Source organism: Triticum aestivum, chromosome 7A, assembly GCF_018294505.1.
Source record: "Triticum aestivum cultivar Chinese Spring chromosome 7A, IWGSC CS RefSeq v2.1, whole genome shotgun sequence".
Classification (NCBI taxonomy): Eukaryota; Viridiplantae; Streptophyta; class Magnoliopsida; order Poales; family Poaceae; genus Triticum; species Triticum aestivum.
In genome coordinates, this window is record NC_057812.1 from 266,983,757 (window position 1) to 267,055,845 (window position 72,089).

The 72,089-nt window shown below is 45.3% G+C and overlaps 3 protein-coding genes across 8 annotated transcripts; 2 read left to right on the forward strand and 1 right to left on the reverse strand.

The window, feature by feature from the left end:
- Positions 1–26,669: 26,669 nt before the first annotated feature.
- Positions 26,670–31,005, reverse strand: LOC123152026 (OVARIAN TUMOR DOMAIN-containing deubiquitinating enzyme 1). Its single transcript, XM_044571637.1, has 8 exons — positions 30,538–31,005; positions 29,626–29,691; positions 29,428–29,511; positions 29,231–29,353; positions 28,510–28,562; positions 28,292–28,341; positions 28,112–28,212; positions 26,670–27,234 (listed from the first exon to the last, which is right to left on the reverse strand). Exons 1-8 carry the CDS (start codon positions 30,745–30,747, stop codon positions 26,962–26,964), a joined length of 960 nt encoding a protein of 319 aa, XP_044427572.1. The 5' UTR covers positions 30,748–31,005; the 3' UTR covers positions 26,670–26,961.
- Positions 31,006–31,159: 154 nt separating this feature from the next.
- Positions 31,160–35,107, forward strand: LOC123152024 (O-fucosyltransferase 13). Of its 5 annotated transcripts, XR_006475983.1 has the most exons (7): positions 31,162–31,453; positions 31,542–31,633; positions 31,726–31,796; positions 32,064–32,152; positions 32,256–32,477; positions 33,906–34,873; positions 34,967–35,107. XR_006475983.1 is itself a non-coding variant. In XM_044571634.1 (6 exons), exons 1-6 carry the CDS (start codon positions 31,314–31,316, stop codon positions 34,642–34,644), a joined length of 1,350 nt encoding a protein of 449 aa, XP_044427569.1. In that variant the 5' UTR covers positions 31,160–31,313; the 3' UTR covers positions 34,645–35,107. The 5 variants fall into 5 exon arrangements, 4 of the variants coding, with proteins under 4 accessions (XP_044427569.1, XP_044427568.1, XP_044427570.1 ...); XM_044571634.1 differs by having other exon boundaries at positions 31,160–31,453; positions 31,729–31,796; positions 33,906–35,107; XM_044571633.1 differs by having other exon boundaries at positions 33,906–35,107.
- A 4,972-nt stretch (positions 35,108–40,079) lies between these two features.
- Positions 40,080–42,201, forward strand: LOC123152027 (ethylene-responsive transcription factor RAP2-6). 2 transcript variants are annotated; one of them, XM_044571638.1, is made up of 2 exons: positions 40,080–41,184; positions 41,276–42,201. In XM_044571638.1, exons 1-2 carry the CDS (start codon positions 41,088–41,090, stop codon positions 41,872–41,874), a joined length of 696 nt encoding a protein of 231 aa, XP_044427573.1. In that variant the 5' UTR covers positions 40,080–41,087; the 3' UTR covers positions 41,875–42,201. The 2 variants fall into 2 exon arrangements, with proteins under 2 accessions (XP_044427573.1, XP_044427574.1); XM_044571639.1 differs by having other exon boundaries at positions 40,084–40,632.
- Positions 42,202–72,089: the final 29,888 nt, after the last annotated feature.

Here is a 72,089-nt window from a genome sequence, read left to right on the forward strand (position 1 = left end):
GAGGATCAGGCCAGCCAAGAGGGCGTGAAGATGGATGGGGATCTCAGTGGCTGCCATGTCTACCATGGACCGGGAAGTAGGCCAGACCACCATCGTCTTCCACTCATTTGAATCAGTGGCGAGGTCCGGACGGACCTTGTCCAGCCCCTCTTGGTTGACCACCATCGACCGCTAGGATCGGCACCGGCGACAAATCCAGGAAAAGAACCGATGTTTCTCGGGAAGGTGAAGGAGCCAAGGGTGAGCATGGCAAGCAATGAAAGCGGGGCAGCATTGGCAACGGGTGGCAGCCGAGCCTGGAGAATATCAAGGCTGCATGGGGAAGTGGGGGCACCCATGTCCCGTCAAGCGCCACACGTCTATCAAGGCCACATGTGATTGGGGCCCGCGACGCTCCTCACTTTCCCTTTGGCTTCGCCTCGAAGCCAAGTTCGAGCGTGCCTTGAGCCCGGGGGCTACTGTCGGCGTTCTAGGAACGAGGGTACCCAGACTTGCCTACCTGCGTCCCACGGAGTGGCTCCATCAATGTCCTGGTATGGCCTAGCTTCAGCAGCAAACAACTCAAGACCCTCACGAGGGGCCATGCCTCGCGAGGCAGACGATACCAAGACCTCCACGTGGAGCGGTCTCCTCAGGCTGGCTCCCGAGGAGCGGAGATATCTATGCAAGGCTCACCTCACAAGGTTCGGATGATGTGAGCCATGATGACCAAGGCCAAGCGGATGCCAGCGGGCACAATGTACTAGTTTCCTTTTTGGTGCTAAGGAGGCAAGCGCAGGCGTGGAGTCCCGAGGGATCAAGCAAAGGTTTCCATTCTGGTGCAATAAGACCAAGACCGCCAGGACGGCAGGACGGAGGACATTGCTGAGCCCACCACGGCATCACCACCAGAGGCTTTTGCAGGTGAAGACTACTTTTGTTAGGATAGCATGTACTAGTTGTCTCCCTTCAAATTTGGCTATTGTGGGATCCCTTCCCGCCTTCATTTGGGAAGAGGACCAAGGCCACTATAAATAGGACCTAGCCACCACCATAGAGGGACGGATCATTCAGGTCATCCTCACACCCACCAGCTCATCGAGCTCAAGAACACCCCTCCTCCTGATGTTGTTCTCCACTGTACTAGTTCATCCTCAGCCCATCGAGGCCAATCCACCAGAAAGCAGGAGTAGGGTTTTACACCCCAAGGTGGCCCGAACCTGGGTAAACTATTGCGTCTCTTTCCGATTCGGTTCGTCGAGCTAGGCCGTGAGATCAGCGAGTGGGTAGACTAGGGAGGACGAGTTCTTCGCACGCACCCCAGAGTTCGAACCTCTCAAGGGTATGCGGAACCCGAAATCTGACAAATACTCCTCTGATTATGAACATGAATATGCTTTATGAGTAGTTACATTTGTTCATGAGGACATGGGAGAAGTCTTGTTATAAGTAATCATGTGAATTTGGTATTCGTTCGATATTTTGATGAGATGTATGTTGTCTTTCCTCTAGTGGTGTTATGTGAACATCGACGACATGACACTTCACCATGATTTGGGCCTAGGGGAAGGCATTGGGAAGTAATAAGTAGATGATGGGTTGCTAGAGTGACAGAAGCTTAAACCCTAGTTTATGCATTGCTTCGTAAGGGGCTGATTTGGATCCATATGTTTCATGCTATGGTTAGGTTTACCTTAATCTTTCTTTCATAGTTGCGGATGCTTGCGAGAGGGGTTAATCATAAGTGGGAGGCTTGTCCAAGGAAGGGCAACGCCCAAGCACCGGTCCACCCACATATCAAATTATCAAAGTAACGAACGCGAATCATATGAGCATGATGAAAACTAACTTGACAGTAATTCCCATGTGTCCTCGGGAGTGCTTTGCTTTATATAAGAGTTCATCCAGGCTTGTCCTTTGCTATAAAAAGTATTGGGCCACCTTGCTGCACCTTATTTACTTTTTTTACTTGTTACCCGTTACGAATTATCTTATCACACAACTATCTGTTGTCGATAATTTCAGTGCTTGCAGAGAATACCTTGCTGAAAACCGCTTGTCATTTCCTTCTGCTCCTCATTGGGTTCGACACTCTAACTTATTGAAAGGACTATGATATATCCCCTATAGTTGTGGGTCATCAAGACTCTTTTCTGGCACCGTTGTCGGGGAGTGAAGCGCCTTTGGTAAGTGGAATTTGGTAAGGAAACATTTATATAGTGTGCTGAAATTTACTGTCACTTGTTACTATGGAAAATAATCCTTTGAGGGGCTTGGTTGGGGTGTCTTCACCCTGACTGGAAGAGCAAAGAGTTGCTCCTCAACCTACTGCACCTACTGAAAATATATATTATGAAATTCCTTGGGGTATGATAGAGAAACTGCTAGCTAATCCTTATGCAGGAGATGAAACATTACATCCTGATATGCACCTAATCTATGTGGATGAAGTTTGTGGATTATTTAAGCTTGTAGGTATGCCCGAGGATGTAGCCAAGAAGAAGGTCTTCCCTTTATCTTTGAAGGGAAAGGCATTGACATGGTATAGGCTATGTGATGATATTGGATCATGGAACTACAACCGATTGAAATTGGAATTTCATCAGAAGTTTTATCCTATGCATCTAGTTCATCGTGATCAGAATTATATATATAATTTTTGGCCTCGTGAAGGAGAAAGTATCGCTCAAGCTTGGGGGAGGCTTAAGTCAATGTTATATTCATGCCCCAATCATGAGCTCTTAAGAGAAATTATTATTCAAAAAAATTATGCTCGAATTTCTCATAATGATCGATCCATGCTCGATTCTTCTTGTACTGGTTCTTTTATGAAGAAGGATATTGAATTCAAATGGGATTTATTGGAAAGAATTAAACGCAACTCTAAAGATTGAGAACTCGACGAAGGTAAGGAGCCAGGTATTGAAAGTGTGTTATATCGACTAGAGGGGGTGAATATGCGATTTTTAGAAACTCGTCACTGAGGAATTTCTATGTGAGGAAATTCCTAAGTCACGAACAACTAGCAGGGAAATAAGTACTCGGATGCAAGCGTAATAGAGTATTAACACAATCATCATGATGAAATGAAAACAAGCATAGAGTACAAGAAGCGTATAAATAGGATAAGCAGGCTGAAGACAAAGTGACTGAAGAATTAGGATTGAGGAAATTGAGAAAGTCTTCAGTCAAAGTCTTCAAACAGTAACGATCAAGTTCATCAACACATGAATGAGGAAATAGAACCAGTAGCTTGGTGAAGACGATGATTTGGTAGACCAGTTCCAACTGCTGTGACAGTCGTACGTCTGGTTGGAGCGGCTAGCTATTTAAACCTGAGGACACACAGTCCCGGACACACAGTCCTCACCATATTCTCCTTGAGCTAAGGTCACACAGACCTCACCCAATCACTCGTGGTAAGTATTCAGGTGACTTCCAAACCTTCACAGACTTAGTGACTCGGTGATTCACAATTTCCTCTTGGATACTCTAGACCATGACGCCTAACCGTCTGGAGGATGCACAGTCCTCAAAGGTAACAAGCGTCGGTTCCACACAGGAACAATCTCTTCAGTGATGCTCAATCACTTTGGGATTGTAGGTGTTTGGGTTTGGGTTTTTCCTCACTTGATGATTTTCGCTCAAAGTCCTCGGACGATGGGATGCTCTCAATGACAAGTGTCAGTTTCTCTCGGAGTAGCCAACTAGCTAGTGGTTGTAGGGGTGGCTATTTATAACCTAGGGAGCAGCCCGACATGATAATACATAAATTCCCTTCAATGATATGACCGTTAGGTGAGTATATATTTTGGGACAGCTGGCGCGTAGCACAGCAATGGTTGGAAATTTGAGTACCAAATTCCTCAGGGCTATCATGTTCCTCACTTGTAGGCAATCCGCACTGGCGAATTCCTAACTCCTCAATCAGAACAAATTCCTCAGAGACCAGAAGATCTTCGTCTTTGTCACTAAAGAAATTGACTGAACTGTGTGAGATTTCCAATGGCTTCACTCGAAAGGATTGGGTAGGTGTAGGATTTTGAGATGAGCATAACTTGGAAAGTTCTCCTTAGTTTTACCTCGACCCCCTTAACAGTACGGTGTTTCCTATGACTCAAGAAGGAGAAAATGAAACTACAAAAACAAAAGTCTTCACACTTCATAATCCTCATATGAATATCGAAGTCTTCAAGGTCACACCAATTTCCTCACTATCAAAGTCTTCAAGAAAATCGAAGTCTTCAACTGAAGACATTCATTTTCAGGGGGCGACTTTCATCGTAAATATCAAACTCCTCATAGACTTATAGACCTGTGTACACTCACAAATGCATTAGTCCCTTAACCTATAAGTATTCAATACACCAAAATCACTAAGGGACACTAGATGCACTTACAATCTCCCCCTTTTTGGTGATTGATGACAACATAAGTTAAGTTTTCAACGGGGATAAACATATGAAGTGTAAATACTGACATTGAGGAATTTGATTCACTACTACAGGATGATCCAAACGTGACACTTTGATCAGAGACCCTTCGACGAAACTGTGTGCGATGCCATAATCGCAAACGGTGGTGTAAAAGAACCGTCAAAAATGGTGCAAAGCGTTTGTGATGACGGATGCATCAACCACGGTTTAGATTTTAGTTGCGTGTGTGATGCAGGGCATACAGTTCAGTTCAATTAGTTGTTTGTGATGAGGAGGAACAAAAGAAACGGGCAGCCATATGAAGGTGTGTGCGATATACATCATACTGTTCACTAGGATGAACTGTGTGTGATTACGCAACACAATGGAAACGGTTCAACTGAACAAGATGTGTGTGATACGCGGCAAACAGGTCTATAATCAGAAATGTGTGCGAAGACAAATAATAACATAGACGATTGCTGCTAATAAGCCGTGTGATTTGCTCTGTCTACAGAAGAATAACATGTATATATATAACTGAAATAAACGTCCAATTACATAAGTGACTATACAGATCATCCGCACACACCTCAATAAACAATTGCATGCATTCTAAAGTAGGAGAAATGATCGTCTAGTCATCTACTTCTTGTGACGCTCCCGCCACTGCTCTGTGGCTCGATCCCTCGTCTGGGACAGGAAGAAGGCAGTTCCTCATTTCAACGATTCGCCTGTACATCTCGTAGCTTGTGTACGCGTCTTTGGCCGCATACTTGACATGTTCTTCATCCAGTATCTCATGCCAAACACTGTGCCAGGCGTTCTTGTCCTTCTTTCTCTCTTCCTTCATCTTCGTGCAGTAGGGGTCGATGATGGCCGAGGCGAGGTCAACCAGGGAGTTCAGTTTTTTGTTGTCGCTCCCCCAGACCTGGTAGTGGTGTTGGATGTTGACAAGATTCAGGCATTTCAAGCCCGAAACCTTGAGCGCTTTTAGATCGTTGGTGGTGTCCATTGTAGCGAAACTGTAGTCGGAGCTGTTGATAAATCTGGAGAAACGCTCGCAAGGCCTTGTGGCCAGGTGGTTGTGGTAGATGAGGACATCATGTTGCACACACAACTGGGCGACGACAACCTTCGGATCGTGCCCAGCATGACCCATGGTGTACTCGAGGTCGAAGCCGACCACTTGGTACTTGTCCTCGGCAAGGAACTGCTCCATAGTTTGGATGGAGCTCTCCATCGAGACCGGATCGTTCATGTACACCATCGAGAGAGCCTTCCCCCTCATGTGGGTGTCCACAATGTGTTGCATGGTGAACTGCCCGCCGTTGTCGTCATCGGCCGCTGGGAGCGCCATTGGAGCCACGGGGAGCGCCATTGAAACCGCTGGATGTCCTCTCTATATGTGTCCTCGTGGGTGTGCTTATTGTGTCGTGTGAGACGAGAGATGAAGGTAAATGGCCACAGGAATAAAAGGGGGCCGGGCGGCGTGGATTCTCGGCGCGTCCGCATGGCAGTTTTTGCAGCGGGTAACTGCATCGTCGCGTCGTGCCCGGCACAACCGCATGCACACGAACGTGTGTGATCGTGCGCTGGCCCCAAACACTGGCAGCACGCGTGGAGGGACGAGGGCAGTGCACCCAGAGGGACGTGAGAGCAGAGCGCACGCGATGGGACGCGAGCAGAGCGCGCCGCAGCTGTCTAAACTGCAAGCAACCACACACATAGAGTAGTTGAACATGCAGGAAATGGTCGCCTACAAGCCGGCCAACAGTTGCGTCACTGCGTAGAGAGCGGCCGTGTGCTACTACCTCAGTCTAGTCTATAGTCCCCTTTATATTCTGTGCTATACTTTGCCCTCAAATTTAACCAACAAAATGTTTATGCATGTTATAAAAATTATATAATTGAAAACTATGTTCAAATACGAATCCAACTATATAATCTTTCGTGACATGCATTCATATTTTATTAGTTAAATCATACTTATAAACTAGGACCGGAGTATAGTAGGTAATTAAATCGCAAACGTTTTTTTATTAACCGTATGTGTACATGGCCTTTCGTCCTCCACTCGCACGACTTGTCACCCTGCTGTCGCAGATGGCTTACAGCACAAGCTTGCGCAGCGCGCGGCGACGTTCTTTTGGCCAAACAGTGCCGCCAATGAATTGTCGGTGAGCCCATTCCCGCGCAACCTCGCAGGTTCCCGCGCAAGCTTCCCGCCCGACTCAGTGAATCCCCCAAAATCCCAATGCTTACCGGCCGGCTATATAAACCCTCATGGCCGACAAGTCCTGCGTCGCATTTTCCCTTCCCTTCCTATAGCTTATCTCGTCTGCTTCTCCCACAATCGCCAATGGCACCGGTCCATGGTCGTCGCTCAGCCACTCCGCCATCATCAGAGGACAGTTCTAGCTGGGAGGCTACCTCGCGACGGCGGCGCAGTCCCTGACGTAGTGTAGTGCGTGTGGCGTCCTTGTTGGGTGTGCGTGGAAAACCCACCACACGCTCCGCCGCCACTGCCCGTCGGCAGCTGTTGCCGGCCGCCGTTGCCGCCACACCACCATCGGAAGTCAAGGCCATCTCCTGCTCCGCCGCTGCGGCCCGAAGGCGGGAGGTGGCCGTCATGGCCGCTACCCCACTGCCCGCCATGGTGGCCATCTCCCGCTCCGCCACCGCGGCCCGAAGGTGAGAGGTGGTGGTCATGGCCGCCACCCAATCGTTGGTCGATGTGGCCGCCAGCCCACCATCGACCGTCGGGGTCATCACCCGCTCCGCCACCGCCGCCCGAAGTCGGGAGGTGGAGGTGGATGCCAGCACGTGCGTCAGCGATCTTGCGCGCTACACCGAGTTCCTACGGGACGAGGAGGAGCGCCTCGTCGAGCATGCAAAGAGCCTTACCACCGCCGTGGCCGCGGCCGCGGTACACGCTGCCTCAGAGGCGAGAAATGAGGAGATCTACGAGGTGAACCACCACTTCGAAAGGGGTCGTCTGGAGCGGCAGAGGGCGTTTGAGGTGAGCGTCGCTGAAGCTGCAGCAGTGGTAGGCACCGTATTGCAGTTGTCCAGCTCGTCGGTAGGCTCCTCCTCCTCTGCCTCTTACTGAGCGCGCTCGGCAGAGGAGAGGCAGCTAGAAGTAGTACAAAGCCCCTCTGTAGTAGTAGTATTTAGGGGCAATTTTGTTCAGTTCATCTGACTATAGATGTGGTGGAGCTGTACAACGTACTTAAAATTAGCTAGTATATATAGTTGAACTAGCTATTTCAGTACGTGGTTGGCAACAATTGGGGAAAAGTTTGGTCGGTTCAGCTGTCGAGTTGAACTATTTGTATAAATTAAGAACGTCTGCTTAATTACTAAATTTTAGTTGCAAAAATTAGATACTGCTAGTGATTTTTAGCTTCATATTTTGACAAATGGCAGTATTACAAGGTTGACAAATGGCAATGTTACTAGATCAACAAATGTAAATTTTTCCAGTTTGACAAATGGCAACATACCCAATATGACAGATGCAAATCTTACCAAATTGTTTGTAAGTGGTTGCACACGGGTCATCCAAAAGAACCGTTTGCGTTGAACGGTGTTCTATCTAAAGCATCTGCGAACAAGAGCCGCAAAAATCCTGCTCGACACATTTTCCCTTGGCTTCCTGGGGAAGTTCCCGGTTTGCATACGGGTGTTCTAATTAAAATGTTTGCGATGAGTATTTTATATTTAAAAACCATTGACGTTTTTTATAAAAGATAATCGTTTGATAAGTCTGTACATTCAGAGAGAAAAACGCTCAAACCATATCTTTCATTCAGTCATACTACGAATTTATATTCATATGATCGAGATACAGTATTAAACCCAAGAAAAAAACTATTTCCGGCAGCGGCGGAGGCGGCATGCCGCGCCGTTGTTGTCGTTGTCGTCCTCTGGGACGCCGTTGTTGAAGTTTTCAATGCATCACCGAATGTTCTTCACTTGTAAATCAAACATCATGTCGTCCCGGGATCGACGGGCGGGGCACGGGAGGACGGCAGTTGGCGGCGCTGAGGGGTAGTGTTCGACGGCGGCGTCCCATGTCGCTGAGGGGGGCGTGCGCACGGAGAGTAAGGCGGGTGGTCATGAAAGTCAAAGGGCCCGCTTCCTAGTGAGCCTGCGCAGCGTACAGCTCGCATGCTTCCCGGTGAGCCTGCGCATTCAAGGATAGCTTGCATGCCTCTCGGTCAGCCTCCGCACCGGACTGCGCTGGCACGCCTCCCGTTCAGTCAAGGTCAAGCAACTGTCCGCATGGCACCTCCTACAGCCATTAAAATCAAGACATGTGGCGTCACATGAATGGTTAACAGAACACACACGGTTTGAATTATACAAATGTTTGAGATATTAAAGTGGCAGCTATTTTTTCAAAATGGCTTTGTTGGCTATCATTATTCGAGTGCGCCTTCTCTCAAAATGGACACGAAAAATACCACAGCATGTCGGGTGCCATTCCATGATAGCATGCCAAGTTTCATGAATTTCAGACGAGTTTTGGATTTACTAGAATTTAAAAATAAAGTATCTCAACGTTTTGTTGGCAATCAACGGTGCCCTGGTGTTTGAAATTCATTCTCATTTCTCGCATGGGACCTAAGCATGCACCCAAGGACACAAATTTGATTTTTCAACCAATTTATATGCACTGGAGCAGGTGCATGTAGTTCAAATTTGAATCATGCATATAAATGCATTGAAAACTCAGTTAATGCATAAAAATGTCCAAACGAATCCCGAAAAAGCACAAAAATTGACACAACACTCATGTTGTTCTATGTTGACACGAGATTTTTGTTGAAAGCAATAACAGGCAATGGATATCATTTCATCCCCAAAGGTGGGACGTTCCCTACCGAAACCATCATGCTTGTTGTGAGAAGCTCTGGTTTGTGAGACGCATATACCCAAACCTGCCCCAAATGGGACAAAAATTTTACCATGGCATGTTGATGCCGCTCCATGATAGCATGCCAAGTTTCATGAATTTAAGATGAGTTTTGGATTTACTGGAATTTAAATACCAGGTAGTTTTGCCGGCAATCAATGGTGCCCTGGTGTTTGAACTTCATTCCCATTTCTTGCATGGGACCTAAGCATGCACCCAAGGACACATATTTGATTTTTCAACCAATTTATATGCACTGGAGCATGTGCATGTAGTTCAAATTTGAATTATGCACATAAATGCATTGAAAACTCAGCTAATCCATAAATATTTCCAAACAAACCCCGAAAAATCACAAAAATTGACACAACACTCCTGTTGTTCTATGTTGACACGAGAATTTTTTTGAAAGCAATAAGAGGCAATGGATATCGTTTCATCCCCAAAGGTGGGACATTCCCTACTGAAACCATCATGGTTGTTGTGAGAAGCTCTGGTTTGTGAGAAGCATATACCCAAACATGCCCCAAATGGGACAAAAAATTTACCACGCCATGTTGATGCCGCTCCATGATAGCATGCCAAGTTTCATGAATTTCAGACGAGATTTGGATTTACTAGAATTTAAAAACTAGGTATCTCAATGTTTGCGGCCGAGTGACGGTGGTAGGGTGCTTGACATTCATTCCCATTTCTTGCATGGGACCTAAGCATGCAACCAAGAACACATATTTGAATTTTTCAACCAATTTATATGCATTAGAGCATGTGCATGTAGTTCAAATTTGAATTATGCACATAAATGCATTGAAAACTCAATTAATGCATAAAAATGTCCAGACGAACCCCGAAAAATCCCAAAAATTAACAGAACACTCCTATTGTTCTATGTTGACACTAGGAAAGAATTTGAAATCGAGAAGAGGCAATGGATATCTTTTTGTCTAGAAAGGTGAAATGTTCCCTACCGAAACCACCAGGCTTGTTGTGAGAAGCATATACCGAAACCTGCCCCAAATGGGACAATAAATTTAACACGGCATGTTGATGCGGCTCCATGATAGCATGCCAAGTTTCATAAATTTCAGACGAGCTTTTGATTTACTAGAATTTAAAAACCAGGTATCTCAATGTTTGCGGCCGACTGATTGTGGCAGGGTGCCTGACATTCATTCCCATTTCTTGCATGGGACCTAAGCATGCAACCAAGGACATAGATTTGAATTTTGAACCAATTTATATGCATTAGAGCATGTGCATGTAGTTCAAATTTTAATTATGCACATAAATGCATTGAAAACTCAATTAATGCATAAAAATATCCAAACGAAATCCGAAAAATCACAAAAATTGACACAACACTCCTGTTGTTCTATGTTGACATGAGAAAATTTTTGAAAGCAATAAGAGGCAATGGATATCGTTTCATCCCCAAAGGTGGGACATTCCCTACCGAAACCATCATGGTTGTTGTGAGAAGCTCTGGTTTTTGAGAAGCATATCCCCAAACCTGCCCCAAATGGGACAAAAAATTTGCCACGGCATGTTGATGCCGCTCCATGACAACATGCTAAGTTTCATGAATTTCAGACGATCTTTGGATTTACTAGAATTTAAAAACCGGGTATCTCAATGTTTGCGGCCGAGTGACGGTGGCAGGGTGTTTGACATTCATTCCCATTTCTTGCATGGGACCTAAGCAGGCAACCAAGGACACAAATTTAAATTTTCAACTAATTTATATGCATTAGAGCATGCGCCTATAGTTCAAATTTGAATTATGCACATGAATGCATAGAAAACTCAGTTAATGTATAAAAATGTCCAAGCGAACCCCGAAAAATCCCAAAAATTGACACGACACTCCTGTTGTTCTATGTTGACACTAGGAAAAAATTTGAAATCGAGAAGAGGCAATGTATATCGTTTCGTCCAGAAAGGTGAAACGTTCCCTATCGAAACCATCACACTTGTTGTGAGAAGCTCTGATTTATGAGAAGTTTATCCCAAACCTGCCCCAAATGGGACAATTTTTTTACCACGGCATGTTGATGCAGCTCCATGATAGCATGCCAAGTTTTATGAATTTCGAACGAATTTTGGATTTACTAGAATTACAAAAGCAAGTACGTCGATGTTTGCCGGAGAGCCACAGTGCTATGGTGGTCGAATTTCATCCCCATTTCTTGCATGGGATATAAGCATAAACTCATGGACACATATATGATTTTACAACCCATGTTGGTGCACCAGAGCATGTGCATGTAGTTTAATTTTGAATTGTGCACCTGAAATGGCTAGAAAACCAATTTAATGTATAAAATTTTCAAACAAACCCTGAATAATTCCAATTCTTTTACGACACACATATAGTTGTATGTTCACTGCTGATAAAAGGTCTAGCAATTCAAATACCATCCATTGTCGCTGTGACCCCATTATGTAATTCAAATCAAGATGAAAAATCAAGTAGATCACACACAGTTTATTATCACCAACTGTGGTGAGATGCAGCACAAAATATCATGGAGCACCGTTGGTGTATAGTACGCCTATGGCTTACACGAGAAGGTGCATCGGCTACAGTCCACAGCCGACGTCTCAAGCACACTAGCTCGCTCCCCAAATATCAATTCACTGTTCAATCGTCGCCGGTGAAAGATGGGCACGTGGACCCGCATCGTGAGGGCAACTTCGGTGGCCCACTCCAGCGAGAGCGTGGCCGCAGCCGCCATGCGCATGCTAACAAGGTGCATGAGCACGACCGCAATCTGCGACCGGCCGGCCAAGGTAGCCCAAACGGTTGTTGTTGCTTCTCAGGTGGCGGCAGCAACATCTGCCTCGGGGAGAGCAATTGGTGAGAGCGGCACAACAGCTAATCGTTCCGTAGCGGCGGCCTTAGCCCTGATGGATGTCGCCCATGACCATGTCGAGGTCGCTCACGCCCAGCTCGTGGGGGTCACCGCACAAATCGAACGAGGCTTCTCCGACAATGGTCGGCAACCCACGACCGAAGAGCTGGCAATCTCCAAGAGTGTTCGAGCAGCCGTCTGTTCCACCGCCGCATACCTTGCACCGACGGAGCCCGTCCAAGCCCAGATCGCGGCCGCCCACGCCCAGCTCGTGGCGGCCTTTATCCAAAGAGATGGCGGATGCGGATGGCGAGATGATTGCCGAGTATGTTGCGATGGATGCCATGGAGTCCCTTCCCCAGGAGACTGTCGAGCGCGAGCTGGACATGGAGGCGGCGACGGAGATCGACGAGCACCAGTCGTAGTAGTACTCTTTGTTTTGTTTAATTAAGAGCGTCGGTCTTTAATTTGTTAGAGTAATGTTTAGGTCAGCTAGCTCTGTTTAATTGCTGAACTTGCTCGATTAAGAAGTGTGGGTGTGTTGTAGTCTCCTTTGTGTACCCAAATTATGCAATGACGTGGATGACCACTGTAACCATGGAAATTTGAACCAAAATTTTTGATGTTCAAACTCATCACACATGGGTTAAGCTATCCGAATCATTTGTGATGTTCACATATCGTACACGGTTCTGAATAAGGGATCGTGTCTCATGAAACTTTGCACGCCAGTTTTTTCGCTAAAGCGATTCCAAATTTTAGGCTTCCGCGGAAATATCTACCACCCCACCCCTCCCCCTTACCAAAAGCTACATTTTCCCTGTTTCCGCCTTCCTTTCCAAGTTGAAACCTTCACTCCTTGCTTGTAGTGCCGCCTCTTCGCTGGCGACCCTCCTGTTGGGGAACGTAGTAATTTCAAAAAAATTCCTACACACACGCAAGATCATTGTGATGCATAGCAACGAGGGGAGAGTGTGATCTACGTACCTTGTAGATAGACAACGGAAGCGTTTGGTTGATGTAGTCGTACGTCTCCACGGCCCGACCGATCAAGCATCGAAACTACGGCACCTCCGAGTTCTAGCACACGTTCAGCTCGATGACGATCCCCGGACTCCGATCCAGCAAAGTGTCGGGGAAGAGTTCCGTCAGCACGACGGCGTGGTGACGATCTTGATGTACTACTGTCGCAGGGCTTCGCCTAAGCACCGCTACAATATTATCGAGGACTATGGTGGAAGGGGGCACCGCACACGGCTAAGAATATGATCACATGGATCAACTTATGTTCATGGGGTGCCCCTTGCCTCACTATATAAAGGTTCAAGGGGGGAGGCCGGCCGGCCATCATAGGGCGCGCTAGGAGGAGTCATACTCCCTCTGGGAGTAGGACTTCTCCCCCAATCCCAGTTGGAATAGGATTCGCAAGGTGGAAAATAGAGAGAGAGAGAAAGGAGGGCGGCGCCGACCCCCTCTCTCCTTGTCCTATTCGTACTAGGGGGGAGGGGCGCGTGGCCCAACCCTGGCCACCTCTTCTCTTCTTCCATTAGGGCCCACTAAGGCCCATATAGCTCCTGGGGGGTTCCGGTAACCTCCCGGTACTCCGGTAAAATCCCGATTTCACCCGGAACACTTCCGATATCCAAACATAGGCTTCCAATATATAAATCTTTATGTCTCGACCATTTCGAGACTCCTCGTCATGTCCGTGATCACATCCGGGACTCCGAACAACCTTCGGTACATCAAAATGCATAAACTCATAATATAACTGTCATCGTAACCTTAAGCGTGCGGACCCTACGGGTTCGAGAACAATGTAGACATGACCGAGACATGTCTCCGGTCAATAACCAATAGCGGAACCTGGATGCTCATATTGGCTCCTACATATTCTACGAAGATCTTTATCGGTCAGACCGCATAACAACATACGTTGTTCCCTTTGTCATCGGTATGTTACTTACCCGAGATTCGATCGTCGGTATCTCAATACCTAGTTTAATCTCGTTACCGGCAAGTCTCTTTACTTGTTCTGTAATACATCATCCCGTAACTAACTCATTAGTTGCAATGCTTGCAAGGCTTTAAGTGATGTGCATTACCGAGAGGGCCCAGAGATACCTCTCCGACAGTAGGAGTGACAAATCTTAATCTCGAAATACGCCAACCCAACATGTACCTTTGGAGACACCTGTAGAGATCCTTTATAATCACCCAGTTACGTTGTGACGTTTGGTAGCACACAAAGTGTTCCTCTGGTAAACAGGAGTTGCATAATCTCATAGTCATAGGAACATGTATAAGTCATGAAGAAAGCAATAGCAACATACTAAACGATCGGGTGCTAAGCTAATGGAATGGGTCATGTCAATCAGATCATTCACTTAATGATGTGATCCCGTTAATCAAAAAACAACTCCTTGTTCATGGTTAGGAAACATAACCATCTTTGATTAACGAGCTAGTCAAGTAGAGGCATACTAGTGACACTCTGTTTGTCTGTATTCACACATGTATTATGTTTCCGGTTAATACAATTCTAGAATGAATAATAAACATTTATCATGATATAAGGAAATAAATAATAACTTTATTATTGCCTCTAGGGCATATTTCCTTCAGTCTCCCACTTGCACTAGAGTCAATAATCTAGATTACACAACAATGATTCTAACACCCATGGAGCCTTGGTGCTGATCATGTTTTGCTCATGGAAGAGGCTTAGTCAATGGGTCTGCAACATTCAGATCCGTATGTATCTTGCAAATCTCTATGTCTCCCACCTGGACTAGATCCTGGATGGAATTGAAGCGTCTCTTGATGTGCTTGGTTCTCTTGTGAAATCTGGATTCCTTTGCCAAGGCAATTGCACCAGTATTGTCACAAAAGATTTTCATTGGACCCGATGCACTAGGTATGACACCTAGATCGGATATGAACTCCTTCATCCAGACTCCTCCATTTGCTGCTTCCGAAGCAGCTATGTATTCCGCTTCACACGTAGATCCCGCCACGACGCTTTGTTTAGAACTGCACCAACTGACGGCTGCACCGTTTAATGTAAACACGTATCCGATTTGCGAGTTAGAATCATCCGGATCAGTGTCAAAGCTTGCATCAACGTAACCGTTTACGATGAGCTCTTTGTCACCTCCATATACGAGAAACATATCCTTAGTCCTTTTCAGGTACTTCAGGATGTTCTTGACTGCTGTCCAGTGATCCACTCCTGGATTACTTTGGTACCTCCCTGCTAGACTTATAGCAAGGCACACATCAGGTCTGGTACACAGCATTGCATACATGATAGAGCCTATGGCTGAAGCATAGGGAACATCTTTCATATTCTCTCTATCTTCTGCAGTGGTCGGGCATTGAGTCTTACTCAACTTCACACCTTGTAACACAGGCAAGAACCCTTTCTTTGCTTGATCCATTTTGAACTTCTTCAAAACTTTGTCAAGGTATGTGCTTTGTGAAAGTCCAACTAAGCATCTTGATCTATCTCTATAGATCTTAATGCCTAATATGTAAGCAGCTTCACCGAGGTCTTTCATTGCAAAAATCTTATTCAAGTATCCCTTTATGCTATCCAGAAATTCTATATCATTTCCAATTAGTAATATGTCATCTACATATAATATCAGAAATGCTATAGAGCTCCCACTCACTTTCTTGTAAATACAGGCTTCTCCAAAAGTCTGTATAAAACCAAATGCTTTGATCACACTATCAAAGCGTTTATTCCAACTCCGAGAGGCTTGCACCAGTCCATAAATGGATCGCTGGAGCTTGCACACTTTGTTAGCTCCCTTTGGATCGACAAAACCTTCTGGTTGCATCATATACAACTCTTCTTCCAGAAATCCATTCAGGAATGTAGTTTTGACATCCATCTGCCAAATTTCATAATCATAAAATGCGGCAATTGCTAACATGATTCGGACAGACTTAAGCATCGCTACGGGTGAGAAGGTCTCATCGTAGTCAATACCTTGAACTTGACGAAAACCTTTTGCGATAAGTCGAGCTTTGTAGACAGTAATATTACCGTCAGCGTCAGTCTTCTTCTTGAAGATCCATTTATTCTCAATTGCTTGCCGATCATCGGGCAAGTCAACCAAAGTCCACACTTTGTTCTCATACATGGATCCCATCTCAGATTTCATGGCTTCAAGCCATTTTGCGGAATCTGGGCTCACCATCGCTTCTTCATAGTTCGTAGGTTCATCATGATCTAGTAGCATGACTTGCAGAACAGGATTACCGTACCACTCTGGCGCGGATCTTACCCTGGTTGATCTACGAGGTTCAGTAGTATCTTGTTCTGAAGTTTCATGATCATCATCATTAGCTTCCTCACTAACTGGTGTAGGTGTCACAGAAACAGTTTTCTGTGATGCACTACTTTCCAATAAGGGAGCAGGTACATTTACCTCGTCAAGTTCTACTTTCCTCCCACTCACTTCTTCGAGAGAAACTCCTTCTCTAGAAAGTTTCCGAACTTAGCAACAAAAGTCTTGCCTTCGGATTTGTGATAGAAGGTGTATCCAATAGTCTCCTTTGGATATCCTATGAAGACACATTTCTCCGATTTGGGTTCGAGCTTATCAGGTTGAAGCTTTTTCACATAAGCATCGCAGCCCCAAACTTTCAGAAATGACAACTTTGGTTTCTTGCCAAACCACAGTTCATAAGGCGTTGTCTCAACGGATTTTGATGGTGCCCTATTTAACGTGAATGCGGCCGTCTCTAGAGCGTATCCCCAAAACGATAGCGGTAAATCAGTAAGAGACATCATAGATCGCACCATATCTAGTAAAGTACGATTACGACGTTCGGACACACCATTACGCTGTGGTGTTCCGGGTGGCGTGAGTTGCGAAACTATTCCACAATTTTTCAAATGTACACAAAACTCGTAACTCAAATATTCTCCTCCACGATCAGATCGTAGGAATTTTATTTTCTTGTTACGATGATTTTCTACTTCACTTTGAAATTCTTTGAACTTTTCAAAAGTTTCATACTTGTGTTTCATTAAGTAGATATACCCATATCTGCTTAAGTCATCTGTGAAGGTGAGAAAATAACGATATCCGCCACGAGCCTCAATATTCATCGGACCACATACATCTGTATGTATGATTTCTAACAAATCTGTTGCTCTCTCCATAGTACCGGAGAACGGTGTTTTAGTCATCTTGCCCATGAGGCACGGTTCGCAAGTACCAAGTGATTCATAATCAAGTGGTTCCAAAAGTCCATCAGTATGGAGTCTCTTCATGCGCTTTACACCGATATGACCTAAACGGCAGTGCCACAAATAGGTTGCACTATCATTATCAACTCTGCATATTTTGGCTTCAACATTATGAATATGTGTGTTACTACTATCGAGATTCAATAAGAATAGACCACTCTTCAAGGGTGCATGACCATAAAAGATATTACTCATATAAATAGAACAACCATTATTCTCTGATTTAAATGAATAACCGTCTCGCATCAAACAAGATCCAGATATAATGTTCATGCTTAACGCTGGCACCAAATAACAATTATTTAGGTCTAATATTAATCCCGAAGGTAGATGTAGAGGTAGCGTGTCGACTGCGATCACATCGACTTTGGAACCGTTTCCCACGTGCATCGTCACCTCGTCCTTAGCCAATCTTCGCTTAATCCGTAGTCCCTGTTTCGAGTTGCAAATATTAGCAACAGAACCAGTATCAAATACCCAGGTGCTACTGCGAGCTTTAGTAAGGTACACATCAATAACATGTATATCACATATACCTTTGTTCACCTTGCCATCCTTCTTATCCGCCAAATACTTGGGACAGTTCCGCTTCCAGTGACCAGTCTGCTTGCAGTAGAAGCACTCAGTTTCAGGCATAGGTCCAGGTTTGGGTTTCTTCTCTTGAGTAGCAACTTGCTTGCTGTTCTTTTTGAAGTTCCCCTTCTTCTTCCCTTTGCCCTTTTTCTTGAAACTAGTGGTCTTGTTGACCATCAACACTTGATGCTCCTTCTTGATTTCTACCTCCGCAGCTTTCAGCATCGCGAAGAGCTCGGGAATAGTCTTATTCATCCCTTGCATATTATAGTTCATCACGAAGCTCTTGTAGCTTGGTGGCAGTGATTGGAGAATTCTGTCAATGACGCAATCATCTGGAAGATTAACTCCCAATTGAATCAAGTGATTATTATACCCAGACATTTTGAGTATATGCTCACTGATAGAACTGTTCTCCTCCATCTTACAGCTATAGAACTTATTGGAGACTTCATATCTCTCAACCCGGGCATTTGCTTGAAATATTAACTTCAACTCCTGGAACATCTCATATGCTCCATGACGTTCAAAACGTCGTTGAAGTCCCGATTCTAAGCCGTAAAGCATGGCACACTGAACTATTGAGTAGTCATCAGCTTTGCTCTGCCAGACGTTCATAACATCCGGCGTTGCTCCAGCAGCAGGCCTGGCACCTAGCGGTGCTTCCAGGACGTAATTCTTCTATGCAGCAATGAGGATAATCCTCAAGTTACGGACCCAGTCCGTGTAATTGCTACCATCATCTTTCAACTTTGCTTTCTCAAGGAACGCATTAAAATTCAACGGAACAACAACACGAGCCATCTATCTACAATCAAGCATAAACAAGCAAGATACTTATCAGGTACTAAGTTTCATGATAAATTTAAGTTCAGTTAATTTACTTAAAGAACTCCCACTTACATAGACATCCCTCTAATCCTCTAAGTGATTACGTGATCCAAATCAACTAAACCATGTCCGATCATCACGTGAGATGGAGTAGTTTCATTGGTGAACATCACTATGTTGATCATATCTACTATATGATTCACGCTCGACCTTTCGGTCTCCGTGTTCCGAGGCCATATCTGTATATGCTTGGCTCGTCAAGTATAACCTGAGTATTCCGCGTGTGCAACTGTTTTGCACCCGTTGTATTTGAACGTAGAGCCTATCACACCCGATCATCACGTGGTGTCTAAGCACGAAGAACTTTCGCAACGGTGCATACTCAGGGAGAACACTTCTTGATAATTAGTGAGAGATCATCTTATAATGCTACCGTCAATCAAAGCAAGATAAGATGCATAAAAGATAAACATCACATGCAATCAATATAAGTGATGTGATATGATATGGCCATCATCATCTTGTGCTTGTGATCTCCATCTCCGAAGCACCGTCGTGATCACCATCGTCACTGGCGTGACACCTTGATCTCCATCGTAGCATCGTTGTCGTCTCGCCAAGCTTGTGCTTCCACGACTATCGCTACCGCTTAGTGATAAAGTAAAGCATTACATCGCGATTGCATTGCATACAATAAAGCGACAACCATATGGCCCCTGCCAGTTGCCGATAACTCGGTTACAAAACATGATCATCTCATACAATAAAATTTAGCATCATGTCTTGACCATATCACATCACAACATGCCCTGCAAAAACAAGTTAGACGTCCTCTACTTTGTTGTTGCAAGTTTTACGTGGCTGCTACGGGCTTAAGCAAGAACTAATCTTACCTACGCATCAAAACCACAACGATAGTTTGTCAAGTTGGTGCTGTTTTAACCTTCGCAAGGACCGGGCGTAGCCACACTTGGTTCAACTAAAGTTGGAGAAACTGTCACCCGCAAGCCACCTATGTGCAAAGCACGTCGGGAGAACCGGTCTCGTGTAAGCGTACGCGTAATGTCGGTCTGGGCCACTTCGTCCAACAATAGCGCCGAACCAAAGTATGACATGCTGGTAAGCAGTATGACTTATATCGCCCACAACTCACTTGTGTTCTACTCGTGCATATAACATCAACATATAAAACCTAGGCTCGGATGCCACTATTGGGGAACATAGTAATTTCAAAAAATTTCCTACGCACACGCAAGATCATGGTGATGCATAGCAATGAGGGGAGAGTGTGATCTACGTACCTTGTAGATCGACAACGGAAGCGTTTGGTTGATGTAGTCGTACGTCTCCACGGCCCGACCGATCAAGCACCGAAACTACGGCACCTCCGAGTTCTAGCACACGTTCAGCTCGATGACGATCCCCGGACTCCGATCTAGCAAAGTGTCGGGGAAGAGTCCGTCAGCATGACGGCGTGGTGACGATCTTGATGTACTACTGTTGCAGGGCTTCGCCTAAGCACCGCTACAATATTATCGAGGACTATGGTGGAAGGGGGCACCGCACACGGCTAAGAATATGATCATGTGGATCAACTTATGTTCATGGGGTGCCCCTTGCCTCAGTATATAAAGGTTCAAGGGGGGAGGCCGGCCGACCATCATAGGGCGCGCCAGGAGGAGTCCTACTCCCTCCGGGAGTAGGACTTCTCCCCCAATCCTAGTTGGAATAGGATTCGCAAGGTGGAAAAGAGAGAGAGAGAGAAAGGAGGGGGGCGCCGGCCCCCTCTCTCCTTGTCCTATTCGGACTAGGGGGGAGGGGCACGTGTCCCAACCCTGGCCGCCTCTTCTCTTCTTCCACTAGGGCCCACTAAGGCCCATATAGCTCCCGGGGGGTTCCGGTAACCTCCCAGTACTCCGGTAAAATCCCGATTTCACCTGAAACACTTCCGATATCCAAACATAGGCTTCCAATATATAAATCTTTATGTATCGACCATTTCGAGACTCCTCGTCATGTCCGTGATCACATCCGGGACTCCGAACAACCTTCGGTACATCAAAATGCATAAACTCATAATATAACTGTCATCGTAACCTTAAGCGTGCGGACCCTATGGGTTCGAGAACAATGTAGACATGACTGAGACATATCTCCGATCAATAACCAATAGCGGAACCTGGATGCTCATATTGGCTCCTACATATTCTACGAAGATCTTTATCGGTCAGACCGCATAACAACATACGTTGTTCCCTTTGTCATCGGTATGTTACTTACCCGAGATTCGGTCGTCGGTATCTCAATACCTAGTTCAATCTCGTTACCGGCAAGTCTCTTTGCTCGTTCTGTAATACATCATCCCGCAACTAACTCATTAGTTGCAATGCTTGCAAGGCTTTAAGTGATGTGCATTACCGAGAGGGCCCAGAGATACCTCTCCGACAGTCGGAGTGACAAATCCTAATCTCGAAATACGCCAACCCAACATGTACCTTTGGAGACACCTGTAGAGCTCCTTTATAATCACCCAGTTACGTTTTGACGTTTGGTAGCACACAAAGTGTTCCTCTGGTAAACGGGAGTTGCATAATATCATAGTCATAGGAACATGTATAAGTCATGAAGAAAGCAATAGCAACATACTAAACGATCAGGTGCTAAGCTAATGGAATGGGTCATGTCAATCAGATCATTCACTTAATGATGTGATCCCGTTAATCAAATAACAACTCATTGTTCATGGTTAGGAAACATAACCATCTTTGATTAACGAGCTAGTCAAGTAGAGGCATACTAGTGACACTCTGTTTGTCTATGTATTCACACATGTATTATGTTTCCGGTTAATACAATTCTAGCATGAATAATAAACATTTATCATGATATAAGGAAATAAATAATAACTTTATTATTGCCTCTAGGGCATATTTCCTTCACCTCCTTCACGCTGCTTGGCCTCGTCTATCCAGGCAGGTAATCCACACCAACCCATCCTCCTCCTCCTTCCACATCTGACATGCCCCGACCGCCGACGCGAGCGTGGCACCTTCCACCCAAATCACCGACCCCTCCACCAAATAAGCGCCGCCCTAAGCCATGGTGCATGCAGTATAGCCAGGATCTCAAGGAGCATTTGGCAGCGGAGAAGCAAATCACGGCCGCACGTGCGGATGAGGTTGTGATGGCTGTCATTCGTGCCGACCCTCAGATCTTGGAGGAGCACCTTGCCATTTGCTAGCTACGCCGGTTAAGCATGCTCGGTTTACCCATTGCATGTGTTGCGCCTACCTTTCCTTCACAAATTCTAGTGAATTGTGCTATCTAATTTTACCATGCAATCTGTTGCTCTAGTGTATATGTTCTATATGTCGTGCAGTGTGGTGGTCACTTATTAACTATTTTGTTAATTAGTTGACGTCTTCGGTTAACTGTTTGGTTCAATTCTGTAAATGTGATGTGCAATTCTTCAGGCTGCAATTTTGTATTGTCTTCCACGTGAGAAATAAATCGAAATTATCTTTACAAAATACATGATAAACGAATACAATTGCTATATTTCCAAGTTGTCAAGCATGCTTGGTTTGGTTATACATTGTGCAATGTGGTGCTCAGTTAATGTTTGGTTCATTTGTATTGTGGTGTTTAGTTAACTGTTTGGTTCAATTCTGCAATGCGATGTTCAATAGTTGTGGGTGCATTCTGTTATTGTATACCAGATGAGGAATAAATTGAATTTGGCTGTAGTAAATACATGAGAAACAAATACAATTGCTATATTTCCAAGTTGTTAAGCATGCTTGGTTTGGTTAACTATCTGATCTTCTATTAGGAGTATGCTATATTGTGCAATGTGGTGCTCATTTAATGTTTGGTTCATTTGTTGTGGTGTTCAATTAACTGCTTGGTTCAATTCTGCAATGCGATGTCCAATTGTTGTGGGTAGAATTTTGTTATTGTTGTGCATGTGAGGAATAAATCGAATTTGGCTGCACTTAATACATGAGAAACATATACAAGTGCTATATTTCCTAGTTCTTAATCATGCTTGGTTTGGATAAATGGTTTTCCATGTGGCTTAAATTAATCTGATGAATTTGCAATGTGCTTATTTTTCATTAACATATTTCACTGATAGCATGTGAACCCTTACTTAACCTGATGACTAACTACCTTATATGTGTTGCAGGGAAACAATGGAAAGCACTGAGGTTTACAATCGAGGTTAGCATGTGCATGGTCCGTTGTCTAATAGCATATGATGGAGTCTTCGAGTCTACCTTCAGTTGCACCAGCTTGGCCTCCTCTCTAGAAGCAGCTCTATCGCTAGTCGTCTTCTTGCGAAGCGGGTATTGAACATGAGGGTCCCGCACAACTGAACTTAATAGTGATGAATACTGCAACGTGTCTGTGTCTTCTCCACCATGTGCGGCCTCTTCTCCCCTGCCATGTCTGGCGCCCTCTTCTTAGGGTCCATCAGTCATCTCTTCGTCTAGCCCCATGTCGTTATCGGATGCCCCGTTGATGTCCTCATCATCATCTTCATTTATCCACCAAATATAGCCGTCCATGAAACCATGAATGCATGTGCACCTTTAAACGGCCACCCTTAAAGGGGTCGAGCCATACTCCTTCTCTGCATTTTTTACACAGACATAAAATCGCCTTCAGGTTATTTCATACATTTCATCCATCGCAGATCGCAAGTGTATATCCACCATCCTTCCACTAACCTTCATGATCGCCTGCGCGGTATAAGCAAAAGAATTATGACCATGCATGCATGCATGCATGTATCAAATTGATACAAAATTTGGCATGACCTTCCCTAAAAATAGGACATATCAAGTTTGTCCGAAATCCGCCGAAACGGAAATAAATCAACATTTCAGTAAAACATAGACAACTCATGTCACACACAATTCGGCAAATACCCATAGACAACCCATGCCACGCAAAATTACATCATATCGCACAATTCGATCATATCACCCAATTCAGCCATATAAACCACAATTCAATCAGATATATCGCAAAGTTCGGTCATATCACACAAATTCCATTTTTGCACACAACACTACTTTTTACTCACCTATCTCGATATGGAGCACGGTGATGAGGCCTAGAGGGATCGAAGTGGACAAAGATAATTAATGCTCTCCTTCTTCATTGAGAAGATCAGCTCAGTCTTGATGCTCAAGGGAGTTGTGGACATGAGGGCCCCGATGACCTTGGGCAACGACGCCAGGATCTGGAGCTCCCCCGGATCTGGAGGAGCACACCGAGAACCACTTGGAAGCGTTGGACTTGCCCATCGTCGCTGCCAGTGGTGGAGATTTGCGGGTTTGGGAGAGAACATGTGGTGGCTTGGTGGTGTAAGGCTTGCTTCCGCGGTCGGGCGACTTAAATAGCCGAGGCAGGCGGATTGGCGTTGCTTCAATGCGGGCAGCAACTGAAGTAGGCTTCTCAGTCGCCGCGTCGGGGTGAATGCCGTGTCAATTAGCCGACATGAATATGGGTAAGCGGTCGCCCAGTCATGTCTGCTCTGACCGGCATGAATGCAAGGCGAAGGGTTCCAGAGCGAAGTAAGAGAGGGGAGTTTTAGGTGGGTCGATGTTATCAGAGTCCAACGTGACGGACGTCCGCAAACCTTTTCTTGTGGGTTTGGGAGAGGACAGGTGGCGGCTTGGTGGTGAAGAGCTTGCATCCGCGGTCGCGTGACTTAAATAGCCGGGGCAGGCGGATTGGCACTGCTTCAATGCGGGCAACGACCGGAGTAGTCTTCTCAGTCACTGCACCGGGGTGAATACCATGTCGATCAGCCGACATAGAATGTGGGTAAGTGGTCGCTCAGTCACGTCCGCTCTGACCAGCATGAATGCAGGGCGGGGGGTTCTAGAGCAGAGAAAGAGCGAGGAGTTTTAGGTGGGTCCATGTTATCGGAGTCCAGCGTGATGGACGTCCGCAAACCTTCCTAGTTTGATGTCGGTTCGCGAGATTTCGAAGGTTCAGACCAGTTAAGACAAATTTATTGACCGTCATTGGATAGCAAAACTGTCTGAATCTCTTCTGTTCGAAACATTTGCGGACGATTTGACAGGGAAAAAAAGATTGACAGGCGACGCTCCCCCATGCGTTTCGGCTTTCTTTTGGTGCCGCCGCGTGGGTCCGTGTGGCCCGTTCAAAGATTCCTAGGCCCGCCGTGCATCGGTGCATGACAGATGGATATGCTTGATGATGCTACCAGTAACTGACAGCTGCTCGTACTAGTACCAGATGACAGCAATATCACTTGGTACTACCGAGTCCCGACCCATTCCTAATATGCTGCAACATTCATTTGGATTTATGAGAGTACGTACATCGTATTTTCCGGAGGGAGGATTAGGACCGATCCTTTGGCATGAAAGACGGTCTCATCCATGAGGTTAAGGGCCATTCTTGTTTCTAAACGAAACATATGACTAGATTTGTCACGAGTCCGACAACAACCCCCTGCTTGTTGGGAACAAAAAAGATGGAGCCAGCAAACGAGGGAGGAGATGGATGGTTTATTTTGATCCCCTGGTGTGGTGTGCAGGAACTGAGAAAGCGAGTGGCATCCCGTTCGTGTCACTGTCACTACTAACGCGGTCATGGCCTCCGCAAGATTGTTAAACTTTGCAATCAATGTTACTCAGACGCATACGACTCTGCAAGTTAAGGCAAACACAAAAGCACGATGGCTTTCAGTAGGTACACAGCCTCCTGTAGAACACACTTGCATACGTACAGGTGCAGTTGTAGGGAGTCAACGCTGCTGGCTTGTCAACCTTTTCCTCCTGCAGCCGCATCATTTCATGCCCTGGATTGATTTATTGGCTCACAGATCAAGGGTCGCCACCACGAAATGCAAAATCAGTCACCTCCCGCTCTGTTCTTTTCCTTCTTCACCGCCAGGGCTTTGGGCTCGCACGTAACTTTGTGTCACTTTTCATGTCTAGGTTATCTATGTGTAGGAGTAGTATAACCCCATGATATAGTAACACCACAGTACTTTCGCTTTTTGTTCTCTTCATTATATAAGCAGGCTGTCTATGTGTAGCTAGGATACCCCGGAGAGTTTGAGCAGAAAATGCTACCTGGTACAGACAGAGAATAGGAAGAAACGATAGTAAACAGTGCCGATCACCACATACAGTTTGGGCCAAAACATGCAACAAAGCTTATATATATACCGGAAGCAAACACTAATACTCCTCCAATCCATATTATTTGTCACTCAAATGGATGTATCTGAACAACAAGTAATATGGATCAGGAGGAGTATGAGATTTAATAATAAAAAGGAAAAGACACGGCCCCGAGCAACCATTCCAGTTCCATCATTCAGCTGTCCTGACCTTGCTCATTTGAGTCTAGGCGAGAGGCAAAGCTAGAAACAACTATGGAAAACATAAAAAGCAGGCAACATGAATAAAAGTGGAGTGACTGAAACATAAAACCCAAGGAACATAATTCGTGAGCAAGAAAGGCATGAAAGCTAGTAATTCTGTAGTACAGGAAGAGATATCACCAATTCTAGAAATGCCCATCGTGTAGAAACAAACATGAAAACTTGGGCAAGATGACATGCCTTCCTATATACACCCTCAAATCCCAAATATAAGACGTTTTGGGAGTTCAATTTAAACTGCCAAAATGTCTTATATTTAGAAACAGGGAGGTATACATGCTAATGAGATAATGGACAGCACCCAGGCATCAACCTGGAGCATGTCCCAATTCAAAGAGTTAAAAACAAAAGAAACTGATTGCTGAGATGAAGCATTATGATGCAGAGGAGTAAATAATTCAGGGAAAAACAAGAACCACGATTAGTCACGATATGCAGAGGGTCTTCTCAACAGTCAACCACAATGTTAAATCGTTGTGCTAGAGTACACTTACAATAAGGAAAACTTCGAATTTGAGGGCAGTGACAAGTAAAGCATGCTCTGATTACGCCCCAAGAACACACAAGTTCCCTCTTGTAAGGCCGCCTTTGGCAGCATGCAGGAGCAACACAACTACACGGTTCTAGACAACGTTTTCTCAACCTGAATTCATGGGAAAAATCAACCTTGGTGTTTCATCAGCCAGAGATCACTTTGGGTAGAGAATATCATAGTGACCAGGCCGGTAGAGCAGAGTAATGTAAGGTTTCTCCTCAGCCGGATTTAATCCCATTGCAGCATCACCTTCAGAGGAATTGGCTGCAGGAATGAAATCATGGTGGTTCACACTTAGATTGCCTGTGTCACAGGAGCTTCGGTCCAGGTACATCACGCGGATTGGCACCCCTAACGCATCTGACAGAGCAATAATGTGCACATGGTCGCTTTCCTCGCCCATTGGCTCCACAGAAGACTTGCAAAACTGCAATGCGATTTACAAATCAGGGTCAGTCCCTCGACTGCATATCTATGGACAGCAGACAACTTAACTGAAGCTTAATTAAAGCATGTAGGATAGCACCACACAAACACAGGTGAATACATCATCTCTTGTCCTAACATGGCTAAAACCAAGGAATAGGAAAACATAGGATAATACATTATGGGAAGTTAAATTCTACAGGAATTCAAATGATGGCACAAAGTAGAACTTGTTCAGCTACACCACAGGATAAGAACATGAACTTTCTCGAAAGGTTAGGTGTTTGCCATAGTTGTCTTATAAACAAAGGGAAAATTCTTTTGGAACTAGATGCAAAATAGTCGATATGGAAAATTCCTATGGTTACCAATCCTCCAAATCAAAAGGCTCCATATGAAATATTCATAAGGAATAAAATCCTCCAAAATTCCTCATCACAGAGGCCTATCCCTCGAAGAATAATCCACTGCTTACAGAGCTGCTAATTCTGTCCTACTCACATGATATCTAGTGTTGGCTTTGTGTAATAATTCTAAAGGAAACTGGCCCTGTACTCCTGTAGGAATACTGCCTACGGACACAAACACCATACCTAACGAATGGTTAAAAACCCATACTAAATGGCATACTATAATCACAGCAGTCAACCTGTTTAGCAGCATTTAAGGCTGGGGTATGGAGTGAAACTATTGCAAGAACACTCTTGATTCCCATAATTCACATGAAATGCAAAACGACAACTCCCAATCAAATAGACTTACACAACAAACAGGACAGTGCATTACATGTTGACAAGGGGTATATACATGACTACTGGTACAATGTCTATGTTCCCACGACCCAGTGTTGCATACAAGAACAAAACAAAGAAGCTAACCTGAACCACGGTCGAATTTGTCAAGCCAGAAATAAATGGTTCAAAGAACTCAGCCCTCCTTTGAATTTCACCAGAGGTAACAAACCTAAAGAACATGACAACTAAAGAAGACACAATAAGAAAATAGTGTTATCATAGTCAAGAAAGATACGTACATCATAAATATCTGATTGTACAAACCATAATCAGAAGTCGTTTGATCCCTGGTTCTTTCTAGAAGTTCTTCAGGCCTAAGGATACAAGAAAACAAAACAGATTCACCACAAAAGCAAAACTCTGATAATGGCCATGCCATACAATGTGAACAGTTAAAAAATGCCTCTTCCAACAACACTTATTTCCTTTTGTTCACATGAGATTATACCTTAAGGAGACAAACACAAGTATAGAATATTTACCCAATAGAAGTTTCGTGTCCCTGCAGAACATTTTGCAGCTCCTCAATGAACATCTGAGGATAACAATGGAGAAAAATATTCAGCAAGGACTAAGGAGGCAAATTATGAGTCCAGGGAGTATTTAACAAAACAATAATTCTATTGTTCATATACAGATTAATCAGCAAGGCTCAAGTTCTTCGATATGAGCATCTCTACTTACCCATCATTTTCAACCAATGCATATCATATACCAACAGAGCTCCCAACAAAACCATAAAACATAATAAAGACCATCTGGCTGGGCACAATGCATGGCATTCAGAAAGACAGTGTATAATATTTAGTTATTAACAACTAAGAATACTGTATATTACATCTCAGAGGACTTTACTCATAAAGAGCAACAAACCAATGCATTCATCAAGGGATTGACGAAAAGGTGTGCAGTATGCTTACTTAGATCATCAGTTGTGACAGTTAACAGTGCACAGGAGTTACAGGCAGGCATTTACTTTATTTTTCATTGCAGAAAAAAAACCCGCAAGTTCCTGATTACCAACGAGTCATCTAGCAAATTCCCCAGAGACAAGTAGAAGGAATTGCAAACAAGTGCACATCGACAGAAGGGGCAGATCTAAAAGCTATTCAAGTGAGGAAGATCAGATGGAGTGGAGCAAAAAGTGATACGGAATGGGGCAACTAACGAGAGATGCAAAAAGCAAACATTGCATAGACTTACAGAGAAGAAGTCTTCAAAAGTGAATTCAATGTATCCAAGACCTGAAAGTGTCTTCTTGCACTGTTCAATGTTTTTTAGGATGCGCTCAACCTCAGCTCTATCTTGTGTCTCAAGGATATGTTCCTAGCAGCAAACCAAACAATTGTCAAATTATGAATAGACGTACTTTGAGTGAAAACCAACACCACAAATACTACCAGGTAGGAGAACATAAAGCTTCGATAAAAGCAGTTTCCATCTCCTCGTGTTCGTCTTAAAGCATCATATTGTTCACCAAGCAACTGCAGGTTAAGCAAGAAAACTTATGGAACAAACTGAAGCACCATAAAATGGCACACTGGATGAAGAAAAATAATACAGTTATCATGTATCAGAACAAGCAAACGAACAACCACCTTTATTTTCTCCTGTAAAATGGGGCTGCCAGACTGGAACTCTGCTGCTAAGGCGGAGAGAGGTTCCTGCAAGATTCAGAAGGTGCCAGTCAGAAAACAAATTGATAAGATACAACAGCAATTAATATGGAAGGCAAAACAAAAGCGGCAGAACAAAATTACAGATTAATACAAACAACACCATAACTATACAGATAACCATAACAGTACGTTAAATAGCATTTGGGTTCACAAGTGCCGCCAAATGCACTTGAGATATGCAACTAGTTGACCGAAATGAAGAGAATAAGAGATCAGTCTCAGTATGTTATTTCATTTGACATGAAAACTGCGTGGATGTCGCTCCACAACATCTCATATGGCTTTCTGTCATGTCATTCTTGAACATCAAACTTCAAGCATAACAGCACATATTAGAGAAACCCTGGCATAGACTAGCTCAAACTCTGAGATAAATTTCACTACAATAAAGTAGTAGAAACAAATTTTGTTCTCCAGTTTCAGTGCCGGGTTGCCCCCAACTTTTCATAGGCTATTCCTACATTGACAAGCTGGATCAAACTCGTTCAGTCTGTTATCTACTGTACTGCACACCAGAAGATTAAACAAAGGGCTCGGCCAGCCCATAATAAACCCTTGATCCTATAACAGAACATGAAATGCTCCCCGTGTATCCAACCTTAGCCATTTCAAACGACAATTGACCAACGAAACTAAATTCCAGTACAACAGTAACCAGAACCAACATTCACATACTGCTGGATCAATCGGAACGAATCAACAAAAGCCTCGGCCAAAAATGGGCAGCAGAGGTAGCAACACTAGGTGTGATGATCCCGGCCAATTGTACCACATGAACAAACGACAAGCCTATAGCGACTGTGGAATGAGAGAGGAGTCGAAACGCCTCACCTTGTTACCGATGTACGGCACCTGGGGTCCCTCGGGCTTGGGGTCGGGGTCGGGGTCGCCGCAGCAGGCGTGGTAGTAGTCCCCGCCCATGGAGAGCTCCACCGACACGGTCTCCGGGCTCAACCGGTGCGAGTTAGGGTCAGGCCCCGCCCCATCGCTTCCTCCCCCCTCGACGAGCGACGCGGGGGCCGGCGGGGGCGCGTCGCCCATGGCCGCGTCCTCGGGGGCCGGAGCCGCGGCGCCGGTGTCGCCGCCGTCCGCCGCCTTGCGCTTGCGGGCGCTCGCGTCGGCCGCCTCCCGCGCCAGCTTCGCGTCTGGGTGGGTGGGGGTGGGGGTGGGTGACAGGTTGTGGGTGTGGGCTCCGGACGGAGTTCGAGACGACGGCTTCGATTCGGGCGGAGGAGACCTTCGCTTTTGTGGCAGTCGGAGATCTCGCCGCAGGCGAAACAAAGGGTATGTGCGTGTCGTTTTGCAGATAAGCCCTTCGCGTCATCCACCTTCATGGTGTACTTCGTGACCCTGACATGTGGGGCTGACGCAGCGGGCCCGCGTTCCATTTTCAGGAAGTTAACGCTGTTCCTGCTGGACCACCACCCTGCTCCATTCCCACACGCCACCTCTCGATCTGGATAACCATCCATGACAGGTGGTCCCTTATTTACATGTGGGACCCGCATTCTGGCGGACAGGTCGTACTTCCGTGCTCGCGGTGACGCCGCGTCGCCGCCGGCGATCAGATCCAGTGCTTCTCGTAGGTAGCGGCGTCGGCGGTGGTCATGTGGTCGACCGCGGCGTGGTGGTGGGCCCACCACCACATACGCCTCCTTCTCCCGGCCCTCTTCCTCGCCGCCGCCCTCTTCTTCTTCCTCGCCTCCCCGCGCTCCTCCCCATCCTTCTTCGCCCTACCGGCCTCCAGGTACGCGCCCCGCCCCGACCTGCCATACCAGGTTCTTCTGGACTCTTCCTGGAAATTACAGATCCCCCGCATTGGGATTTTCCCGCAGGGAGCATTCGCCGTCGGGGTCGCGGCTCATATGGGCGCAGCGGCGTTTGGCGGAGTGGCGGCCGTGCGAGTGGTGGCAGACGGCAATGCCCGGTGAGGCCTTGTGTGCTTCGTGGTTTTCGGTCAGAGTTTAGGATTGGCTTGGGTTGTGGTGATGATTGGTTTCTGTCCCCGCTCTCCTTCAGCAGCTCCGTCGACGAGGAATGGCTACATCAGGATAGATTGCTACGGCGGCCTCAACCAGCTGCGGCGCGATGTATGTTAAACTTGGTTTATCCTCCTTGTAATGGAGTAAGACTTCCTTTTATATGTATGTACTGTTAAACTTGGATCATCTGGCCATGTACTGAATGCACAAGTGACAAGTATAGGCTCGTGGAGTCAATAGTGGGATCATATGATTTAGCTTTAGGAAATAGGTAGCATTATATAGAATGTTGTGCAGTGGTGTGCGTTGTCGATTGGCTATGTTACAAGTTCCTCGGTTGTAATTATTCTGGCCTCTGGCGCAATTGTTCTGCAGCTGTGCGATGGAATTGCGGTTGCACGTCTTCTGAACGCGACAATGGTTCTGCCCAAGTTTGAGGTTGCTGCATACTGGAATGAGTCTAGGTACTGGAGTCACTTGGGGTGAAACGAAGGCTTCTACTGTTGTTTCTATGTAGTGCACTTCTGTTCAAAAACTAATCATGTGCTTATCAGAATGCTTTGTCAGTGGTTTTGCAGACGTGTTTGATGTTGATCACTTCATTGAGCAAACTAGAGGTTATGTGGAAGTGGTGAAGGATATGCCCGAGGAGATATCGTTGAAAGAGCCATTTAAGGTCGATTGCCGAAAACGGAAAGGACATTTTGATTATGTAGAAACAGTTCTTCCAGCTCTTTTAGAACATCGATACATTTCTCTGACACCTGCCATGAGCCAAAGAAAAGATAGGTATTGCCGAGTTATCTAGTTGATACCTGAAATCTACTTTCCATTTTCATAATACCAATTATCTTAGTCATACTGTCCATTTATTATTTTCCAAGCTATTTTGTTCATTGTTCACATCAAAGGTCTTGAATTGTATCTGCTGCTGAGGATCTTAGCATAATGTGAAGGATGGATATAGAATACTCCCTCCGATCTTAGCATAATGTCATTGTATAGAGGCTGCATCAATTAATTCGGATCGGAGGGAGTACTAAGGCTGGCGATGAAGTTCTCCAGTGCTAAAATTCTTATATCTTTCGAGGGCACGTATATCTACCTGTAACTTAAAGTAGATAGATTGCAGTAATCCTTTCGAAAAATATATATTGCAGTAGTAGGTGTTCCTTGTATGAAGCAGATTCGTGGTGTCATTGACTGCATTCTTAAGTTGGCATACATGAGACATAGTATCATCAAGCAGTGTAGAAAATCATATGTATTTGTCGTATTTGTCTTTGTTTAGATGTGTGATGTAACCATGCAAATTATTTCCCTGTATTTATCTTTTTTTTCTCAGTGCAAATTGGGAGTGAATATGTTAAAAGTAGTCAGAATCGCGATTCTGTTGTACGATTCTACGACTTGACAATCCAAACTAACTCATGATTCTATGATTCTGTTTGGTAAAATCTATGTTTCTGTGATTTTCGTAGTGAAGATTCTGCGATATGCGACCCTACCATTAGGGCCCCGATCCGATTCAGAATCACGATTCTGACTATCAACCTTCGAATTTGGCATGCTGCGTTACTATCCAAAACTGTACACTCTCATATAAAAGTTATCTTCATAGCTTTATAGCCCTTCCCCCTTTCCCTTTGCAATCATCTTGAGCTCACATAATTGGAATAAATACACCGATACGCTATATTCTTGAGTGATAACTTTGTTTAACTAAGATGTCAGTTCATGCAATGCAAGACTTTCACGTGCCCTAAATTTGTTGGTTACATGACTTCTTTACTAACTCCAACCACTTCATCAACTTACCTAATCTTGATTTGTTGTCTGCTTTGTGATATGTTGACCTACTGATAAATTTGTGCTGGGTTCTGTTCTAATGATTGTCATCAGTCCAAGAATACTTTTCACAGGTATAATCCGCAAGATGCAGATTTGTGGAGAATAAAACCATTGAGATAACTAGTAGTATAAACTTAGTTGGTGTTACCTCTATAGTTAGCTCTTTGCAATGCAACAATGTTTTCATGGTTACTCGCAATATCTTATGAACCTAAAAATTGCATTGCTAACTTTTCTATTCATTGTGTCATTGATTTGATTGCTGAATTCTTGGTGTGTTGTCAATTTTAAACTTTTTACTGTGGTAATTATTCACCTTGGGTCTGCCTTTTCCCCATGCTGATGTATATGCCTGTATTTTATCAGATATCCAGCACATGCGAAAGCTTGTTACTGCCAAGGTTGCTACAATGCACTCCAGTTGAACAAGAAGGTGGAAGCCAAAGCTATGGAGCTTCTCCAAGCGATACCAAAACCTTTCTTATCACTTCACCTTAGATTTGAACCAGATATGGTTGCCTACAGTCGATGTGAATACAGTGCCCTTTCTTCCAAATCACTGGATGTGATTGAAGCTGCACGTGGGGAGGACAGGAATGTATTGATTGGTGATGCTGCTCGTCTGTGGAGGAACCGTGGAAAGTGCCCTCTAACACCAAGTGAGACAGCATTTATCCTCCAAGCACTAGGTATTCCTACGGAGACAAACATTTATTTAGCTGCTGGGGATGGGTTAATGGAACTCGAGGGCTTCACTTCGATCTACAAAAATATGTATACTAAATCGTCTCTCCTGACTCATGAAGATTTTGAGAGGATGCATGGCAACACAAAAGCTGCTCTCGACTACTATGTTTCAGTCAACAGCGATGCTTATGTTACCACATTCTTTGGAAATATGGATAAGATGGTAACTGCAATGAGAACAATGCAAGGGCTGCAGAAGACATTGGTCTTGAGTAGGAGGGCCTTCGCAAACTACACGGCTGCTGGACTGGCAGGGGACCAACTAGCTAAGGCCATGTGGGATGCTCACCGAGAGGATTATATCATGGGGAGGGGATTAGCTCTCCCTGAACATTGCTTTTGTGAGTTCAAGTTGTAGTACAAATGAGCCCATATAACACAAGGGCTAGTCTACACGGCCACCTTCCAATTGGTAGCACTAATAGATCGCATTGTGGCTGAGTTGCTACTGCAGTGGGCGTTATGCCCAATCTTCAGAAGAAACTGTTCTTCATCAGAGTCGCGAGCTGCACAGCGTCTTGATTCAGGGAGCAATTATCACTCATACAGCAATGCATCATGGCCTCTCCTCCTGTATACTGTTTCCGGTGAGTTCAGATAGTAGCTCAGACATGTACACGCAGGCTTACTACCTAGAGAATCATTCTGATGTTTCCTTTTACAACTGGATATATTGCCAGGCCCCAACTGTCAGGTGGCGTAATGGCTTGTGATTAATCTCACCCACCACTGGGAAATACACCATAGTTACATAGTTTGTTGTTGAATTGGGCTCCATAACCGGATTCTTATTGTGTGCATCGCAATGTTTACATGCTCAACTGCTTATTCATTCCTTTGGCTAGGGACTTGTTTGGTTCTTGATGCCCTGGTCAGTTTTGCTTCTAGAAGGAGAATCGGATTCGGATTCCAACAACTGTCCCATCTCGATTGTTAACAAGTCAATGGGAACTATGTTTAACAAGAAGCCCTAAATGCAATGCATGATGCATTCCGCGCCAACGAGTGGAGTGTGCATCAATCACCCACTGGCGGTTGATACATTAAACAACACTTCCAGTTGCACAGGCCATATTCGTCATCACTCCGTGTTTGGGCTAGTAGTCTATGCGACCAGTGGTTACTTTCATATTTTACGTCATGGCAAGTAAGCTTAAATAAATTGGTGCTGAGCATGTCATCTTTAACTGTATTCCGTTGCTCGCGCCTTCAGTTTGGCAGCTGAAGCAAGCAACAGACGGAAGGATAACCTCTCGAGAGTGTATACCTCTTTTTTCATCATCGCCTTTTCAAATACGCAGACTGATGCAAGTAGTGTGATGTCAAATTTAATTTGAAACATGCTGCACGTACCAGTGGCCATCGTTTTGTTGCAATGTCGACTGCGTTGGACAAGTTATAAAACGACATGTTAGAAAGGACAGTGGGCGTGGGTGCTTTATTTGCTGTCTCTGAAGGGGGAAAAGGCCACTAGATTATCTTGACCTTGTGTGAACGCCGAGGACTCCAAGTCAATGACTTGAACCTGAGGAGACGTGATGCAACTTCCTCGTGGTTTCCTGAGTTCCGTACTTTCTGTATTTTGCTGAAGGCGGTTGCTTTCCGAGTTTGGCTTTGATGCAGGGGCTTCTGTGACTGTGAGATCTCATATCTGCTCCAATCAGAAAAATATTAGCAGGGAAATACAAGAAGTTTAAAGTGCATCATTGAGCGTTGGTTGAGCAAATTGCAATATCATTTTGAAGAAAATCAAGAGGTCAAAGTCAATTAAGGTACGCTAGCAAGCTGATACTAGTATATGCATATACCATACAGAAGGAGAAATTAACATGACACTTACTTTTGTCTACGAAATGGACTATATATACCAGTACCTCCGTTTCGAATTATAAGGTGTTTTGGATGTTTTAATATGGACTACGTATGGACTGAAATGAGTGAACAAACATATCAAAACGTGTCTATACCAATGTTTTAAATAGCGGGCTATGGAAAATAGCGGCGGGCCTTTAAATCAGCTATAGCGGGCTATTTGTGAAGGCGACCATTTAGCGGCACCCTAATAAAAAGGCTATAGCGGGCTATAACAAAGCTATAGCCGGCTATTTAAAACTATGGTCTATACACATCCTATTCGGAAAAAAGCTAGCATTTTATAATTTGGAACAAAGGAAGTATATAATACTACTTAATATTCATATCCCATACTTGCCATGCTGGTATACATGGAGGACCATGCATATGATTAAGTGCTGTGAATGACTACCATGGGCTATGGAGCGTCTAGGTACAGTGTATCCACCCCAACCGACTACATATGCACGTGTAGTTCATAATATTAGGCTTGGCTAGGTTATATTTTTAGTAGTCCCTTCATAAACAAATGTAAGACATTTTAGAGACTGTACTATCCAATAAAAAAGAGATCGTACTCTAAAATAGTTTTGATATATTTATATAGGGCCTTGATTCGCGTTCTAAGACCTTGCAGTGTCAACAGAAGCTAACGACCAAAAATAAGTCTAGTCTCGAAGACCATGGTAAGATAAACCATGTCTTTCAAAACTCAGACGGATCATTATATCACGTGTCAGTCCTAGCCAAAGAAGAACCGGCGGCGTAATTACCCTTTTTTTACTTTATCAGACAGTGATGTCTCCCCGATGTAGAAGAAAATTCATTCTTGTCCTGTTTTTTGTGCGAGCACATGACTAAACTGGATTACAAATTAGACACGATGAGTGATGAGTGTGAAAAGGCAGAACCCATGAAAAATACCAACGGCGACAATCATCGGCGCGTCCTGCTGCCTAGAGACGATAAGTACAGACAGAGAAAAGTGGTCAATGGTGGCAACCGGTGAGGCATTCGACAACGGAAGTATAGCCATCGCCCATCGACAAGGGTAACTCATTATGACGGCCCTAGCTATGTACTGTACTGCCAAACTTTGGCACTATTTATTGTCATTTCATTATTGTTTTTGTCTGTAAAAAAAAGCAACTATAAACTCTTTCTTAATTACTCCCTCTGTAAAACGATATTAGAGTGCTTAGACCATTAATTTAGTGATCTAAACGTTTTTATATTTCTTTACAGAGTGAGTAATAAATAAGGCAAATCTTTTACTTTCACTTTGAATTTATTTTTATTGGTTTGGTTAAGTCGCATAAGACTATTATTTTTGCCTAAGCAGACTCACCTAATGATTTATCGTAAAAGAGGTGGAGAAAATAAATTTTGAATCAGGTGTCTTCTTTCATCGATTTCGACATGAGAAAATCAACCAGTTTACACGCAGACAAAACCAGTGCCGTCAGACGCTACACTTTCATTGCAGCCTTCTGTTTGTTCATTCACACTTAACTTTTCTGCCGTGCTTTCTAATATTTGGCATGAGAAAAACTGTGGTAAAACTTTTCCACCAACTAGGGTGTGGCTGGATATCAATTAACCCGATCAAGTCTAAATCGAGTGATATTGTCACTTTTATCCTTTTATTTTAGTTTTTAAATATTTTCCTTTTCCCAACTTTTTATTTACTTTTTCATACATGAATATAATATTTGTGGACTTTTCAATTGGCGCTAAAAATAAATAAAATACGTAAATATAGTTGCGCACCGACTGATGTATAAGTATAACCACAAGACAATTGCGTGTAGTTACTGGACATGCAAATTGCGTAGAACCGGCGGACATATAACTGTAGTTGTGTTCGACTAGCGGACATGCAACTATAGTTGTGCCTTGTTGCATAGGCGTGCAACTACAGTTGTGTGTGATCGATCAAAATCTGCAGGCCATAGGATTGACGAATAGCATCAGTTAGAGCAATGCTACACGCATATGGATGGATTTTTACGGGATCAATGGTGTGGCTTAGCTGGCATGTTTTGATCAGATAGAAATAAGGTGTGGGGCTCACCCTCACAAAAATACGGAGGGGAGAAATTTAGTTAGGAAAAGACCCATAAAATCTCTGTAAACAGTCTGTGTGTTTAGAATTTTCTATCCAATCAAAACATCATGCTAAGGCACTTCCTCGATTAATTTTTAAACACCCCCTCGGCTGGTGTCATGATCAGATTTTTGTGCATGAACAATAACTCTGTTTTATTTTAAGAATGGGGCTCTAAAATGGATAGAGGAGGAGCTTAAGTTCAGCAGCCAAATACGGCACGCATGCTTTTTTCCCCCTCAATTTTTGTGAGTTAACTGACATGAGGTTGCTTCAAATGGAATATGTACTCATAGTTGCATCACATTATGCATTTCCTTCATTTTTAGTCTGCAAGTTACTTATGTGTCCGGCATGATATTGGTGCGATTTATTTTCCTGAGGGTATATGCATCTCATTAGAAATTTATTTTGTCTGCCTTTCGTCTTCCTAAATTTCACGTGTTTTTATTTTCTCTTTCCTGGTTAGCTAACCAATTATTGTTGTAGCACATGACTTAGGGCTTTTTAACTTATTGCACAGTTTGTCATTCTAGAACACTAGACTTTTCTCCACAGTTAGGATGTTCATATGAAAAGTTTAATTCATGTTTAATCCTTCCAGAACTAAGCTTAGCTTAGAAAAAAGGTAGCTTGTTGCATGCAGGTCATATAAATATGTTAAATTCCATTTCTTCATTTTTGTTCAGAATGTTGCACTACATGAGATGAGACAAACTCAAAATGGGAGCAAAATAGTCCTGGCTAGCGAACTCTTTTAGCTCGCTGTGTTTCCACTAGTGGCGTTGTAGTCGAGCCCAACAATTCAACTTGTGAAGATAACATGTAGCCCGAACCCAAAAGGGATCGAGATTTAGTTTTTCCAGGACAACTATTTTTTTTATCTTTATTAAAATTTTGCATCTCTTCCATGTTCACTTGGACAATACCTATACTCATTATAAGTCCTTCAAGTTCAGATAAGAAAAATTAGATATCCTGAAATCTTTACTATAAGATCATTTTGGTCTTCTTGAACTTCAAATGCCATCATCAAAAGATAAATGATGGTTTGTATTAAAATTGACCTTTAGAGATGCGGGCACTATAGATATTCTTTTTCCCCAAATTTCTAGAATATGAATTAAGAATTCAGTACTCACATAAATCTGAGAGGCTGCTTTGATCGAGACGTGCGTTGCACGTACACGTTTACTAGTCCCGTAAAAGGCCATCCGTACGTGTAGCATTGCTCACATCAGTTAAGTCTAACTTAAACCAAAAATGCTAAACACACAAACGTTTAGATACTCCCTTCGTAAATTAATATAAGAGCGGTTAGATCATAAAATAGTGATCTAAACACTCTTATATTAGTTTACGAAGGGAGTACTTATCATGAAATCTCTCCACACCGCCCTCCTAATTTCACCGAACGTGGGGCCCCTTTCTCCCCTAGTCCAATGAAAAACTGCCAGCTAGAGATCAGCCCGTAATTCTTAAGGGCATGTAGTACAATGACGTTATCTTAGGAGTGTCATGTAGGCTAAATGATGAGGTGAAGAAGAGAGAACTCATAAAAAAAGGCTTATCTTTTCTTATTTAAGATAAGACAAGAGATGATCTCTTAGCACAATTTGTCTCACCATGTTTTAAGGAATGACTAGTTGTTGAAGATAAGGCTAATATATAACCCATTGTAGTCTTATTTTTTTATTATCTCTAAATTACATACAAAACTCAAGATAAGATTGTCTTATCAATCATTGTACATGCCCTAAGTAACTCTCCGTTGATGTAGCATTTGTTGAACTTAAACTTAGCAAAACCGTAACCAGTAGCAGGTGGCTTGGTTATAAAGGGAAGGTTCAGGAAGGAAGGAGTGCCCCAGTCCCACGCACTCGAGAGTCGAGGGGGTCTGTCCCATCCTTATCTCCGCTAGCTAGCTCGCTATAGGCCCCTGGTCTTTACTCTCCAGGCCAAACAGAAGCAGCTACTAGGCGAAGGACACATCCGCATTATCCATCGATCGGCCTTGTCCTGTCCGCGGGTGGCGCCGGACGCCGGTGACAACCGACAGGGCAGCAAGCGTGGATCATCCGAGCGGAAGCGGAAGCGCTCCTCCTCCGGCTCCGGGGCACCGTCGCGACAGCAGAGGCCCGCCGCCATCACCTCGTCCGCCGCCGCCGCCGCCGCCGCCGCCGGCGCAACAACGAGGTGACCACCATGGGCATGGAGAGCCGGAGGTCGTCGGGGAGGAGGCTGCTGGCGTTGGCGTTGCGACGACGAGCTACCAGCACCAGCAGTACGAGCTCGCCGTCATGGTGGCGGCGCTCACCCACGTCATCAGCTCCACTCGACCGGGACCGGCGGCCGCCGCCGGTGCAACCGCGCCCGGGCAGCAAGGTGCTGTATACGTTGCTCGATTTGTGCATGCTGCAGCTTCCACACAGCTTTTTTTTTGGGGGTTCCTTTTGATGTCCTTGGAATCTTTGCGTGCTGATCTAGATGATTCTACGCGATCCGTGTGTGATTCCGTATAGAGAACTCTAGATCGATAAGGCGAACAGGGAAGCAGAAAAAAAAAATGCAAAACGAAAGGAAGGGAAACGAGATTTCGTACGCTCAGGAGGCACGTGTCGAGCTTTGTTTTGGAGAAGTTTAGACTTTGGAACTCGCCAACTGTAGATCCCTGACAGCCATTTGCGTCTGCATTATTGTCCATGTGTCAGCCTACGTGGCAGGACAATCTTTCAAGTTACAATCATCCTCCAACATGGCAAAGAAAAAAACTAACTAATGCTCCATCAGCTCAAGTATGATACTATAAAAGATTTTAGATTACTATTTTAGTGATCTAAATGTTTTTATATTTCTTTACAGAGGGAATACTCAACAAAAATTTACTGGTTGAGCTTTATAAAAAGAAACTGGGCAGTGGATGCCTTTTGTTAAAAAGTATGATATTCAATTAACACAATCATTTTTCAAGTATTTGATCTTTGACATCGTGTGTCAACATGCATGCATGTACTGATGGGTGAAACAGCTGTGACCCGCCAACACAGCGCTCCTCTGGCCGTGGCGGCGACGTCGTCGTCATCAACGGCGTCGGAGCAGCAGCAGCAGCGTCCGCGGTACCGTGGCGTACGGCAGCGGCCGTGGGGCAAGTGGGCGGCGGAGATCCGCGACCCCGTGAAGGCGGCGCGCGTATGGCTGGGCACCTTCGACACGGCCGAGGACGCCGCACGCGCCTACGACGCCGCCGCGCTCCGCTTCAAGGGCGCCAAGGCCAAGCTCAACTTCCCTGGCGCCGGCGGTGCGCCTGCGCCACCCCGCCATGCCGTCGGCCAGCTCCTGGCGCCCGGAGGCGGGGCATCGCCGTCGATGCGGCAGCAGCAGCGACCCGTGGTGGTGGCCTTCCGTCCGCAGATTAACTCCCTGGCAGCCGTTGCTCGGGAGGAGTTCCCGGACCTCCACCGGTATGCGCACATACTGCAGAGCGGTGACGTGGACCTGCGGGCTGTTGCAGCCGGCGGGAACACACCGGGGCAGTCGTCTTCGTCGACGCCGGCGCACGACTCGAGGTCGCCGCCCCGGCCGGATGATCGCGGATATGGCGAGAGAAGTGCAGGCCCTGGCTGCTAACTGAGTAGTACTCTTACTGAATACGTACTGATCGACGTGTACATGAGAAAAACAAGTTCTGTTTCTTTTCATCTTTTTGTTTGCGTATTTCCTTATTTATTTTTGGTAAAATGAATAGACACAACACTAGAAACAGCGTCTGTAGCATGTGTACGTCGCATGCCACTGTATATGTCAGCACTGAGCAGTGGTGAGGAACTCTCAGGATTGTGGCCAAACTCGGATAGGGTGCGTAGAACAATACAGAACTCTGTACTGTATGTGTGTCACCCTCAGGACGAAATGCACGTATAAATATACTTGTCGCGGTGAATGCACGCACGGTTAGGACTATGTATATTCATTTGTGACAGCTCTTGTTTAGAACTTACAACTCGGTCGTGTTTTAAATTTTGTAGACTTATTATCCTAGTATTTATGAACCACAGTTGAAGGATGATATACTTCTTTTTTGCGGGCAGATGGATGGTATACATTTTTTTTAGCTGACATGGATGATATACATGAATCAACACAATTCATTGAGATAGACTCTGCTACATCTGCATCCTTATCTCTCGAGCTCAAGGTCGTAATAAGTTGTCTCTATCCCGTGCGCGCGTGTTTATATCCTCCGAGAGTCCAAGTATGCGAACATCAACATGCTCTATTTTGTGCATACTTTTTTTTTAATTTACTATCTTCTTATTTTTTTCTTAAAAAAAAAGACTCGGTCTCTGCATCAAGCAATGCACACCACCTTTTTATTAATAGACCATATAGGCGCGCGTTGCCGCGCCCATCCATCTTAAGAAGAGTAACAGTACAATTGTTTGAGAAATGTTGAGCTGTCATAACAGATCGTAAAGTTCGTATGGTTCAAAATATCATTTACCAAAACGTCCAAAAGAGGGATATAATATATCATGCACAATGTAATATACAGGAAATAAATCAATCATAATGTTTATGTTCCCTAAAGAGAATCTCATTTCTATAAAACTATTTATATACAATGCAACACATGCAATAATATGAGGAATGGGCAAGAGATGCTCAAATTACCAACAATCTAGTGAGTCAACATAGGATATCTCCTCCTTCTCAATAAGGAAAATGATGCACGCAAGCCTCACTGGAGCTTGACTACATCATCGTATGCCCACATAACACTATTCCTTTTCCCTGTGCAAAAATGAACAATAGTGAAATGCAAATATCAGCACATGGTGAATACTAAGATGAACAAACTGGTTGATGTCTTAATAAGGATAAAAAACATGTATGCTCTACGTCGCTACAATGCTACCTCTGATCATCCCCACGACAGCTACAAAAGGTTCCAATCAAATTGTAAGCAAGATTTCCCCACAACTTACCTAGGCCTGCCACTATCCCCCAAGAGGCTGCGTCTAGTGCATTTTCAGTTCCTCATCGACAGAATCAAGTCACGCCTAGCGGGCTGGAAGGGCAAGCTGATGTCCTTGGCGGGTCGGCGCGTCCTGGTGCGGGCTGTGCTCTCTGCGCTGCCAACCTTCGCCATGACCGTGCTCAAGGTGCCGAAGAAAATCCTCAAGGAGATTGACAAGGCGAGGCGTCGTTTCTTATGGGCCCAGGACGAGGCGTTGACGGGAGGGAAGTGCAAAGTGGCGTGGAAGCAGGTGTGCACTCCAACAGAGAAGGGCGGCCTGGGGATCCTTGACCTGTCACGTTTCGCCTCAGCACTTCGCCTGCGCTGGTTATGGGCGTCCTGGCTGTTGCAAATATGCCCTAGAGGCAATAATAAAATGGTTATTATTATATTTCTTTGTTCGTGATAATTGTCTATTGTTCATGCTATAATTATGTTATCCGGAAATCGTAATACATGTGTGAATACATAGACCACAACACGTCCCTAGTGAGCCTCTAGTTGACTAGCTCGTTGATCAAAGGATAGTCATGGTTTCCTGACTATGGACATTGGATGTCATTGATAACGGGATCACATCATTCTAAGCTTAGCTCAAAGATCGTGTAGTTCGTTTGCTGTAGCTTTTCCGAATGTCAAGTATCATTTCCTTAGAACATGAGATGTGCAACTCCCGGATACCGTAGGAGTGCCTTGGGTGTGCCAAACATCACAACGTAACTGGGTGACTATAAAGGTACATTACAGGTATCTCCGAAAGTGTCTGTTGGGTTGGAACGAATCGAGACTGGGATTTGTCACTCCGTATGACGGAGAGGTATCTCTGGGCCCACTCGGTAATGCATCGTCATAATGAGCTCAATGTGACCAAGTGGTTGATCACGGGATCACGCATTACGGCACGAGTAAAGTGACTTGCCGGTAACGAGATTGAACTAGGTATTGGGATACCGACGACCGAGTCTCGGGCAAGTAACGTACCGATTGACAAAGGGAATTGTATACGGATTGATTGAATCCTCGACATTGTGGTTCATCCGATGAGATCATCGTGGAGCATGTGGGAGCCAACATGGGTATCCAGATCCCGCTATTGGTTATTGACCGGAGAGGCATCTCGGTCATGTCTGCATGTCTCCCGAACCCATAGGGTCTACACACTTAAGGTTCGGTGACGCTAGGGTTGTAAAGATATTAGCATACGGTAACCCGAAAGTTGTTCGGAGTTCTGGATGAGATCCCGGACGTCACGAGGAGTTCCAAAATGGTCCAGAGGTGAAGATTTATATATAGGAAGTCAAGTTTCGGCCATCGGGAAAGTTTCGGGGGTAATCGGTATTGTACCGGGACCACCGAAAGGGTCCCGGGGGTCCACCGGGTGGGGCCACCTATCCCGGAGGGCCCCATGGGCTGAGGTGGGAGGGGAACCAGCCCCTAGTGGGCTGCTGCGCCCCCCTTGGGCCTTCCCCTGCGCCTAGGGTTGGAAACCCTAGGGGTGGGGGGCGCCATCCTTGCCATGGGGGGCAAGGCACCCCCTTGGCCGCCGCCCCCCTAGGAGATTGGATCTCCTAGGGCCGGCACCCCCCCTAGGCACCCTATATATAGTGGGAGGGAGGAAGGGCAGCCGCACCCAAGCCCCTGGCCTCTCCCTCTCCCTCCCGTGACACTCCTCCGTCTCCCTGCGCTTGGCGAAGCCCTGCCGAGATCACCGTTGCTTCCACCACCACGCCGTCGTGCTGCTGGATCTTCATCAACCTCTCCTTTCCCCTTGCTGGATCAAGTTGGAGGAGACGTCTTCCCAACCGTACGTGTGTTGAACGCGGAGGTGCCGTCCGTTCGGCACTTGGTCATCGGTGATTTGGATCACGTCGAGTACGACTCCATCAACCCCGTTCTCTTGAACGCTTCCGCGCGCGATCTACAAGGGTATGTAGATGCACTCCTCTCTCCCTCGTTGCTAGATGACTCCATAGATTGATCTTGGTGATGCGTAGAAAATTTTAAAATTCTGCTACGTTCCCCAACAGTGGCATCATGAGCTAGGTCTATGCGTAGTTACTATGCACGAGTAGAACACAAAGCAGTTGTGGGCGTCGATATTGTCAATTTGCTTGTCGTTACTAGTCTTATCTTGATTCGGCGGCATCGTGGGATGAAGCGGCCCGGACCGACCTTACACGTACGCTTACGTGAGACTGGTTCCACCGACTGACATGCACTAGTTGCATAAGGTGGCTGGCGGGTGTCTGTCTCTCCCACTTTAGTCGGATCGGATTCGATGAACAGGGTCCTTATGAAGGGTAAATAGAAATTGGCAATTCACGTTGTGGTTTTGGCGTAGGTAAGAAATGTTCTTGCTAGAAACCTATAGCAGCCACGTAAAAACTTGCAACAACAATTAGAGGACGTCTAACTTGTTTTTGCAGCATGTGCGTTGTGATGTGATATGGCCAAAGGATGTGATGAATGATATATGTGATGTATGAGATGATCATGTTCTTGTAATAGGAATCACGACTTGCATGTCGATGAGTATGACAACCGGCAGGAGCCATAGGAGTTGTCTTTATTTATTTATGACCTGCGTGTCAACATAAACGTCATGTAATTACTTTACTTTATTGCTAAAGCGTTAGCCATAGTAGTAGAAGTAATAGATGACGAGACAACTTCAAGAAGACACGATGATGGAGATCATGGTGTCATGCCGGTGACAACGATGATCATGGAGCCCCAAAGATGGAGATCAAAAGGAGCAAATGATATTGGCCATATCATGTCACTTCTTGATTGCATGTGATGTTTATCATGTTTTAGCATCTTATTTGCTTAGAACGACGGTAGCTTAAATAAGATGATCCCTCGTAATAATTTCAAGAAAGTGTTCCCCCTAACTGTGCACCGTTGCGAAGGTTCGTTGTTTCGAAGCACCACGTGATGATCGGGTGTGATAGATTCTAACGTTCGAATACAACGGGTGTAAGCCAGATTTACACACGCAATACACTTAGGTTGACTTGACGAGCCTAGCATGTACAGACATGGCCTCGGAACACGGAAGACCGAAAGGTCGAGCATGAGTCGTATAGAAGATACGATCAACATGAAGATGTTCACCGATGTTGGCTAGTCCGTCTCACGTGATGATCGGACACGGCCTAGTTAACTCGGATCATGTTTCACTTAGATGACTGGAGGGATGTCTATCTGAGTGGGAGTTCATTGAATAATTTGATTAGATGAACTTAATTATCATGAACTTAGTCTAAAATCTTTACAATATGTCTTGTAGATCAAATGGCCCACGTTGTCCTCAACTTCAACGCGTTCCTAGAGAAAACCAAGCTGAAAGATGATGGCAGCAACTATACGGACTGGGTCCGGAACCTGAGGATCATCCTCATAGCTGCCAAGAAAGATTATGTCCTAGAAGCACCGCTAGGTGACGCACCTGTCCCAGAGAACCAAGACGTTATGAACGCTTGGCAGTCACGTGCTGATGATTACTCCCTCGTTCAGTGCGGCATGCTTTACAGCTTAGAACCGGGGCTCCAAAAGCGTTTTGAGAGACACGGAGCATATGAGATGTTCGAAGAGCTGAAAATGGTTTTCCAAGCTCATGCCCGGGTCGAGAGATATGAAGTCTCCGACAAGTTCTTCAGCTGTAAGATGGAGGAAAATAGTTCTGTCAGTGAGCACATACTCAAAATGTCTGGGTTGCATAACCGCTTGACTCAGCTGGGAGTTAATCTCCCGGATGACGCGGTCATTGACAGAATCCTTCAGTCGCTTCCACCGAGCTACAAGAGCTTTGTGATGAACTTCAATATGCAGGGGATGGAAAAGACCATTCCTGAGGTGTATTCAATGCTGAAATCAGCAGAGGTGGAAATCAAAAAGGAACATCAAGTGTTGATGGTGAATAAAACCACTAAGTTCAAGAAAGGCAAGGGTAAGAAGAACTTCAAGAAGGACGGCAAGGGAGTTGCCGCGCCCGGTAAGCAAGCTGCCGGGAAGAAGCCAAAGAATGGACCCAAGCCCGAGACTGAGTGTTTTTATTGCAAGGGAAGTGGTCACTGGAAGCGGAACTGCCCCAAATACTTAGCGGACAAGAAGGCCGGCAACACTAAAGGTATATGTGATATACATGTAATTGATGTGTACCTTACCAGTACTCGTAGTAGCTCCTGGGTATTTGATACCGGTGCGGTTGCTCACATTTGTAACTCAAAGCAGGAGCTGCGGAATAAGCGGAGACTGGCGAAGGACGAGGTGACGATGCGCGTCGGGAATGGTTCCAAGGTCGATGTGATCGCCGTCGGCACGCTGCCTCTACATTTACCTACGGGATTAGTTTTAAACCTCAATAATTGTTATTTAGTGCCAGCTTTGAGCATGAACATTGTATCAGGATCTCGTTTAATTCGAGATGGCTACTCATTTAAATCCGAGAATAATGGTTGTTCTATTTATATGAGAGATATGTTTTATGGTCATGCTCCAATGGTGAATGGTTTATTCTTAATGAATCTCGAGCGTAATGCTACACATATTCATAGTGTGAATACCAAAAGATGTAAGGTTGATAATGATAGTCCCACATACTTGTGGCACTGCCGCCTTGGTCACATAGGTGTCAAACGCATGAAGAAGCTCCATGCAGATGGACTTTTAGAGTCTCTTGATTACGAATCATTTGACACGTGCGAACCATGCCTCATGGGTAAAATGACCAAGACTCCGTTCTCAGGAACAATGGAGCGAGCAACCAACTTATTGGAAATCATACATACTGATGTGTGCGGTCCAATGAGTGTTGAGGCTCGCGGTGGCTATCGTTATGTTCTCACCCTCACTGATGACTTGAGTAGATATGGGTATGTCTACTTAATGAAACACAAGTCTGAGACCTTTGAAAAGTTCAAGGAATTTCAGAGTGAGGTTGAGAATCAACGTGACAAGAAAATCAAGTTCTTGCGATCAGATCGTGGGGGAGAATACTTGAGTCACGAATTTGGCACACACTTAAGAAAATGTGGAATAGTTTCACAACTCACGCCGCCTGGAACACCTCAGCGTAATGGTGTGTCCGAACGTCGTAATCGCACTCTATTGGATATGGTGCGATCTATGATGTCTCTTACCGATTTACCGCTGTCATTTTGGGGCTATGCTTTAGAGACTGCCGCATTCACTTTAAATAGGGCTCCGTCGAAATCCGTTGAGACGACACCGTATGAATTATGGTTTGGGAAGAAACCTAAGCTGTCATTTCTAAAAGTTTGGGGATGCGATGCTTATGTCAAGAAACTTCAACCTGAAAAGCTCGAACCCAAGTCGGAAAAATGCGTCTTCATAGGATACCCTAAAGAAACTGTTGGGTATACATTCTACCTCAGATCCGAAGGCAAGATCTTTGTTGCCAAGAATGGGTCCTTTCTAGAGAAAGAGTTTCTCTCGAAAGAAATAAGTGGGAGGAAAGTAGAACTTGATGAAGTATTACCTCTTGAACCGGTAAGTGGCGCAGCTCAAGAAAATGTTCCTGAGGTGCCTGCACCGACTAGAGAGGAAGTTAATGATGGTGATCATGAAACTTCAGATCAAGTTACTACTGAACTTCGTAGGTCCACGAGGACACGTTCCGCACCAGAGTGGTACGGCAACCCTATCTTGGAAATCATGTTGTTAGACAATGGTGAACCTTCGAACTATGAAGAAGCGATGGCGGGCCCGGATTCCAACAAATGGCTGGAAGCCATGAAATTCGAGATAGGATCCATGTATGAAAACGAAGTGTGGACTTTGACTGACTTGCCCGATGATCGGCGAGCCATAGAAAATAAATGGATCTTTAAGAAGAAGACAGACGCGGATGGTAATGTGGCCATCTATAAAGCTCGGCTTGTCGCTAAGGGTTATCGACAAGTTTAAGGGGTTGACTACGATGAGACTTTCTCACCCGTAGCGAAGCTGAAGTCTGTCCGAATCATGTTAGCAATTGCCGCATTCTATGATTATGAGATATGGCAAATGGACGTCAAAACGGCATTCCTTAATGGTTTCCTTAAGGAAGAATTGTATATGATGCAGCCGGAAGGTTTTGTCGATCCTAAGAATGCTGACAAGGTGTGCAAGCTCCAACGCTCGATTTATGGGCTGGTGCAAGCATCTCGGAGTTGGAACATTCGTTTTGATGAGATGATCAAAGCGTTTGGGTTTACGCAGACTTATGGAGAAGCCTGCATTTACAAGAAAGTGAGTGGGAGCTCTGTAGCATTTCTCATATTGTATGTGGATGACATACTGTTGATGGGAAATGATATAGAATTCTTGGAAAGCATAAAGGCCTACTTGAACAAGTGTTTTTCAATGAAGGACCTTGGAGAAGCTGCTTATATATTAGGCATCAAGATCTATAGAGATAGATCGAGACGCCTCATTGGTCTTTCACAGAGTACGTACCTTGACAAGATATTGAAGAAGTTCAAAATGGATCAGTCAAAGAAGGGGTTCTTGCCTGTATTGCAAGGTACGAGATTGAGCACGGCTCAATGCCCGACCACGGCAGAAGATAGAGAAAAGATGAGTGTCGTCCCCTATGCCTCGGCCATAGGGTCTATCATGTATGCTATGCTGTGTACCAGACCTGATGTAAACCTTGCCGTAAGTTTGGTAGGAAGGTACCAAAGTAATCCCGGCATGGAACACTGGACAACGGTCAAGAATATCCTGAAGTACCTGAAAAGGACTAAGGACATGTTTCTCGTGTATGGAGGTGACGAAGAGCTCATCGTAAAGGGTTACGTCGATGCTAGCTTCGACACAGATCTGGATGACTCTAAGTCACAAACCGGATACGTGTATATTTTGAATGGTGGGGCAGTAAGCTGGTGCAGTTGCAAGCAAAGCATTGTGGCGGGATCTACATGTGAAGCGGAGTACATGGCAGCCTCGGAGGTAGCACAAGAAGCAGTCTGGGTGAAGGAGTTCATTACCGACCTAGGAGTCATACCCAATGCGTCGGGCCCGATGACTCTCTTCTATGACAACACTGGAGCTATTGCCCTTGCCAAGGAGCCCAGGTTTCACAGGAAGACCAGGCATATCAAGCGTCGCTTCAACTCCATTCGTGAAAGTGTTCAAAATGGAGACATAGAGATTTGTAAAGTACATACAGACCTGAATGTGGCAGATTCGTTGACTAAACCTCTCCCTAGAGCAAAACATGATCAACACCAGAACTGCATGGGTGTTCGATTCATCACAATGTAACTAGAATATTGACTCTAGTGCAAGTGGGAGACTGCTGGAAATATGCCCTAGAGGCAATAATAAAATGGTTATTATTATATTTCTTTGTTCATGATAATTGTCTATTGTTCATGCTATAATTATGTTATCCGGAAATCGTAATACATGTGTGAATACACAGACCACAACACGTCCCTAGTGAGCCTCTAGTTGACTAGCTCGTTGATCAAAGGATAGTCATGGTTTCCTGACTATGGACATTGGATGTCATTGATAACTGGATCACATCATTAGGAGAATGATGTGATGGACAAGACCCAATCCTAAGCTTAGCTCAAAAATCGTGTAGTTCGTTTGCTGTAGCTTTTCTGAATGTCAAGTATCATTTCCTTAGACCATGAGATTGTGCAACTCCCGGATACCGTAGGAGTGCCTTGGGTGTGCCAAACGTCACAACGTAACTGGGTGACTATAAAGGTACATTACAGGTATCTCCGAAAGTTTCTGTTGGGTTGGCACGAATTGAGACTGGGATTTGTGACTCCGTATGACGGAGAGGTATCTCTGGGCCCACTCGGTAATGCATCATCATAATGAGCTCAATGTGACCAAGTGGTTGATCACGGGATCATGCATTACGGCATGAGTAAAGTGACTTGCCGGTAACGAGATTGAACTAGGTATTGGGATACCGACGATCGAGTCTCGGGCAAGTAACGTACCGATTGACAAAGGGAATTGTATACGGATTGATTGAATCCTCGACATCATGGTTCATCCGATGAGATCATCGTGGAGCATGTGGGAGCCAACATGGGTATCCAGATCCCGCTGTTGGTTATTGACCAGAGAGGCATCTCGGTCATGTCTGCATGTCTCCCGAACCTGTAGGGTCTACACACTTAAGGTTTGGTGACGCTAGAGTTGTAAAGATATTAGCATACAGTAACCCGAAAGTTGTTCGGAGTCCCGGATGAGATCCCGGACATCACGAGGAGTTCCGGAATGGTTCGGAGGTGAAGATTTATATATAGGAAGTCAAGTTTCGGCCATCGGGAAAGTTTTGGGGGTAATCGGTATTGTACCGGGACCACCGAAAGGGTCCCGGGGGTCCATCGGGTGGGGCCACCTATCCCGGAGGGCCCCATGGGCTGAGGTGGGAGGGGAACCAGCCCCTAGTGGGCTGCTGCGCCCCCCTTGGGCCTTCCCCTGCGCCTAGGGTTGGAAACCCTAGGGGTGGGGGGCGCCATCCTTGCCTTGGGGGGCAAGGCACCCCCTTGGCCACCGCCCCCCTAGGAGATTGGATCTCCTAGGGCCGGCACCCCCCCCTAGGCACCCTATATATAGTGGGGGGAGGGAGGGCAGCCTCACCCAAGCCCATGGCCTCTCCCTCTCCCTCCCGTGACACTCCTCCGTCTCCCTGCGCTTGGCGAAGCCCTGCCGAGATCACCGTTGCTTCCACCACCACGCCGTCGTGCTGCTGGATCTTCATCAACCTCTCCTTTCCCCTTGCTGGATCAAGTTGGAGGAGACGTCTTCCCAACCGTACATGTGCTGAACGTGGAGGTGCCGTCCGTTTGGCACTTGGTTATCGGTGATTTGGATCACGTCGAGTACGACTCCATCAACCCCGTTCTCTTGAACGCTTCCGTGCGCGATCTACAAGGGTATGTAGATGCACTCCTCTCTCCCTCGTTGCTAGATGACTCCATAGATTGATCTTGGTGATGCGTAGAAAATTTTAAAATTCTGCTACGTTCCCCAACACTGGCAGCAATCGATGAGGCCCTGGATGGCTTTCCCCTTGCCATGCGGTGAAGGTGACCGGAAGCAGTTCGCGAGTGCCACAAAGATCATCATCGGCGATGGCCAAAGGGCAGGATTCTAGACATGCCCCTGGCTCGACAGCGCGCCTCTGAGCATCAGCTTCCCGAACCTGTTCAAGCACTCGAGGCATAAAAGCAGATCGGTTGCCGCTGCACTTGCAAACGATCAATGGATATTTGTTCTCAGACACGGCGACACGGTGACGGCTCCAGGAGGCTCACATCACCTTGACAACCAAGTCGCTGACCGAATCACCTGGACTGCAGGAGGAGGGAGCTCATACTCGACCGGGACGGCGTACAAGTTGTTCTTCAAAGACACTCCGAGCGCGGGCCACAGCAACATCATCTGGAAAGCCTGGGCGCCGGGCACCGTCAAGATGTTTACATGGCTGCTATACAACGACAGAGTCTGGTGCAATGATAGGTTATAGAGGAGGGGATGGCCAAACGGCTAATTCTACAGTCTCTGCTTCAGAAGCCTTGAATCTTCGCGGCATCTCATCTGGGACTGCCCCTTCTCCAGGGTGGTGTGGAGCACGGTTGCCACATGGAGCGGCTGCGAGGAGCTGGTCTCAAGCCGGCGGCCTGCCCACAGTTCTCTTCAACATTGCCAGTCGATGATCAGCCGCACGCCGCCCGGCCAGAGGAGGGGAGCCAAAACGATGGCCATGATGGTGGCTTGGCACATCTAGAAGGAGCGGAACACATACATTTTTAGAGGGAAAACAGCGCACACTGATAACGTGCTTCAAGCCACTAGGCTCGATCTCCAGTCTTGGAGGTCTGCAAGTGCCGCATGCCTAGAGCCCCCGTTCGGGGACGCACCTGCGAGGGAGTGACCTAGTGCGGGGCGTCTCTCGACGCTGCCGTTGTTTTTTTCCTCCTTTGTTCTCTCTGCTCCTGAGAGCTCTTCCTTTTTATCATGATCACTTGATCCCTGCATGTTTCCCGTATGCTTCCTTCTAAATCAATGAAGCCGGCCAAAGCCGGATCTTTCAAAAAAAATTGTAAGCAAGAAAAGATAAGATAAACATCATAGAAGTAGAAAGAAACTGAAGTACAAAAATTCAATACACAGGTTGCCGAGCCTATCAGTGAATATACTCACTATCTTCCTGTCTTGGCAGGGGAATGGAAATAAACACTTGAAACGAGGAAATAGAAATTATTCATTGTGAGAAAAACATGGAGGAGTCACATAGTTGCAAATAAAGTAGCATAATTGCGCTCCTCGCCAACAATTTTGTCAGTTTGTATATGTCAAACTATTGGTCGAATAAAGAATAGCTGAAAATCTGGAACAAATAATTACCACTGATAATTATACTAATCAATATATATATATATATATATATATATATATTATATATATATGATATTTTACAACTATGGCTTGGAAGTTAGATCAAATACCACAGAAAATATAAATACAACAGCAGATCTTACTTTTTGCAGGTTGCTAAAAATATGAGATACAGAGTTGTATCCCTTTTTCCAATAAGAACCTTTGAAATAAAAATTCCCATCAAGAAATAGTGAATGGGTCACTTCTGGAGACAAATATATCTTCCTGCCACTAAGATACCATGATACAAATGTGTATATAATTCGATCATAACTCTGTACATGGACTTGTGTTCTGGTCACCCATTTTCAATTGTGTATATGTTGTAGCTCCAAATCATGAATAAGACATGACGTCTAATTAAGGAGCAGACCAGAGTGTTGGATGGTCATTTATCCACGCTTTGTGATTAATCTAGGTGTACCTCACACCTTAATTAATCAAGCACAGCTGACAGCCTAATCAAAAAGATATGGATGATCATCACATTATTTCTTGCAAAGAAAAATAAATAAATGGTGTAGCAGATGCAGTACATACACTCATGTCAGGTGTAGAACCGTTGCAATTGCTGAAATTTGAGATGGGCACTAGACCCATATAGCAATTTCTAAAAAATCTCTAAGGGCCCATATGGGTTATATGGCACTAGGTGTAGTGAGAAATTTAGTCTCACCCCGGAAGTGGAAGAGGAGTTGGACCTCCTTATAAGGGTTTCTCTTCTACATGCTATTGGAGCTTGAGAAGAGAAGAGGCCCTCGCGCACTTCTTCGCCGCCCGCCTCGCCACGCTTCGTCACGACGCGCCGCGGGTTGCGGGATTGAGCCGAGCCGAGCTCACACCTACGCACTTATTTTTGCCAGTCACTAATGGATAGTTCTCTGACAGCTGGGCCACGATCTGAGACGTCGGATCGTGGGCTGTCACGGACTCGGACGTGGGTCGAGCCCACGTCTCTCCACACGGCTGCGCCTATATAAGTGTGCGGTGTCTCCTAACCCTAGCCGCCACGAACAGATCACATCTGCTCCCACGCGCACGCCCACCGTCGTTCCCTTGCTGCTGCTGCCGCCGGTGACTTCATCCCGTCCACCGCGTACACGGTCGACCGGAGAGCAGGTCTCTGAAACCACGCCCTTCTGGTTCCTGTACGGGGTGAGGGGCGAATAGGTTTTTGGGCAGCGATTACGCGACTGCTTGCTTCCGATCGTCTACTTCTTCTACGTCCACGTCGCCTTCATCATCACCATGTCCACCGACGCCGAACGTGCCGCCGTCAAGAAAGCTGAAGCCGACAAGAAGGCCGCTGAGGACGCCGCTGCTGCCACCAAAGCCGCAGCCTCTGCATGGCCTACTGGAGGGTATAACTCGTTTATCCCGCTCCTACTGTTTTCTGTTTTAGCCATGCTAGCGTTATACATAGATCTTTCTGCAATCAGCATAGTATGTGCTAGCCTGACTGAATATCAGTATGTGTTTATTTGTGTCAATGCCATGCTAGTGATTTACTCGCGGATTAATTTAATCGAGAAATTGCCTATTTATTCAACAATCCAAAAACCTATTATGTGTAGGAATTTTTCGGCAAGTGGCTTTGCCGCTGCACTAAAACCAGATAAGTTTACCGGTTCATATTTTAAGCGTTGGCAGACTAAGACCACTTTATGGCTCACGGCTATGAACGTGTTCTGGGTCACCGGTGTCTCCACGGGAACGGTTGCTCCTGAACAGGAGAAGGCGTTCAAGGAGGCCGCTGTTGTGTTCCTCGGAGCAGTTCTTAGCGTGATCGGAGATAAACTGGTCGATGCATATTTACATGTGCATGTCGCCAAAGACTTGTGGGAGGCGCTCGAATCTAAGTTCGGGGCCGCCGATGCCGGGAGCGAGATGTATATTATAGAGCAGTTCCACGATTACAAGATGGTTGAAAACCGTCCTGTATTGGAGCATGCTCATGAGATAATATGCATTGTTAAGGAGCTTGAACTTCTTAAGTGCGAGTTACCGGGCAAGTTTATCGCGGGCTGCATAATCGCTAAGCTCCCTAATTCCTGGAGGAACTTTGCCACCACTCTGAAACATCAGAGGCGTGAATTCTCTGTGGAGGATGTCATTGGCCATCTGAGTGTTGAGCAAAATTCAAGGGCAAAGGACTCGCACGGAAAAGGGGCCGAAGGGACTTCTGTCGCCAACATGGTGAACCAGAAGAACTTAAACTCCCACAAGCCCAAGGGAAAGAACAGTGTCCAACACAATACCGACTTTAAGAAGAAGGGTAAGAAGACCTTCAAGAAGAACAAGAAGGATGAGGGTTGCTTTACTTGTGGTTCGGTTGAACATTGGGCCAACAAGTGCCCAAACCAGTACAAGAAGTCAGGACAGGACTCCAAGTCCGTCAACATGATTGTGGACAACAATGAGAATGGTGCACCTGGGTACAGTAATTTATTTACTGTTTTTCAGTGTTTCAGCCCACCGATTGGTGGGTGGACACAGGTGCAGGTGTACATGTGTGTGTTGACATTTCATTGTTCACTTCTTACCAGGTAACAGGCCACGAGTCCATATTGATGGGGAATGGCGCGAGTGCTTATGTTCACGGTGTTGGCACGGTCGATCTGAAGTTTATTTCGGGAAGGATCGTGCAACTGAAGAACGTGCAGCATGTCCCCGCCATCAAGAAGAACCTCGTTAGTGGCTCCCTTCTATGTAGAGAAGGGTTTAAGTTGGTTTAAGAGTCTAATAAATTAGTTGTTACGAAATATGGACTCTTTGTTGGAAAAGGTTATGAAAGTGGAGGGATGTTCCGCCTTTCCCTCACAGATTTTTGTAATAAAGTCGTGAACCATATTCATTCGAATGTTAATGAATCTGAAGTTTGGCATTCACGTCTTTGTCACATTAGTTTCGGTGTTATGACGCGGCTAGCCAAGTTGGATTTAATCCCGAGTTTCACCTTAGCCAAAGGTTCTAAGTGCCTTTCATGTGTGCAAGCTAAGCAACCTCGCAAGCCTCACAAGGCCGCGGAGGAGAGACACTTGGCACCATTAGAACTCATACATTCTGATCTTTGTGAGATGAATGGTGTGTTGACTAAAGGTGGAAAGAAATACTTCATGACATTGATAGATGATTCCACTAGATATTGCTATGTGTATCTGTTAAATACTAAAGATGAGGCTCTACACTACTTTAAAATCTATAAGGTAGAAGTTGAGAATCAACTTGAAAAGAAAATTAAACGAGTCCGGTCAGATCGTGGCGGAGAGTACTTCTCAAGTGAGTTTGATTCCTTCTGTTCGGAACATGGCATTATTCATGAGAGGACGCCTCCCTATTCACCCCAGTCAAACGGGGTTGCCGAGCGGAAAAATCATACTCTAACTGATTTGGTTAACGCCATGTTAGATACATCGGGTTTATCCAAGGCATGGTTGGGGGGGGGGAGGCTATATTGACGGCATGTCATGTCCTGAATAAAGTTCCGACAAAGGATAATGAGGTCACTCCCTATGAGAAATGGGCAAAGAGAAGGACAACACTCTCGTACTTGCGAACTTGGGGCTGTTTGGCGAAAGTCAATGTGCCGATCCCCAAAAAGCGTAAGCTTGGACCAAAGACTGTGGATTGCGTTAATTTGGGCTACGCTAAGAACAATGTTGGCTATAGATTTCTAGTAGTGAAATCTGAGGTACCTGACCAGAAGGTCGGTACAATTATGGAGTCTAAGGATGCTACATTCTTCGGGGTATTTTTCCTATGAGAGATATGCAAAGCACTTCTAGACAGAAATCTGAGGAGACTCCTGAACCTACCATCCCTATGGAATATTATGAACAAACACACGATGAAAATCCAGAGGAGGATGACGAGGAAACCCTTGGTAGGGGCAAGAGACAAAGGACTGCAAAGACTTTTGGTGATGATTTCTTCGTGTACCTCGTGGATGATACTCCTACTTCTATTTCAGAAGCGTATGCCTCTCCAGAAGCTGACTACTGGAAGGATGCAGTTCGTAGCGAGATGGATTCCATCATGGCTAACGGGACATGGGAGATCACTGAGCGTCCCTATGGTTGCAAACCATTGGGATGTAAGTGGGTGTTCAAAAAAAAGCTTAGGCCCGATGGTACGATTGAAAAGTACAAGGCTAGGCTTGTGGCCAAGGGTTATGACCAGAAAGAAGAGGAAGATTTCTTCGATACTTATTCACCTGTGGCTAGACTGACCACCATTAGAGTATAACTCTCGTTGGCGGCCTCGCATGGTCTTCTCGTCCACCAGATGGATGTTAAGACGACTTTTCTGAATGGAGAGCTAAATGAGGAAATCTATATGCAACAGCCAGATGGCTTTGTGATAGATGGTCAGGAAAGAAAAGTGTGTAGGTTGCTGAAATCTCTATATGGCCTCAAGCAAGCACCTAAGCAATGGCATGATAAGTTCAATACAACTCTGGCATCTGTTGGTTTTGTTGTTAATGAGGCTGACAAATGTGTATACCGCCATGGTGGGGCGAAGGAGTTATATTGTGCTTGTATGTTGATGACATACTGATATTCAGAACCAACCTCAAAGTCATTGAGGAGGTCAAGTTGTTTCTGTCTCAGAACTTTGAGATGAAAGACCTTAGTGTGGCTGATGTTATCTTGAACATCAAGCTACTGAGAGATAATGAGGGTGGGATTACACTCCTGCAATCCCACTATGTTGAGAAGGTGTTGAGTTGTTTTGGATATTCGGACTGCACACCATCTCAAACACCATATGATCCTAGCGTGTTGATTCGAAAGTCCAAAGACATGGCTATAGATCAATTGAGATACTCTCAAATCATTGGTTCATTGATGTACCTAGCGAGCACAACGAGGCCTGACATCGTGTTTGCTATGAGCAAACTGAGCCGGTTTGTTTCCAAACCGGGCGATGTACATTGGCATGCTGTTGAAAGAGTTATGCGCTATCTGAAAGGTACTATGAACTATGGACTTCACTATACCGGATACCCGTCGGTACTTGAAGGGTATAGTGATGCAAATTGGATCTCTGATGCTGATGAAATGAAGGCCACAACTGGGTATATGTTTACTTTTGGAGGTGGCGCTATTTCCTGGAAGTCTTGCAAGCAAACGATCTTAACGAGATCGACAATGAAAGCAGAAATAACAGCATTAGACACATCTGGTGTCGAAGCAGGATGGCTTCGTGATCTTTTGATGGACTTGCCATTTGTTGATAAACCGGTTCCGGCTATCCTTATGAACTGCGATAATCAGACTGTCATCACCAAGGTGAAAAGTTCAAAGGACAACATGAAGTCCAACAAACACATAAGAATGAGATTAAAGGCTGTCAGAAAATTAAGAAACTCTGGAGTGATAGCGTTGGAGTATGTCCATACGGCTAAGAATCTGGCAGATCCCTTTACGAAATGGCTATCACGTGTAGTGATAGATAATGCATCGAGGGAGATGGGTATGAGACCCACATGAGTTGCCATGGTAGTAACCCAACCTATGTGATCGGAGATCCCGTGAATTAGGACCTGGGAAAACAAGCGAGTGGTGAACTAAGGAGAGTAACTATACTAACCCACTCCGTTGGAGATGCAATACTCTCGATACTGTATGGTAGGATGACTACTGTCTTAATGTGTTCCAAAGCTCATATAAGCAAGATGCTATCCTACAGAGCGATCTTTGGAGGAACACACCTATATGAGCCCGACTGCTGGTCGCAATCTATGAGATTGGGGTGATCTCTAGTAAGCTCATGAATAGGCCAGGAGTGTGACTTATATGCTCCACCCGAGGGGTCAGCCTTCGGCAGCCTAGTACTAGTAAGACATGTGGTGAAACTTCTTTACGCCAAACTGACAATTCAAGGCATAGTCCATTGTTTAGTTGTGAAGGAGTGTAACTACTTGCTCTAGGTGAAGCTCAACCTTAACAGGTCTTCACTGAAACACTGGTATATCGAAACAGTAATTGGAACAGAGGACACAATGGGCCCTCGAGATCTGGTGGGGGATTGCTGAAATTTGAGATGGGCTCTAGGCCCATATAGCAATTTCTGAAAAATCTCTAAGGGCCCATGTGGGTTATATGGCACTAGGTGTAGTGGGAAGTTTAGTCCCACCCCGGAAGTGGAAGAGGAGTTGGACCTTCTTATAAGGGTTTCTCTTCTACATGCTATTGGAGCTTGAGAAGAGAAGAGGCCTTCGCGCACTCCTCCTCCGCCGCCCGCCTCGCAACGCCACGCCTCGTCACGACACGCCACGGGTTGCGGGATTGAGCCGAGCCGAGCTCACACCTACGCGCTTATTTTTGCCAGTCACTAACGGAGAGTTCTCTGACAGCTGGGCCACGATCTGAGACGTCGAATCGTGGGCTATCACGGACTCAAACGTGGGTCGAGCCCACGTCTCTCCACGCAGCTGCGCCTATATAAGTGTGTGGTGTCTCCTAACCCTAGCCGCCACGAACAGATCACATCTTCTCCCACACGCACGCCCACCGTCGTTCCCTTGCTGCCGCTGCCGCCGGTGACTCCATCCCGTCCGCCTCGTACACGGTCGATGGGAGAGCAGGTCTCCGAAACCACGCCCTTCTAGTTCCTGTACGGGGTGAGGGGCGAATAGGTTTTTGGGCAGTGCTTACGTGACTGCTCGCTTCCGATCGTCTACTTCTTCTACGTCCGCGTCGCCTTCATCATCACCATGTCCACCGACACTGAACGTGCCACCGCCGAGAAAGCTGAAGCCGACAAGAAGGCTGCCGAGGACGCCACTGCTGCCACCAAAGCCGCATCCTCTGCATGGCCTACTAGAGGGTATAACTCGTTTATCCCGCTCCTATTGTTTTCTGTTTTAGCCATGCTAGCATTATACGTAGATCTTTCTCCAATTAGCATAGTATGTGCTAGCCTGACTGAATATCAGTATGCGTTTATTTGTGTCAATGCCATGCTAGTGATTTACTCGTGGATTAATTTAATCAAGAAATTGCCTTTTATTCAATAGCAATATGATAACTGCTCACTTGGATCTCAACGGAGAAGAGCAGCACTGTCAGCCCCATCCCCTCGTCGCACGTATCATCTTGCCATCACAGCAACACTGCCACACACATGAAGGTGAGAAAACATCCTGCCACTGCCCATCTATCTCGCCGTATTTGGAGAGAGGTCGTCGACAGCGCCGGCTGCTGCCGCAGCCGCCACGGACGAACGATACAAGACAAGAAATTAAAAAACAGTAAAGAAGGGGCTGCCGAGGAAGAGTACAGGGCGGGTAGACGGAATCAGTGAGGAGGCAGTCGCGAATAAGAAGCTTGCCGATGGTGGAATGACGGCGCATCGAGGAGTAAAGAATGGCGGTCGGCGGCGCATCAATGAGGCAGAAACGGTGGCACGCGACGAATAGACAAACTGCTTGGTTGCCAGTTGGGGAGGATAGCGATGGAACCTGGACAACTTGGGCTGTTAGCTTTAGCATCCAAAAAATAAGAGCCGTGGGCCTTCAAAAGGCCCGATTACGGAGAGGAAAACTAACTCGCTCTGTGGAGCAGCAGCCCGCAAAATGTGCGTGCAGTGCATGAGCAACCTGGGACGCCGAGAGCTGATCTTGATCGTACGTTTGAGTGATCCGATGGCTGAGAGCGTCAAAGCGCTATGGAGGCTCCTAACTAGCTATGTAATACTGTTTAGTAATATGTTACCAAGTCAGGAGTCAAAAGAGAGAAAGAAAGAAGTAAAATGTATACGAGAAAAAGAAGTAAAATAGAACAAGACAATACAGGGTTGGAAAAGGAGATTACACAGTTCATCTGTATATCTACTCCTATAAAGGATGCTAGAGTACCCGCCTTCTGTGAGCGTCCGCGGGCGAGATTGTCGACGGGGTGCAGGCGTGGCCGGGGCCACCATCATGTCGTGTTTTCGGTTTCGCCCGCATGCGTCGTCTTGTCTAATGCCTTGCACACCACGTGCTTACCCAGGCCGAGCTGGCAGTCATTCAGCGCCTACCGGGTTGCCTTGCCCGTGTCGGTCGTGCCCTCGTGCGCGGTAGGCTGAGGGCGGTTTGTGTCTGTTGGTCCAAAGGGCCAGCCGACAAGGGTCGCGTTGGCAGGCTAGATGACTTTGAGGGCCATCCGATGAGGGGCTGCAATGAAAAGAGTCCGGGTGGCCAGCACTGCGTTGGTCGGACCGGTGTGTCGAGGTGTTTCATGATTGAATCGTTTGGAAGGTATTCGGCATGTGCGGGTCGGGGTATCCCAAATCGGTGTGGATAGTGGGTTGTTTGGTCTTTTCTATCAAGGCAGTTTTGTTATCGTTTTAATTCATTGTCTTATCATGAACGTCGAATGTCGCGCATGCTAGCCTCCTTCTTGCTTCATTTTGTGGCTCTTGCTTCGGAGGGCTTGATAATCCGCAGGTATAGGAGATTGCGACAGTCTTCAAGGGTAGTATTTCACTTAAATTTATTGACTATACACAAGGGGAGTCAAATAATATTTATGAGCCTTAGCAGTTGAGTTGTCAATTCAACCAAGTCTGGGAGATTATATTTCTATAGTAAAGTGTTTAGTAGCACAGTAACAGAAGCAATTTGTAGTGATTGTGATAGCAACAACAACGAAAGTAATTAACTTAGCAAAGACCAATATGAAAAATGAAGGAAATATGCCTTAGAGGCAATAATAAAGTTGTTATTTATATTTCCTTATATCATGATAAATGTTTATTATTCATGCTAGAATTGTATTAGCCAGAAACTTGGTACATGTGTGAATACATAGACAAACAGAGTGTCCCTAGTATGCCTCTACCTGACTAGCTCGTTTATCAAAGATGGTTAAGTTTTCTAACCATAGACATGTGTTGTCATTTGATGAACGGGATCACATCATTAGAGAATGATGTGATGGACAAGACCCATCCGTTAGCTTAGCATAATGATTGTTTAGTTTTATTGCTATTGCTTTCTTCATAAATTATACATGTTCCTCTGACTATGAGATTATGCAACTCCCGAATACCGAAAAAACACCTTGTGTGCTATTGTAACATCCCAAATTTCAATTTGGAATGTTATACATAGGTCATCATATGCATATCATATTTTATTTGCAATTTGGGTTTTGATCCTAGAAATTCTAAGCAACTCAAGGACCCACTAAGAGAGTTGGAGATTTCGTTTATTTTCATATTTGAGTTTTTCTCAAATATTGAAAAGAGGATCATTTTGGTTTTAATTATTTTTTCTTCAAAATATTTCCAATATTAAAAATAAAAGAGAGGAGATAAAATGACTTCTCCAAAATAAAGGAAATATTGGAGGAAAAATGTTAAAATCAAATAAATAATTTTATTTGGATTTTGTTTGTTATTTTATTTGAATTAGAAAAAAATATGCATTTTTCAAAATTGCATTTTTAGGTCAAGAAAATGTTGACTTTGTTCTAAATATTTTATTTAGACGGTGAAAATTGTTTTTGGCATTTATATATATATATTAGATTTTTTTTAGGATTTTTACTTTTCGGCGGAATTTAGTTTTAAAAAAATCGCGCGCCCGACTAGGCCAACAACCCAACCGAGCCGGGCCAAGCCCACCAGCGCCGCTGCCTCCCGCAGCCGTTCGAGCGTCGGACTCCCGCCGGAGTCCGGGTCGGCCTCGGCGTCCGTGCCCCCTCCCGCAAGACGCCGCTGCCCCCGAGGCCTTTATAACCCGCGCCACCCCCGCCGCCTCTCACCAGCACCACCACTGCCGCAGCAGCAGCCGCGCCCGCCGCCGCCGCCGCTCTGCCCAGCCGCTCCTCCCCACCCGCGCCGCTCCGCCGCCGCCGCAGCCCGCCGGAGCCGCCGCCACGCCCGAAGCCGCCGCCACCGTTGACTGGTACGGAACCGCCTGGTTCGCCGATTCTTCTGGGTTGTTTTTTTAGGTTTTTGATTTAGGTCGTTTTTTCCTGAATTAGGGTTTTTCTTGGTTTTCTCTGTTTAGTTCTAATCCGTGAACATTCGTTCGTTTAGACCTAATAATGAACGAATTCGTTCGTTTGCCTCTGTTAGTGGACGTTCGTCCGATAGATTTTTCTTTTTCTATTTTATTTTCGCTAGGGACCTATCCGTGATTATTTTTATCTCATATTAGCCCATGATCTTCAAACCCTCGCAATTTTCCAACCGTTCGTCCAAATCCAGTGAAACCAACTCAAAAATCTTTGTCTCGAAGCCCTCTTACCAGTTAAACAACTTGAACATGGTTTTAACAATTTAAAATTTGGTTGCAAGGAGAATTGCATTAAAAGTTCTTTTGACCATAGTTTTAGTTCCGTAGCTCTGATTTGATTGATTCTTTTTGCTAATCGAAGCTCTTCAGTTGGACTTTCAGATTGGATCTTCTTATTTGAGTTTTACCCTTGCATCTTTGCTTATGTGCTTATGTATGCTATTGTTCGTTTGTGATAGACTACCCAGAGTGCGAAGCGTGCTATTACGAGTCTCTAGGGTTTGGAGATCGTCAGCAAGGCAAGTAACACATTGATCATACCCCTTTATTACCCAGTTTTTATGCATTATTTCAATCCTCAAACACTGCATGATTAGGATGTGATTAATATGTGGGTATTGGGAAGTAGATGATGAGGTAGAACCTATTGCCCTTTTATTATCAAACCTTGGGAGTTACATCTACGTTATGCTTAGGTTTGATACATCTCCAACGTATCTATAATTTATGAAGTATCCATGCCATGTTTACAATATTTTTATATGATTTTGGTATGATTTGATTAACTAACCTGGACTGACGCTGTTTTCAGGAGAACTATCATGGTGTTCTTTTTGTGCAGAAATAAAAGTTCTCAGAATGCGATGAAAATCAATAGAGATTTTTTCTGGAAAATATGAAAAATACTGGAACGAAAATCTACCGAAGGGGAGTCACGGGGGCCCCACGAGGGTGGGGGGCACGCCCCTGCCTCGTGGACTCCCCGAGGGCCCCCCCTGACGTGAAGTCAACGCCAACTTATCCTATAAATATAGAAACCTCCGAAAATTAACCTAGATCGGAAGTTCCGCCGCCAGAAGCCTCCGTAGCCACCGAAAACCAATCTAGGCCCTCTGTGGCACCCTGTCGGAGGGGGCCATCATCACCGGAGGGCATGGAGGAGGATCCCGGAGGGGCCATAACCGTCATGAAGGCCAAGGACCGGAGGGAGAACTTCTCCCCATCCAGGGGGAGGCCATGGAGGAGGAAGAACAAGGGGTAGAACCTCTCCTCCTCTCTCTCGGTGGCATCGGAGTGCCATCGGGAGGGGAATCCTCGCCGCGGTGATCGTCTTCATCAACATCACCATCCTCATCTCTTTTACGCGGTTCACTCTCCCGCACCCCGCTGTAATCCCTACTTGAACATGGTGCTTTATGCCACATATTATGATCCAATGATGTGTTGCCATCCTACGATGTTTTGAGTAGATATCCTTTGTCTTTGGGTTGATTGATGATCTAGATTGGCATGAGTTGTATGTTTTACTTTGGTGCTGTCCTATGGTGCCCTCCGTGTCACGCAAGCGTGAGGGATTCCCGCTGTAGGGTGTTGCAATACGTTCATGACTCGCTTATAGTGGGTTGCATGAGTGAGAGAAGCATAAACCCGAGTAAGGGGATTGTTGCGTCTGGGATAAAGGGGACTTGATGCTTTAATGCTATGGTTGGGTTTTACCTTAATGATCTTTAGTAGTTGCGGATGCTTGCTAGAGTTCCAATCATAAGTGCATATGATCCAAGAAGAGAAAGTATGTTAGCTTATGCCTCTCCCTCATATGAAACTGCAATAGTGATTACCGGTCTTGTTAACAATTGCCTAGGACAATTCCGCACACTGATCTACCATTATTCCACACTCACTATTTATAATATTTAGTAATATATTCTAACTTTATGATAACAACACCCACTTTAATATTTTAGCTCTCCGATATCATGCAAAGTTATCCACTTCATACCTACAACGTAGTTTTATTTCTCGTTGCTAGTTGGAAGCAAACGTTCGGTGTACGTAGAGTCGTATCAGTGGTAGATAGGGCGTGAGAGAATATTGATATTACCATTAGCTCCTTATGGTTTCGACACTCCATACTTATCACTTCCACCTTTAGAAATTGCTACGATGATTCCCTGCACTTGGGGATTATGAAAGTTGCCATGCTATGCTCGTAGACGTGGTTTGGTTTGAGTGATCCATGACAGATATGAGATTGTTAATTAATGGTTAACTTAAGGTGGCTACTTCAATACGCATATGGATGGATTGGTTGCGGGCACGTGGGGATATACCAGTGTTGTCCTTTGTTCGCCACCCAGGCTCAAAGGGATCATAAGATTATTCTTGCTAGAAACTTCCGTGTGCAGCCACAAGCTATTATGGGCTCTAGCATAGTTGAGTATGTTGGATGACCTCTTTCAGTGGTAGACTAGAAGATGTAGGGGATGTAGGTTGGTACTGTCTACCTAGAGTAAAGAGTTAATGTTTCTGAAAGACTGTGTCTCGGTCATCCGCCTCTCAAACACCATGTAGTGCGAGAAATCCAACGGAGGAGATCGAGTCTTGTGGGGAAAAGTGTGCAAACCTCTGCAGAGTGTACAAACTAATCATGGTTAGCCGTGTCCCCGGTTATGGACATCTTGAGTATCTGGTTCTTGGATTATCATGTTGATCTCATCACTCTAAATTAATTTTTTGGGTTATTAATTACTGTTTAATTGGGATTGAGATGGGGGTACCATTCTCAATGTTTTATCAACTACCATGATAGTTAAACAAAATTTATTCCTTTGATGTAGGAAAAAATTGGCTTTCCGCAAAAATATTATAACCATAGAGCCTCCACCAGCCATATATGCATGTAGTGATAGCATTTACCTATTCATTGCTCTACTATGTTATATTGCTAGCATATTCCATGTGCTGACCCATTTCGGGCTGCAACATATCATGTTGCAGACTTTTCAGACGAAGGGTAAGGTGCGCTAGGTCATTGTCGTGCACTCAGCTATGCCGTTGGAGTTGATGGACTCACTTTGTCTTCCAAGCCTTCTGATGTTATTGTATTTAGATGGCCTTAAGCCATATTATTGTAATAAGTTCTCTTTTGAGACATTCGATGTATTAAGTGTGTGATTGCACTCTGTTATAAATCCTTCAAGTACTGTGTGTGTCAGCATTATCGATCCAGGGATGACAGTTATACACAGAGATTTGACCATTTGAGGTTGGATCGCTACAAGAAGGTATCAGAGGACACGCTGATTGTAGGACACGACCACTAAGATAAGGCATATGTCACTTTTATCTACTCATTTCTAACTCCTCTCAATTTTCCGCACTATAGGATGGCGGACTCAAGGAACAAGTTTGCACAACCGGATGAAGACACACCTTTTGGGAAGGAAGTCACTAGGTACCTGAACATCGGAATACCAAGCTTCACCGGGACCTACACCACCACTTTACCAGAAGAGGAGCATTGGATGATTCGAGTTCAAGTTCCAGGAAGGACATTCACGCCAGTTACTGAGCCCATAGAGTTTTCCTTTGATGCACCAACCTGGAGTCTAGGAAAGAGCATGGCAGCCCACATTGCCATGGGACGCATTGGCGAAGTTTATCACAAGTATCTTAAGGACACGATCTACCAGATATGTGGGCGCCAAGATGAGTAATGGGAGATGATCAACACTAGGAGGGACATGTCCATTGCAGCTTTCATCCAGGAGTTAAACCAGCACATTCGTCACCAGGAGAACCAAATGTGTGCAAGCATGATAGACCTGAAGAAGGTGATGACCAGGAACATGAAGCTAGAAGAGGAACTCAAGTCTACACGCGACAGATATGAGGAAGAAATCGCAATACTAGTGGAGAAGAATGACGACCTGACGAGGAAGCTAGGAGTATTCATGGGAGACCCCGCGCCAGGAGGAGATGGCGACCAACCCGATGACATCCGTTCGGAGGACTACATCATCATCGACGACACCGACTCTGACCCCGACAATAGTGATGACGATTATGAAGACGAAGCTGGAGCGGATATCATGGAGTCTTCCACCGATCAAAATTTCTAGTCGACCACCATATTATCAGTAGTATTTCCCCCATGTATATAGTAATAGTCCGAGCACTGTAACAATAGTTTGATTGATTGTATGCCCTTGTTTGAATTGATTGGTGTGATATGAATATGTTTGTCCCATGTGCATATGGGTAGTGCTTTCTCACTAGACCTCATTCTATTCTAATCTCTCTCCCTCTAAACCTACCAGATGCCTCCGAGATGTGACCCCGGATTTGGCTTCCCACCGGAGCTCACTTAGTTGATCCAACAGCAGAATGCCTTGCTGCAGCTACTAGTCCAGAATCAAGGCAACAACAACAACCCACCACCATCACCTCCAGTTGACAATTTAGCCTATTTTCTGAGGTTGCAGATGCCGGTGTTTTCCAGTAGAACCAAGCCGATATTTGCTGATGACAGGCTACACAGGATTGGAAGGGAGTTGACCACCGCAGGTTGCACAAATGCTGAGAAGGTGCGTTTTGCCGCACATCAATTGGATGGACCCGCAGCCTCATGGTGGGAACATTACACAACCTCTTTCCCTATAGACAATGTCACTTGGGATCAGTTTCAGCAAGCATTCCACACTGCACATGTCCCAACTGGAGCTATGAGCATGAAGAAGCATGAGTTTCGCAACTTACGCCAGGGAAATCGTACTGTGGGGCAGTACGTGGATGAGTTCAGTAAGTTAGCTCGCTATGCCACGGATGATGTGGCCACCAATGCCGCGAAGCAGGAGAAGTTTATGGAAGGGTTGAATGATGAGATGAGTATGCAGTTGATGGTAGCGACATTCGCTAACTACCAGGAGTTGGTAGACAAGGCTCTTATGATTGAAGGGAAGCAGCAACAGATAGAGAGGCACAAGAGGAAGTATGGACAAGGGAAGTACAATTCAGGAGCTCAGCAGAAGCCTCGTTTTACCCCGAACTCGGGAGGATATACCCATAACCATGGAGGACATACGCACAATGGAGGAAGTTCGCATAACCACAGTGGCCCCAAGAATGGAAATGGGAATGGAGCCGACAGCAACCAGAACCGCTCTAACCCAGCCACGCCCGCCAAGAAGGACCAAAGTCACATTACTTGTTCCAAGTGCGAGAAGACTGGACACTATGCCAATGAGTGCCCTGAAGCAAAGAATGGTAATGGCAATGGAAGATCTGGGAAGAAGCACAACCCTTTCAACAGGGGACAAGTGAACCACGTTAACATGGAGGAGGTTGAAGAGCAGCCAGATGCAGTTATCGGTAAGTTTTTGGTTAAGTCATTTACCGCTCTCGTTCTTTTTGATACTCGTGCATCGCATTCATACATATCAAGGGGATTTGTGGACAAGTTTAAGCTACCCACCTTAGCCCTTAGGACACCCATGCTAGTAAGCTCACCATGTGTAGAGTATATGGCCAGCCGATGGTGCGATCGGTTACCCTTAACCATTGGTAGCCATGTTTTCCCCTTAGACCTAATAATTCTGGAGTCACAAGGATTGGATGTGATACTAGGCATGGATTGGCTGTCGAAGTATGGAGGAAACATTGACTGTGCTAGTAGGTCAATTCTGCTCACCACCCCGGAGGGAAAAATGATTAAGTATGTATCCAGGCATGCGCCAAGGAGAACCCAAGTAAATTCCCTCTCAGGAAAGTTGTTCAGGAGGAAGTGCCTGTAGTGAAGGACTATCCAGATGTATTTCCAGAGGAGCTACCAGGCATGCCGCCGGATCGAGACATTGAGTTTTTGATAGAGCTGTTGCCAGGCACCGGACCAATATCGAAGAGACCATACCGGATGCCCGCAAATGATCTGGAGGAGATTAAGAAGCAGATTAAGGAGTTATTGGAGAAAGGTTACATTCGACGAAGTTCGTCACCGTGGGGAGCACCAGTGCTTTTGGTTGAGAAGAAGGATGGATCTTTGAGAATGGTTGTTGATTATCGTGCATTGAATGAAGTGACGATCAAGAACAAGTACCCACTGCCGATGATCAATGATTTGTTTGACCAGCTACAAGGAGCTAAAGTATTCTCCAAGATCGATCTACGATCAGGATACCACCAGTTGAAGATCCGAGAACAGGATATACCCAAGACGGCCTTCACCACAAGGTACGAGCTATATGAGTACATGGTTATGTCATTTGGATTGACTAACGCCCCTGCCTATTTCATGAGTATGGTGAATAAGGTGTTCATGTAGTTCTTGGATAAGTTTGTTCTGGTGTTCATTGACGATATCTTGGTATATTCGAAGAATGAAAAGGAGCACAAGGAGCATTTGCGTTTAGTTCTCGAGAAGCTCAGGGAACATCAGTTGTATGCCAAGTTCAGCAAGTGTGAGTTTAGGTTAAAGGAAGTTGGATTTCTTGGCCATGTTATATCAGGAGAAGGTATAGTAGTGGATCCTACCAAGGTTCAGTCTGTCACTGAGTGGTTGGCACCCACCTCAGTTGGAGAGATCCGTAGTTTTCTTGGACTCGCGGGATATTATCGGAGATTCATTGAGAATTTTTCTAAGATTGCGAAGCCCATGAGGGAGTTGCTGAAGAAAGACACTAAATTTAAGTGGATAGATGAATGTGAGGCAAGTTTTCAGGAGCTGAAGAAATGTTTGGTTACAACCCCAGTGCCGATTCTGCCAGATATACGCAAGGAGTTCTAAGTGTATTGCGATGCTTCTCACTTAGGACTTGGAGGTGTACTCATGCAAGATGGAAGAGTTGTTTCATATGCCTCACGTCAGCTTCGACCGCATGAGTTGAATTATGCCACACATGATTTGGAGTTAGTAGCTGTAGTGCATGCACTCAAGACCTGGAGACATTTTCTTATTGGAAACCGTTGTGATGTGTACACGGATCACAAGAGTTTGAAGTACATTTTCACATAGAAGGAGCTGAATCTCATGCAAAGGATATGGTTGGAGCTTATAAAGGATTATGACATGAAGTTGCATTATCATCCAGGCAAGGCCAATGTCATAGCATACGCTTTGAGCCGGAAGAGTTATGCCAATACCCTCATAAGCGGGGGATTACCAAAGGAGTTAGCCGAAGATCTCAAGGAGCTATGTTTGGAGATAGTCCCCAGAGGTTTTGTCACAGCAATGGAAGTTCAGTCAACATTATTGGGAATGATTCGAGAAGCTCAGAAGGATGATAAGGAAATTGCTGAGATAAAGGAGAAGATGAGCAAAGGAAAATCCATGGGTTTTTGTGAGGATGAGCACGACACCTTATGGTTTGAGGACCGTGTTTATGTACCCACTAATGCAGAGATCAGGAAGTTAATACTTCAGGAAGCTCATGACTCGCCATACTCGATACACCCCGGAAACACCAAGATGTATTTGGATTTGAAGGAGCGTTTTTGGTGGACATGGATGAAGAAGGATATTGCCGAGTATGTAGCCGTATGTGATGTATGTCAGAGAGTGAAGGCAGAACATCAGAAGCCAGCAGGATTACTGCAGCCTATGTCGATACCCGAATGGAAGTGGGATAAGCTTGGCATGGATTTCATCACCGGATTACCCAGGACACGATCAGGATATGATTCTATCTGGGTAGTAGTGGATTGTTTGACCAAAGTGGCTCACTTTATCCCAGTGAAAACTACCTATACGAGTGCGAAGTTGGCCAAGATGTATATGACCAGGATCGTGTGTCGGCATGGAGTTCCGAGGACCATCGTATCAGATAGAGGGACCCAGTTTACTTCGAAGTTTTGGAATCAGCTGCACCAGACCTTGGGTACCAGGCTAGAGTTCAGTATAGCCTTTCATCCGCAGAAAGATGGACATACCGAGAGAGTCAATCAGATTCTGAGGACATGTTGAGAGCTTGTGCGCTGGATTATGGATCTAGTTGGGATGATAATTTGCCCTATGCTGAGTTCTGATACAACAACAGTTACTAGACCAGTTTGAAGATGGCACCTTTCGAAGCTTTGTATGGAAGGAGGTGCAGGACACCGTTAATGTGGGATGAAGTTGGAGACCGTCAGTTGTTTGGACCAGATTTGATCAAAGAGTCTGAAGAGAAGGTTAAGTTGATTCGAGATAGACTGAAGGTAGCTCAGTCCAGACAGAAGAGTTATGCAGACTCAAAACGCAAGGAGGTAATTTATGAAATCGGAGATAGAGCATATCTTCGTGTGTCACCTCTGCGAGGAGTTAAACGCTTTGGAGTTAAGGGATTTGTAGGACCATACCGAGTTTTGGAACGTATGGGAGAAGTGGCCTACACGTTGGAGTTACCCGAAGGACTG

What these genes read in the sequence shown, in the direction of transcription:
- LOC123152026 (XM_044571637.1), bottom strand. Translation starts at nt 30,747, where the DNA reads ATGGGCGACGCGCCCCCGCCGGCCCCCGCGTCGCTCGTCGAGGGGGGA. An exon ending in TGCCGTACATCGGTAACAAG is followed by an intron (nt 29,692 to 30,537) that starts GTGAGGCGTTTC and finishes TGAATCTTGCAG; the next exon opens with GAACCTCTCTCCGCCTTAGC. An exon ending in CTTTTGAAGACTTCTTCTCT is followed by an intron (nt 28,563 to 29,230) that starts GTAAGTCTATGC and finishes TGTTATCCTCAG; the next exon opens with ATGTTCATTGAGGAGCTGCA.
- LOC123152024 (XM_044571633.1), top strand. Translation starts at nt 31,314, where the DNA reads ATGTGGTCGACCGCGGCGTGGTGGTGGGCCCACCACCACATACGCCTC. An exon ending in TTCGCCCTACCGGCCTCCAG is followed by an intron (nt 31,454 to 31,541) that starts GTACGCGCCCCG and finishes ATTTTCCCGCAG; the next exon opens with GGAGCATTCGCCGTCGGGGT. An exon ending in GTGGCAGACGGCAATGCCCG is followed by an intron (nt 31,634 to 31,725) that starts GTGAGGCCTTGT and finishes GCTCTCCTTCAG; the next exon opens with CAGCTCCGTCGACGAGGAAT.
- LOC123152027 (XM_044571638.1), top strand. Translation starts at nt 41,088, where the DNA reads ATGTTTTTATATTTCTTTACAGAGGGAATACTCAACAAAAATTTACTG. An exon ending in TGGATGCCTTTTGTTAAAAA is followed by an intron (nt 41,185 to 41,275) that starts GTATGATATTCA and finishes TGGGTGAAACAG; the next exon opens with CTGTGACCCGCCAACACAGC.